The following is a 72,089-nucleotide window of genomic DNA, read 5'->3' on the forward strand; positions in this document are numbered from 1 at the left end:
ACCTTGAGGAAGCTGCTCTAGTGTATAGGCGGTGGGAGTCTGGGTTCATCCCCAATCGTGTGAGGTAGCTGGTACAACTGGTATCGTAACTGCCTGAGCCAAGCTCGTGCACACACTCAAGATCTGAGCCAAATCCTCCTAAAGACCAGGTATAACAATAGGTACTGTCGGTTTTTGAGCTGGTCCCACCAGTTCAAAAATATCAGGAACCTGCTCCTCCACTAGAGCGACTGGTGGTGCCACAGGTGCTACTCTATCTGTAGTGCGAGCCCCACCTAGACTTCACCTCGGCCCCAGCCTCTCGCGGCCCTGCCTGGTGGTATTTCTGTCTGCCCGTCTGATCCGGCTGAATGTATCCTCACCATCTATGAGAGAATAGAAGGGTAAGGTTCAAACTTTAGAATTAATAAATCTGCACGACAAGAATGCAAGAAAGTGAAGGGTTTTCTAACATTTAAGTAGCCTTTCGAATATAAATGTAGATGTCTCTGTACCGATCCGCAAGACACTACTAAACATGCTCATGACCTGTAGAATCTCTGAAACTAGGGCTCTGATACCCACTTGTTATGACCCAAGACAACCATTCATTCATGATGGCGCCTAATGCATATGCTAGGCACGTCAAACATAACTAGAATGAGATATAAATATTGAATTTAACTAAATTTTAACAAGTCTAAGGCCAATTACATAACATAATAGTGTCGTTATGTAACACATCCCAAAGAACTGGTAAATACAGAGTCATGAGCTTTAAAATGGAAATACAAGTCTGAAAAGTTGAATAACACTACTGTCCGAAATAAGGACAACAATACCAATGAAAATTTACACCAACACTGTGATCGAGATGCAGCTCTACCTCGTCTCTCGGATAACTCAGCAAGCAAAACCCCGCTACCGGTGGCTCAATCCAACACCTGGATCTGCACAATTAAGTGCAGAGTGTAGTGTGGCTACAACCGACCAAATGTACTTAGCAAGTGTCATAACTAAGCTGGGCGAGGTAAATGAAGCAATAATTATAAATTATACTTACTAATCACCTATACAATTCATGAATTTAACAAGTACAAAACAATAATATGATCAAGTCATAAACTACAGAAAGAACCATCTTGGTTTACAATTACTTAAGTACTCTGCTTAGTCAATGATCCAGCATATAAAGATCAAATGAAAGTAAATCAGGTAAATACCCAAGCTTTTCCTCCAAATTGCAACAAGCGTACCAAACCACTAATCAGTTTTCTCAATCTGCATATACACCATCAAGAAGAAACATGAGAGGGTGACCCTAGAGGGATGGATCCATATCCACACGCTGCACGGTGTAATCATGTGCAATAATCATAATTCGCCTGCCGTGGTCACAGGCTCAATATCATAATCCGCCCTGCATGGTTACAGGCTAAAAAACACAACTTGCCCGGTGTGGTCACAGGCTCAATAACACAATCCGTCTGGCGTGGTAACAGGCTCAACAAAATCTTCCCGGCGTGGTCTTAAGCACAATATCACAATTCGCATGGTGTGGTCACGTGCTACCAGTCCAAACCATACACATAGAAAGCAAATATACAAGAATACATGTATATGATCAATGAATATTAGATTTCATTAAGTGACATTCTAAGATGTATGCATGTGCAAAGTGTTATTGTCACGACCCAAACCAATGGGCCGCGACGGGCACCCGATGGCTTACTCAACCGAGTACCAATGTAACATATCTTTCGTATCATACTATCATAGGTAAATGAGCCGGAATGGCTATCATGATATAACTAGAATAAAATAGGAGGGAATACTCATCATAGGATTACCCAACATGACATACCAACTTATACATATAATATACAGGCCTGTAAGGCTGACATGATCATTTGTATACTCAAAACATAGACTGACAAGGCCATACAAATATCCAAATACCTGACATCTGTCTACAAGCCTCTAAGAGTACATAAATATCATAAAGGTCGGGACAAGGCCGCCATGCCAATCAATACATGTCCAAATCATACTGACCAAATAGGAAACTCCGGAGCAATTGGAGTGCACTAACACCTTCCGCTGAGCTGATAGCCTACTTGGAGGACTCTCAACTTGTCTATCGAAACCTGCGGGCATGAAACGCATCGTGCCCATGCAAAAGGGATGTCAGTACAAATAAAGTACTGAGTATGTAAGACATGAAAGCAGTATATAGTAAACCTGAAAGAAACATGGAGGAAAAGACTTAACCTGTAAGTCTGAATAGCTCTGTGAATCATGAGACATTTATAATGTAATGCATATGCCTATAAATGTCATATCATGCATAGGTATACATAACATCATCAAGGCTCTGAGGGCATCCCATCATATCATCTCGGCCACTGTGGGCAAAATCATCAACGTGTACCAGCTAATCAGGTGGTGATGCGTATATAAAGCCATAACCTTTCCCCATACCCCATATCTATATAATATATGTGTATATAATGCCATCTGGTCATGGGTCAATGTACATGTATAAATGAATGCAATGCATAATGAAGTAAGTCGATAAGATCTCTCGAAATGGCATAAGATCATTATGCCTTCGATTAATATCATTAAATAAACTTTATCAACTTACGAATTTTTTGAGACCCATGAACAGATGATATAATAATAGGACACATGGGGAATCAAGAACATAGGCACCACTAGTACTTCTAGGAATAGAGTCAATTGTAAAAGTTGCGCGTTTGCTCGTTTTGTTGTATCATATGGATCATGCCAAAAGCAAAGAACGGATAGCCTTAACATACCCGAGCCGATTCTCTTAACAATCCCTCTAACCCATATCTTTTTCAATAAAACACGTAATGGCAGATTAAAGTAGGGAAACAAATCCGTATGATATTCTTGAGAAAGATTGTATCGTACTCCCTTAGAATTTCAACTCAAGTACCACACTTTAATGATGTAGGAAGATTTCTTATCATTGTGGGTTGTGGGCACCACTTTTGTGGATTACTTTGCCAAAAATACCCTAAATATGCCACCTAGCCACATAGGTCAAGAGTCACTCTTTGGTCTTAGCAAATATAACCCCTTGCTGCCATGTCGGGGGGGGGGGATGCTTCCACCAAATACTTATCCACCAATTTCTAATTAATTTATTAACTTACCACTAAAATCAATAATTAACCCCTTACCAATATAATTAGGTAATATTCTAATTTACTTAAAATACTAATCACTTTTAACCTACTTTATATACCTTACTATCATGGTAATGTGGTAGAGTACTAGTCCATAAATACGGTGTATTATAGCTTGGACGGTATTTTATCTCAAAATGCCAAACTTCGACGATACTCATTTTCTTCGATTCGCTTACCCTCTCACCTTCACGAATTTACTTATCACTTGTTTGAAATAGCATAATATTTATAACCACAAAATAATCTTGTCCTTGAACTGATGTCAATTATCTTATGACAAATCCAACGTACAATACTACGGGATGTAACATCATCGTAATACTGCGGAGTGTAACATCGACGTAATACTGCAGGGTGTAACATCATTTTCCCCTTTGGAACATTTGTTCTTGAATATTGACTGATGTACTTATCGGTCTCATAACCGGATAGCTCTTACGAATAGTTTTAATATTGTCTTTGCCATCTAGGCAACTGTTCTCTGAATAAATCCAAAGACCAGGGCATTCCTATCTTTAGGCTTATTTCTCACACCACGGCCTGTGATCGAAATTCTTCCAATCTCGTAACTGTTGCTACCTTAATGTAGCATGTACGATGTTTTCCTTGTATGTGCACCTATGCGACTCTTCCTTCCAGCTTTTAGCCAATCTCTAGGCCTCACTTTGGGAACATATACAGAACTTGATAAAATGTCCCTCTGGGCATCTATAGGTGTACTGAAGTTCTTCGCTCGGTACTTTGTCGAACTTACGACTATTGATATATCTTGTTTCATAGCCTTGGTTATCTATCCTTATGGCTTTACTACATCTAGGTAGGCCATACTATACCCTAACTTTTACTTCTATTTATTATTACCGAGGTCTACTACCCAACTCCAGGTGTTACACCCCATGTTTTCGTACGTGTGAGTACGCCATAAGTAAATTGATGGAAGCTCAGAAATGAGATGTTACATCCCACATTTTCGTATGTTAAAGTTTTATGGTAAGTTAATTGACGTAAGTTCGGGAATGAGATTATTTTGAGATTATAAGCATTATGCCATTTCAAACAAGTGATGAGTAAATTTGTGAAGGTGAGAGGGTAAGCAAATCGAAGAAAATGAATTTCGTCGAAGTTTGACATTTTGAGATAAAAGACGGTCCAACCTACAATACCCCGTATTTATAGACTAGTGTCATACAAGGTACCACATGACCATGATAGCAAGATATATAAAGTGGATTAAAAGTGAGTAGTATTTTAAGTAAGTTGAGATAATTCTTAATTATGTGGGTAATTGGTTAATTATTAATTTTAGTGGGAGATTAACCATGTAATTAAAGTTTGTGGATAAGTTGAATAAAGACCCTATCCTCACGCGGCAACAAGGGACTTAAGATGTAATGACTCTTTGGTCTTTATAAATTGGTGGCATGTTAGGAAAATTTTGGATAAAATAATCCCCAAAAGTGGGCCCCACACCCACTAATATAAAAAGCTTCTCTAAATTGCAATATTGAGATTCTTACTACAAAGTAACGAATGGAATTGTCAAAGAAGAAATTCATATGAATCCTTTACAATGCTTATGGCAACGTGATTTTTCTTCAGCAAACTTATACAAAAGAACGTCCAAGACAAGCAACAAGAAGCCACAAAATTCATACAAGATTAGATGATAGCAACATGATTTGCTACAACAAAATTTCATACGAAGTTATACTACGTAATAGCAACGGGATTTGAATACGCATAAAGTTTATTAAGTTGATAAATTTTATTTCATGATATTAATCAACGGCATAATGATCTTATGACATTCTTAGAGATTTTATTGACGTACTTCTCATGCATTGCCTTCATTTATTCATGTACATTGACCCATGACCAGATGGCATTATATACGTATATATATATATATGTATATATATATATATGGGATATGGGAGAAGGTTATGGCGTTATATACGCACCACCACCTGATAAGCTGGTATACATTGATGACTTTACCCACAGTGGCCGAGATGATATGATGGGATGCACTCAGAGGCTTGATGATGTTATGAACGCATATGCCCATGCATGGTATGACATTTATACGCATATGCATGACATTATAATATTAATGATTCACATAGTTATTCAAACTTATATGTTGAGTCTTTTACTCCATGTTTCTCTCATGTCTATTGTTTACTAATTTTCATTCCTTACATACTCCGTACATTGTTTGTACTGGCATCCCTTTGCTTGGGGATGCTGCGTTTCATGCCCGCAGGTCCCGATAGACATGTCGAGAGTCCTCCAAGTAGGCTATTAGCTCAGGGGAAGATGTCGAGAGCCCGCAGGAGTTGCTTATTTGGTCAGTATGATTTGGACGTGTATTGGTTAGTATGGCGGGCCCCTGTCCCAACCATTATGGTATTGATCTACTCTTAGAGGCTTGTAGACATATGTCATGTACGTAAAAGATTGTATGGCCTTGTCAGCCTATGTTCAGTGTACGAGTGATCATTTTGGTCTTATAAGCTCGTATGTTTTAAGTATAAGTTGGTATTACGTGTTTTATTCTAGTTATCCCATGGCAGCCTTATCGTCTCATTTACCTATGATAGCATGATATGAAAAGATATGTTATGTTGGTACTCGGTTGAGTAAGGTACCGGGTGCCCGTCGCGGCCCATCGGTTTAGGAAAGTGGTATCAGAGTAGTTCTTTCCTAGGGAGTCTACAAGTCGTGTCTAGTAGAGTCTTATTTATGGGTGTGTTGTGCACCACACTTATAAGCAGGAGGCAACAGGGCATTTAGGACTATCACTCTTTCTTCTTACTCTAGATCATGTGGTAGATCTCAGTTGTAAGAACTCAATTTCCTAAACTCTATCTTATTCATAATACGAGGATGCCTACATCCAGAAAGACGGTTGGTAAGAGATATAGCTGTGGAAGAGTTGAGTCAAAGGAACTCGATTCTTGCATCATGCTTATGATTGATAAATATGAGGTATTCAGCAGATTATGTGTGTACTAAGATGTGTAAGTTTCTTCAAAAGGATCCCTAAGGCAAGAATGTCTATACACTCTTACGGTAAAAAGGAATAAGAGAATCGGAAGGTAGACACAAGTTTCAGCAAGTAAAAGAAGCAAGGTGAAGAAGGATACGAGGTACCCAGTTAATGAAGATTAACAGTATTTATAATTCAAGCAGAGAAATATAAGCATTTTGAGTTACCTTCAATTGCAACAGAGGTATGTACAATTAGTCACACCCATCTCAGTTATGCTCCATGGGAGCTAACAGATATAGTTTAAGAGAAGGACGAGATATCAGGATCTAGCTGGGGTTAAAGTAACCCAAAATGTTGGATGGATTGTTAGTGTTAGCTTACACTTTCGAAGGATATTATAAACGTGGTAATAATTCTCCTTGTGAGACACCCGGATGGTGCATTCTAGAATAGTACATCTAGATATTAATACTAGAATGTTCAAAGATAGGCACTGGAATCCTGAAGGGATAAATATTACCTTGGTATGGCTCCCGTCCCTAGTAAAGAGAGAATGTTAGGCAACCCGAAGAGCCAATGGATGGAGCAAGGGGAGCTAAAAGCAAAAGAATGTCTTGTTCGAGTTTTCAGAATAAAGTGATAGACATAAATATTAGGAGGGAAATAAGGAGAGAGATAATGAAGCATTATGAGTAAGATGTGATATATGGATGACAACGGTAGATAAAAAAGATGAGAGTATTACAGAGTCTATAGTCAAGTGAAGGAAAAGATGAGAGGTGACAAGCCTTGAGACAACAAAAGAGTATAGGCCATAAAGTCATATCCTCATTTCGAGAAATAAGTTCGTGATTCCAACGCGACTACCAGAAGGAAAAGTTAGACCCCAGAGTAATAGAAATCAGTATAGGCTGGTGAACAAGATAAACTGAACATGAATTAGGGACTGAGTGATTTGATAATGGTCGACATCATGAGAATTTCATATTGCGTTCCAGCGATAATAGAATGGACAATAAAAGAATATTCATGAAAAATTCAGAGAAAGGTCATTCAGGAAGACGCTTCTCTAAAGCAAGCAATGTGAGCAAAGTTAAGCTTAAGGGATTGTATGTGCCAGTTATACTAAGTGTCACCCTCGCGAGTAAGGAAATTTGTTATCCTTGGTATAGAAGGATTACCGTAAGGCGAGCAGGGGTCATCGATGATGTGAGAACACGCCAAAGATGAAGAGGTAAAACATCTATAGGTAGATCGTCGTAGCGCTAAATCTTAGTACTCCCCTAAAGGGAGAATATGGTGTGATGTGGCATTAAGTCAGAATTAAGTGGTTCTAGTAATTAAGAAATGGTAAAGGAAGAATGTGATAAAAAATGAAAAAGGAATGAGCTTGCACTTATCCAAATCCTATAGATATGCTACGATTCCAGAACATTATGCAAGTACGGCGTCAAGGAGAGGAAGTAAGGGTTTTTGCCCGAGATGTTATTGATAAATAAGGAGCCAGTGCGAGACATAAGCTAAGACAAAGGAAATAACCCAAGAAAGATTACGCAGAAAATTGATATGAGAATGGGCTAATGATTAGGTAGTAGTTAATTCAGGAAGAGCCTAGTTGTGGCTAGACAAGAGGATACAGACAAATCAGCAGATCATGCAAGATAAACGTAGTGAACCCCAGTATGGGGAATTTAGTCTCGCAGATATGACATCGTGATCCTTGAGAAATATTCAGATAGGAGTTAGGATAGCTAAAGGTACCGTATGAGTGTTACAGAAATAAAAGAGAGTCCCACGGGGAAGACAATCATAATATCAGTTTAGAAGCAACCCTACAAGCACAAGGGCGTGAAGGTAAGTAACTATGGATAATTATAGGCGAGGAAGGACATCAAAAATTATATCGGGTATACGACGTAATAAGCTCGCAGCTTTACAAGAGCCAGAGGGTCTTCCCTAAGTACTACAACGAAAGACTAGCTGAGGAAATAAGGAAGAAGGCTTCAACCTAAGCATAGTAACTTGAAGAAAAAATGGTCAGTAAAAACAGTCTCACTACAAAATTGTATGCACTCTAAAGGAAAGTGGCACATACCGTGGCTAATGAACGGGAAGTAAAAATCAAACGTAATATTCTAGGCCATATGAGTTGCACAAAAATCCCGGCATGCGTGGGAACTAAGATAAGCTAAGTATGCATGCAACAAGGGGGCAAAAAGACTAGGAAAAGTAATTGCTTACATTTAAAGAAAATTGAGAAGGAACGAAAGGAATTATTCGATCGATAATCCAGAGTTAGTTACATTATGAATGCACTCAAGATTTTGGAGTATTATCCATGCAGCATATATGTTGACAATCATACAGCCGTAGAAGACTCCAGTATAACTTACAAGAAAGAATTGAGTCTAGGACATAGACAAATGATTGAATTGTTAGAAGATTGAATCATGGATATTCGCGCCCATAAAAGGCTAAAGTAATAACTAATATCATGAGCTGCAGATCAGAAGATAGCTTAAGCCTACATATAGGCTAATCAGATGAAAGAGGAAACTAAAACAGTTACATCAACAAAGTAAATCAGGAGTCTAATTATTGGACCTAGAAAATTATAGACCTCGTGATTGAGAACATCGCAGGATAACTCTTAAATATCAGAGGTACAAGAGAGATAGTACAACTACCATATTCTATAACGGCTCTATGATAAAGCCAGTTAGAAAAGTACCAGCATCATAAGAAGTCAGTATGAAGCTCCCATCAGATTATGTATGCACCAGAGGTGCAAGTATTATAATAGAGCTTCAAGTTGTGGATGTGAATATACCTATGTGGAAAGGATCTCATGAAAGAGATAGAAGATGTGATGCGAGATTTTAAGGTAAGTCAGGTAAAGGCGAACAACGTACGAGATACTCAAATGCAGAAGGTTGTGAATAGTCCATACTTCGGATAGAAGGCTAGAAGCGCGAGGATTCAATATCCAGGAATGATAGCGGTATCGTCAGTGGCATATCTTCTACCCTATGGTTTCTAGGCACCGAGAGATCTAGTCAAGACAGTAAAGAAGAGTTAGAGACAATGTGATGTCTCGCTTGATATTCCAGAATAACATAAATCTATGGTGCAAGCAAGTTGAAGGAAGGTTGAGAGTAGTGTTAATAGATATGTGTAGCTCGCAAGCTAAAGTATGATAGAGCGACAATGTTTTAGGAAGACGGGAGTAAGGAAAAAAAAGGGCGAGTGAGAAGGTGACGAGAATGGATAAATCCTCGGGATTAAGCCCATGAAAAATAAGAGAGTTGATGGTTTCTCTAAGTTATAGAAAGCTCAGTACCAACGTAACATATCTTTCGTATCATACTATCATAGTTAAATGAGTCGGAAAGGCTATCATAAGATAACTAGAATAAAACATGAGGTATACTCGACATAGGATGACCCAACATGACATACCGACTTATACAGATAATATACGGGCCTATAAGGCCGACATAATCTTTTGTATACTCAAAACATAGACTGACAAGGCCATACAAGTATCCATATACCTGACATCTGTCTACAAGCCTCTAAGAGTAAATAAATATCATAAAGGTCAGGACAGGGCCGCTATGCCAATCAATACATGTCCAAATCATACTGACCAAATAGGAAACTCCAGAGCAATTGGAGTGCACTAACACCTTCCACTGAGCTGAAAGCCTACTTGGAGGACTCTCAACTTTTCTATCTGAACCTGCGGGCATGAAACGCAGTATCCCCATGCAAAAGGGATGTCAGTACAAATAAAGTACTGAGTATGTAAGGCATGAAAGCAGTATATAGTAAACATGAAAGAAACATGGAGGAAAAGACTCAACCTGTAAGTCTGAATAGCTCTATGAATCATGAAACATTTATAATGTCATGCATATGCATATAAATGTCATATCATGCATAGATATATGCGTACATAACATCATCAAGCCTCTGAGGGAATCCCATCATATCATCTTGGCCACTGTGGGCAAAATCATAAACGTATATTAGCTGATCAGGTGGTGGTGCGTATATAATGCCATAACCTTTCCCCATACCCCATATCCATATAATATATGCGTATATAATGCCATCTGGTCATGAGTTAATGTACATGTATAAATGAATGCAATGCATAATGAAGTAAGTCAATAAGATCTCTCGAAATAGCATAAGATCATTATGCCTTCGATTAATATCATGAAATAAACTTTATCAACTTACGAATTTTCTGAGACCCATGAACAGATGATATAATAAGAGGGCACATGGGGAATCAAGAACATAGGCACTACTAGTACTTCTAAGAATAGAGTCATTTGTGAAAGTTGTGCGTTTACTCGTTTTGTTGTATCATATGGATCATGCCAAAAGGAAAGAAGGGATAGCCTTAACATACCTGAGCCGATTCTCTTAACAATCCCTCTAACCCATGCCTTTTGCAATAAAATACGTAACTGCGGATCGAAGTAGGGAAAAAAATTCATATGACATTCTTGAGAAAGATTGTACCGTACTCCCTTAGAATTGCAACTCACGCTGCTATAGCATTATGTAGTTTTGTATGAATTCTTTTGTGGGTCCATCCATTACTTAGACACATAAACACCACACTTTAATGATGTAGGAAGATTTCTTATCATTGTGGGTTGTGGGCCCCACTTTTGTGGATTACTTTGCCAAAAGTCCCCTAAATATGCCACCTAGCCACATAAGTCAAGAGTCACTCTTTTGGTATTAGCAAATATAACCCCTTGCTGCCATGTGTGTGGGGGGGGGGGTGATGTTTCCACCAAATACTTATCCACCAATTTCAAATTAATTTGTTAACTTCCCACTAAAATCAATAATTAACCCCTTATCAACATAATTAGATAATATCCTAATTTACTTAAAATACTAATCACTTTTAACGTACTTTATACACCTTACTATCATGGTCATGTGGTATAGTACTAATTCATAAATACGGGGTATTATAGCTTGGACCGTATTTTATCTCAAAATGCAAAACTTCGACGAAACTCATTTTCTTCGATTCACTTACCCTCTCACCTTCACGAATTTACTTATCACTTGTTTTAAATAGCATAATACTTATAACCTCAAAATAATCTTGTCCTTGAACTGATATGAATTATCTTATGACAAATCCAACGTACAATACTATGGGGTGTAACATCGTCGTAATACTGCGGAGTGTAACAGTTATCATAACTCAAATCGACAATATCGTCACGGAAATAGATATTATCAAGTTCAATCAGGAGATCAACCTCTATGTAACCTCAAACATGGATCAAATAGCTCACAACAAGGTTACAAATATGAGATACATCACAACATAAAGCTTAACAATCAATTCAAGGCATACCATAGCCTAAGCATTACCCCGAGCATGGACAAATACCTCGATGCTCGCACATGGACTCAACCCCACACATATGGGCCACCCATAGAAGGTAGCTATCAAACATAACTCTAGCAACTAGAGCCTCAACCAAGTTTAAGTAGGAGACTTACCTCAAGCAAGCCAAATCAGTACTCTAAGAAGCCCTTCGTGTGTGAATCAACTTTCGGATGACCCGAATCTAACCAAATTAACTTAATATAATCAATAAAAACCATACGAACCGATTCCAAATGATAAAGCTAAGATATTTAGCCTAAATCAAAAAGTCAACCCAAAATGTTAACCCCGGGCTCGCACCCCAAAACTCGACCAAACTCATAAATTTTGAACACCTACTCATATACGAGTCCAAATATGTGTTTCATCCCATTCCGACCTCAAATCGACCGTCAAATCATCAAATCTCACTCTCTAATAACATAATCCAAAAACTCCCAAATCCCACCATAAATTCTTGTAAATTAGGTGTAATAATAAGTGACCCTTCAATTGTGACAAAAAGCACTCAAAAAATCGCCCTTAATCGAGCACCACAATCCCAAAAATAAAACAATTAATCAAACCCTTTGAAATATAACACTGGTAGTGATCCCGCATCTGCGGGCAACTGCACATGCGATGTCGCTTCTGCGGTCAATGAACATGTTCTGTGATCCCCTCTAAGCGCCTAACCTTCCGCTTTTGTGGATCCTCCTTAGCGCTTGCGAGTCCGCTTCTGCGGACTACTACCGCTCCTACGCAAGCACATCTGCGGTCATATGCCCGCATCTACGGACATCATCTGCCAGCCCAATTTCTGCACTTGCGGCCAAACCCCCCGCAGATGCGAAAACACCAGAAGCCAAAATCTTCATCAATGCACTCAAGTCCAACAATGATCCAAAATCAATCTGAAACACACCCGAGTCCCCCAAGACCCCATCAAATACACCAATCAATCTGAAGACATAATACGGACCTACTCGAGGCCTCAAATCATACAAAACAACATCAAGGCCAAGAATCGCACATCAATTCAAACCTAAGGAACTAATCAAAATTTCAAAATTCAGAACATACGCCGAACAAGACTAAACAACCCGGAATAACGCCAATTTTGCATGCAAGTCACAAATGACATAGTGGACCTATTCCAACTCCCGAAACCAAACTTCGAATCCGATATCATCAAAGTCAACTCTCGGTCAAACTTATCAACCTTCTAACTTTCGCCAAGAAGCATCAAATCAATCTATGGACCTCCAAATCCACATCCAGATATACGCGTCAATCAAAACTCATCACATGAAGTTATTGGAACCGTCAAAAATCCATTCCGGAGTTGTCTACACAAAAGTCAAACTCCGATCAACTATTACAATTTATGCTTCCAACCTTGAAACTAAGTGTCCCAGTTCACTCCGAAATCAAACCAACCACCCCAGCATGTCACGTAACTACAAATACACATATGTAAAGCATCAAATAGGGGAAATGGAGAAAGTACTAAAAACGACCAGTTGGATCGTTACAATGCATTTGAGGAAAGTGACAAAGGCAATAGCGCAGTTAGATGTTTTGCAATCATATTTGTGTTTGTAACGTATGTCACATCTCTAATTAATGTACTAATAAGATCAATGTATTAATCTTCTGATATTTATAATAAAAATATAATAATTTATCCAATGTAAACTCCGTTAGGTCTGTGCTAGCATAACATAGCATCAAGAGGACAAAAATAGACAAAAGAGAAAAAATTGCAGAATTCTTTACTTTACGTCAAGTGTTTTATTTTATGATCGTAATTCAGTTTCTAAAATAAGAAATGCAGTTAACCAAGGAACTAACACAATATTCTAACTATAGCTCTTATTAATGCCTAATCTATCCTCATACGCAAAATCCCAAATAGAAGTCGCAGCTACTTGATTTAGAACATCTTTGAAATTGAGCTCCATTTAGGTTCATGTATTGTTCATGGATGTTGTCTCCCCAATAGCATTCAAAATTCTTCAAATTTCCTCCAAGACAAATTAATTGTGCATGATAGTTGTTGAAGCTCCTTTGTATCTCCATGTTCATCCAATCATTTGGAGCAATATCTCCTCCTCAAGCAATCCAATCATCACGTGACATCATTTGTGCCTCAATATTCAAGCTAGGAATAAAGTTGTTGCTCGATAAATTTAGTTGGTATTGAACATTGATATTGGTTATTTAGACTCTCATTTTTGCGATAGGAACAACTCGTCTCATGCTCCATTCAACTAATGTTGTCCACAAATCTGAAACCTAAATCACTCTCTGGGCAATGCAAGTTTTACATGGATACAATATATCCTCTGTTGTAATTTTATGCTCAAATTTGCACTTCCTCTTGTCTTTTTACTTAAGAAAAAGTCATCAAATACATTTCGGGGAACCAAAGCAAGATCTTCTTTTCTTTTTTCTTCTTCCTCGGATGACGAAATGTTGAGAGCCTTTTCAGTCAAATTGACAAGGGCTTCTTCTTGGTTAACCAATTTAGAGCACGTAGACGTCTTTTTGGCTGGCATCTTGCTCTGCAAGCTCCTAGACTGCATCACCAACTTTGTCATTTTATCTAAATTGGGAGTCATTTTCTTGACAGCCAAAACAATTATCTTCTGTGCCTTCTTCAAATCATGAGGCTTCTTGTAAGGTGGTGGGCCTTGTTCTTACGATAATCCTTGATCACCTCACCAGAGTTCTTTCCCTGTAGCCCACAAAGGTGGAGCTAATCCTCTTTCCAAAGGGAAACTCCTCTGTGGAGGATCACGATGTTGCATGAGGGTCGAAAGTAGTGTGCTTAAATTATTATCTCGCAAATCTTCTAAATGATAAAATATGCGAAGAAGTAACATTCAAGATGTTGTCTTCTACCAATTTAGGCAAGAATTCAGCAATGGAAGGAGGGGCACTCTGCTCAAACCTCACTTTCTCCTTCCACCATTCTCTCAAACTATCTGTGTCACGACCCGGAATTCCCACCGTCGGGACCGCGATGGCGCCTAATATTCCAATTGCTGGGCAAGCCGACGTTAGAGAGTTGTTAAGTCAATTCTTATTCAATTCAGTAAATAACAACAAATAAGCTAAAATGAAATACAGCGAGTGCGGAATAATATGAAAACTTCATTAATTACTACCACCCGGATCTGGAGTCACAACTCACGAGCTACTATGATTTACTACAAACAGAGTCTGAAAAGGAAAAATACACTATTTTGGAGTAAGGAACTAGTAAATGATAAAAACTAGGAAGAGACTCCAGGGTCTGCGGACGCAAGCAGATCTACCTTGGGTCTCCTGACAGCAGTCCAAGCTGCTAAGCCTCACAATCAGCTAGGACCGGTACCAAAATATGCACAAGAAGTGCAGAGTATTGTATCAGAACAACTGACCCCATGTACTGGTAAGTGTCGAGCCTAACCTCGGAGAAATAGTGCCGAGGCTATGACAAGACACCCAAATAATAAACCTGTGCAGATAACAGTATATGTACAAGAAAACAACAGTAACAGCTAAACATGTACTATTGGGAGGGTGAACAGGCTAAAGGGGCACATAATATAGGACATACAACGGAAATGATAACCAGAACAGTCAACATGCTTTTACCCAGTGAAAACAACTAAACACAATGAAGAAAATTGCACGGCATCACCCTTCGTGCTTTTACTCTAAGCCTCACAATATAAATCAATAGATACGGCATGACATCACCCTTCGCGCATTAACTCTAATAACGTAACACATCATCACCCTTCGTGCATTAACACTCATAAGATGGCACGGCATCACCCTTCATGCATTACACTCACAACATGGCACAACATCACTCTTCGTGCATTAACACTCATAATATGGCACGGCATCACCCTTCGTGCATTAACACTCCCCCTTACCATAATGCAATGAACAAATAACAACAGGGAGATAGAATAACAAGTACAAGCCTTACTTCAATATTTAGTTCCACAATACCAACCTCAACTTCGAAATCAATACTGAATTATCACCAGAAGATCCATAAACATGATAAGAACGATCAATTTAACAATACTAGTCTAAACATGGATAACATGAACAAAGGAAGCTATAATTGCAAAAACCAAGCCCCCACCCGCATGCTTTGACCCGACTATAATGCATAAGTACTCGTCACCTCACATATACGTTATTCCCCAACATCTTAACATGTAGCAAATATACAAACAAGTCATTTTCCCTCAAGTCAGGGTTAGACACAACACTTACCTCGCTCCAAAGGCCACTCAATGCTCAATTATCGCTTTTCCTCTAGAATCCACCTTCAAACCGCTCATATCTATCTACAAATGACTCAATAATATCAAATATTGCTAAAGAAATCAATTACAATGCATAAATTTAGATTCCCCAAACTTTTCCCCAAAAAGTCAAAAATCGACCTCGGGCCCGCTTGGTCAAAACCCGAGGTTCGGACCAAAATTCATTTACCCGTTCACCCCCGAGCCCGATTATATAATTTATTTCGAAATCCGACCTCAATTTGAGGTCTAAATTCCAATTATGTAAATATCCAAAATTCTACCCAAACCCCCAATTTTCACCATGAAAATCCTAGATTTTAGGTTGAAAACTCATGAAATGTAATGGGTAATTGAAATAAAGTAGGTTAGAATCACTCACAAACAAATTGGGTAAGAAAAGCTTTTAGGAAAATCGCCTCTAGGTCTTCTAGTTTTGAAATTTTTGAAAGAATGGCAAAATCCCGTAATTGGGACTGCTTTAAGGTCTGGGCGTCAGGCCTTCTTCGTGTTCGCGAATGGCATGCTGCGTTCGCGATGTGCAGCAGCCCAAAAGGCTTTCGCATTCGTGAGTTCCTCTTCACGTTCGCGAAGATCATCCCCCCTGGCCTCCGCGTTCGCGAGCCAGTGCTCGCGTTCGCGAAGGAGAACGAGTGCCCCCTCCCCCAAGTCCCTCAAACTTCACGTTCGCGAGAAGCTGGTCGCGTTCGCGAAGGGTAAGGCACCCATTGCTTCGCATTCATGACCCATCTATCGCATTCGCGATGAAGAAAATCTTCCCCAGTCCAGTTCACTCTTCGCGTTCGCGAGAGTACCTTCGCAGAACACACCAGATATCATCTGAGGCAAAACATCAGATTTTTCTAATTCCAAATCACCTCGTAGCCTATCCGAAACTCACCCGAGCCCTCGGGGCTCTAAACCACACATGCACACAAGTCCTAGAACATCATACGAACTCGCACGCGCGATCAAAACACTAAAATATGGCCTTGAACTACGGATCAGACACCAAATCAAATGAAATTTTTAAGAAAACTTTAAGCCCTCTATTTTCACAACCGAACGTTCGAATCACGTCAAATCAACTCTATTTCTCACCAAATTCGACAGACAAGTCATAAATATAATAGAGGACCTGTACCGGGCTCTGGAACCAAAATACGGACCCGGTATCAACAAAACCAAACATCAGTAAATTCTTATAATAATTAAACTTTCAAACTTTTAATTTTTCATCAAAATTCCATATCTCGAGCTAGGAACCTTGGAATTCGATTCCGGGCATACACCCAGGTCCGAAATTACGATACGGACCTACCGAAACCGTTAAAACACAGATCCGGATCCGTTTACTCAAATTGTTGACCAAAGGCAACTTAAATAGTTTTCAAAGCAAAATTTTATATTTTTCACAGTTTTTAACATAAAAGCTTTCCAGAAACAAGCCCGGACTACGCACGCAACTCGAGGAGGGTAAAAGTGAGATTTTTAAGGCTCTAGATCATAAAATTAGGTTTTAAAACATAAGATGATTTATCGGGTCATCACATTCTCCACCTCTAAGACAATTGTTCGTCCTCGAACGGACATAGAAAAGTACCTGGACTGGTGAAAAGATGTGGATATCTACTCCGCATATCTGAGTCGGACTCCCAAGTAGCCTCCTCAACGGGCTGACCTCTCCACTACACTCGAACTGAAGGATAACTCTTAGACCTCAGCTGTCGAACCTGTCGGGCTAGAATAGCCATCGGCTCCTCCTCGTAAGTCAAATGACAGAGCTGAAATCTAGCACATGGGACGGATCGCCGTGATACTTTCGGAGCATGGACACATGGAATACATGGATGAACAGTTGCTAAACTAGGTGAAAATAAGAGTCTGTAAGCCACCTCGCCCACTCTCTCCAGAATCTCAAAAGGTCCGATATACCTCTCAATTTGCCCTTCATTCCGAATCTCATTACACCCTTCTTGGGTGATACCCGAAGCAAAAGTCTCTCTCCGACCATGAATGCAACATCATGAACTCTACGGTCGGCATAACACTTCTGCCTAGACTGAGCTGTGCGAAGTCGATCCTGTATAATTTTAACCTTATCCAAGGCATCCTGTACTAGATCTATACCCAATAACCGAGCCTCCCCCGGCTCGAACCACCCAACTGGCGACTGACACCGCCTACGTATAATGCCTCATAGGGAGCCATCTGAATGCTCGACTGGTAGTAGTTGTTGTAGGCAAACTCTGCAAGGGGAAGGAACTGATCCCACGATTCTCCGAAGTATATAACACATGCACAGAGCATATCCTCCAAGATCTGAATAGTGCGCTCGGACTGCCCGTCCGTCTGAGGATGAAACATTGTGCACAACTCAACCCGCGTGCCCAACTCACATTGTATTGCCCTCCAGAAGTGTAAAGTGAACTGCGTACCTCGATGAGAAAAGATAGACGTGGGCACACCGTGAAGACGAACGATCTCGCGAATGTAAATCACTGCCAGCCGCTCCGAAGAATAAGTAACTGCCACAGGAATGAAATACGCTGACTTAGTCAGCCTGTTCATAATGACCCAAAATGCGTCGAACTTCCTCTGAGTCTGTTGGAGTCCAACAACAATATCCATAGTGATACGCTCCCACTTCCACTCAGGAATCTCTATCTGCTGAAGCAAACCACCAGGTGTCTGATGCTCATACTTTACTTACTGACAATTTAGACACCGAGCTACATAAGCAACTATGTCCTTCTTCATCCTCCTCCACCAATAATGCTGCCGCAAGTCCTGATACATCTTGGCTCCACCCGGATGAATAGAATACAGGGAACTGTGAGCCTCCTCAAGAATCAACTCACAAAGTCCATCCACATTAAGCACACAAACACGACCCTGCATCCTCAAAACTCCATCATCTCCGACAGTAACCTACTTGGCACCACTGTGCCGCATTGTGTCCCTAAGGACTAACAAATGAGGGTCGTCATACTGCCGATCTCTGATACGCTCAAACAAAGAAGACCGAGAGACTGTACAAGATAGAACACGGCTGGGCTCTAAAATATCCAACCTCACAAACTAGTTGGCTAAAGTCCGAACATCTGAGGCAAGCGGCCTCTCACCGACTGGAATGAACGCAAGGCTGCCCATACTCGTTGCCTTTCTACTCAATGCATCATCCACCACATTGGCCTTCCCTGGGTGGTACAAAATAGTGATATCATAGTCTTTCTATAGCTCCAACCACCTCCTCTGCCTCATATTGAGATCTATTTGCTTGAACAAATACTGAAGGCTCCGATGATCAGTGAAAACCTCACACGACACACCGTAAATATAGTGCCTCCAAATCTTCAGCACATGAACAATGGCTGCTAACTCTAAGTCATGGACACGGTAATTCTTCTCATGAACCTTCAACTGCCGCGACGCATATGCGATCACCCTTCCCTCCTGCATCAATACCGCACCAAGCCCTACACGGGATGTATCACACTCATCCGACCATCTGAACGGGGCACCCTTCTGGGTCAACCTGGTCAATGGGGCTGCTATAGATGAAAACCCCTCCACAAATCGATGGTAATAGCCTGCCAAACCCAAGAAACTCCTGATCTCCGTAGCTGAAGTGGGTCTAGGCCAGTTCTGAACTGCCTCAATCTTCTAAGGATCTACCTGAATGCCCTCTACTGATACAACGTGCGCCAAGAAAGTGACTAAATCCAGACAAAACTCGCACTTTGAAAATTTAGCATACAACTGGCTGGCTCTCAGAGTCTAAAGTACAATCCTGAGATGCTGCTTATGCTCCTCTCGACTACGGGAGTAGATCAAGATATCACCAATAAACACTATCACAAAGGAGTCCAAATAAGTCTTGAACACACGGTTCATCAAATCCATGAATGATACTGGGGCATTTGTCAACACAAAGGATATCATAAGAAACTCAAAATGCCTGTAACGAGTCCGAAAAGCTGTCTTCGACTGATGGTAGCTGGATCTCAAATCAATCAACTGATGGTAGCCGGATCTCAAATCAATCTTCAAAAACACCTTGGCACCCTGAAGCTGATCAAATAAATCATCAATCCTCGGCAATGGATTCTTGTTCTTAATGGTGACTTTGTTCAACTGCCGCTAATCTATGCACATCCTCATCGATCCATCCTTCTTCTTCACGAACAACACAGGTGCACCCAGGGCGAGACACTAGGTCTAATAAAGCCCTTATCAAGTAAATCTTGCAACTGTTCCTTCAATTCTTTCAACTCTGGTGGGGCCATACGGTATGGCGGAATAGAGATGGGCTGAGTGCCAGGAGCCAAATCAATACAAAAATCAATATTCCTGTCGGGTGGCATCCCCTACAGGTCTGCAGGAAACACCTCTGGAAACTCACAAACCACATGTACTGAATCCATGGAAGGAACCTCCGCACTAGAATCGCGGACATAAGCCAAATAAGCTAGACACCCCTTCTCGACCATATGCCGAGCCTTTATGTAAGAGATAACCTTGCTGGTAGAATGGCCATGATTCCCTCTCCACTCTAATCGAGCCAACCCCGGCAAGGTTAAGGTCCGCGTCTTGGCATGATAATCCAATATAACGTGATAAGGTGACAGCCAATCCATACCCAAGATAAAATCAAAATCGACCATATCGAGAAGTAGAAGATCTACACTAGTCTCAAGACTCCCAATGGTGACCACACAGGAATGATAAACATGATCTACAACAAAAGCATCTCCCATAGGTGTGGAGCACAACCAAATATGAAGCAAAATAGGATGACACGTAAGAATAAGTAGAACCCGGATCAAATAGAACTGAAGCATCTCTACTGCAAACTGAGACAGTACCTATGATAACAACGTCATATGACTCAGCCTCAGGCCTGGCTGAAAAAGCATAACATCGGGGCTGGGCCCCACCACTCTAAACTATATCTCTAGGACGGGCCCTAGCTGGCTGGCCTCCACCTCTAATGGCCTGACCTCCACCTCTAACAGTCTGGCCTCTACCTCTGGCTGCCTGACCCCTGCCTCTGGCTGGCTGAGCAAGCGGTACAGCAACTGGTGCTGGAACTATGGCACGAGAACCCTGATGTTGTGAGCTGCCCGATGCCCAAGGGCAAAATCTAGCAATGTGCCTCGGATCACCACAAGTATAACAGGACCTCGACTGCTGTGACTTCTGACCATGAAACTGACCCTATCGACTTGAGTAACCACCCTGAAAACTTTGAAGCAGAGGTGCACTAATAGGAGCTGGTGGTGCATTGTAGGCTAGCTGATCGGAATAAGGCATGTAAGGGCCACGACCACCTGAGGTACCGTGGGATGCCTGGAGTGCTGAATGAAACGTCCTGGGAAGATGGCCTCTACCAAAAGTACCCATGCCTTTAGATGAGGCACCGCTGAACCCCCCGGAATGACGTGGTCTCTTGTCATACCCCTGACCTCCCTGAGCAAGAACCATCTCGACTCGCCTAGCGACATTGGCCGCCGCCTGAAAAGAAATCTCACTCCCAGTCTCCTTAGCCATCTGCAATCTGATAGGATGAGCAAGTCCGTCAATAAACCTCCTCATCCTCTATCTTTCGGTAGGAAGCAGAAGAAGAGCATAACGGGCCAAATCCACAAAATGGGTCTCATACTGAGTAATAGTCATATTGCCCTGCTGGAGATGCTCGAACTGACGACGGTGCTCCTCTCTTAGCATGATAGGGAGAAACTTCTATAGGAAGAGCTGAGACAATTGGTCCCAAGTAAGAGCAGGCGACCCCGCTGGTCTGGTCAACAAATAATCTCTCCACCATTTCTTAGCAGAACCAGTCATCTGAAATGCAGCAAAATTGACCCCATTGGTCTCCACTATACCCATGTTCTGTAGCACCTCATGATAGCTGTCAAGATACTCATGGGGATCCTCTGAAGGTGAACCACTGAAGTGAACTAGAAAGAGCTTTGTAAACCTGTCCAATCTCCATAAAGCCTCAGAAGACATAACTGACCCATGACCTGTCTATGCCGCAACAACCGGCTGAACTACTCCGACTGGATGAGCGGCTGGAGTCTGATACTGGGGAGCCATCTGCTCCGGAGTATGAGTAGCAGGAGTATGGGCTCTTCCTCCAGCCTGAGAGACGGCTAGTGCAATGGAAAATGCACCAGTCTGGGCCACACTCTCCTTAAGGCCCAACAAACGGACTAAAGCGTCCTGAAGCACTAGGGTTGAAATGAACCCCTCCGGACCTGAGCTGCTCCGACATGCACAGCCTGGGCTGGAACCTCCTTATCAAACTCTACCTGAGGCTCCACTCCTGGTGCTGCTGCTCGGGCTCTAGGCTAGGCCTTGCCGTTGCCTCGGCCTCTGGCATGGTCTCGTCCTCGACCTCTGCCCCTCGTAGGAGCTGCCACTGGAGGCTTTGGCTACTTCTCGACTGGCTTCTTCAAGACTGCTTTCAATAGTGTGCTAAAATTATTATCTCGCAAATCTTCTAAATGATAAAATATGCGAAGAAGTAACATTCAAGATGTTGTGTTCTACCAATTTAGGCAAGAATTCAGCAATGGAAGGAGGGGCACTCTGCTCAAACCTCACTTTCTCCGTCCACCATTCTCTCAAACTATCTTTGTCACGACCCGAAATTTCCACCGTCGGGACCGTGATGGCGCCTAACATTCCAATTGCTAGGCAAGCCGATGTTAGAGAGTTATTAAGCCAATTATTATTCAATTCAGTAAATAACAACAAATAAGCTAAAATGATATACGGCGAGTGCGGAATAATATGAAAACTTCATTAATTACTACCACCCGGATCTGGAGTCACAACTCACGAGCTACTATGATTTACTACAAACAGAGTCTGAAAAGGAAAAATACACTATTTTGGAGTAAGGAACTAGTAAATGATAAAAACTAGGAAGAGACTCCAGGGTCTGCGGACGCCAGCAGATCTACCTTGGGTCTCCTGACAGCAATCCAAGCTGCTCAGACTCACGATCAGCTAGGACCGGTACCAATATTTGCACAAGAAGTGCAGAGTGCAGTATCAGTACAACTGACCCCCATGTACTGGTAAGTGTCGAACCTAACCTCGACGAAGTATTGACGAGGCTATAACAAGACACCCCCATAATAAACCTGTGCAGATAACAGTATATGTACAAGAAAACAACAGTAACAACTAAACATGTACTATTGGGAGGGGGAACATGCTAAAGGGGCACAGGATATAGGAGATACAACGAAAATGGTAACCAGAATAGTCAACATGCTTTTAACTAGTGAAAACAACTAAACACAATGAAGAAAATTGCACGGCATCATCCTTCGTGCTTTTACTCTCAGCCTCATAATATAAATCAATAGATACGGCACGACATCACCATTCGTTCATTAACGTTAATAACGTGGCACTGCATTACCCTTCGTGCATTAACACTCATAAGATGGCACGGCATCACCCTTCGTGCATTAACACTCATAAGATGGCACGACATTACCCTTCGTGCATTACACTCACAACATGGAACGGCATCACTCTTCATGCATTAACACTCACAATATGGCATGGCATCACCCTTCGTGCATTAACACTCTCCCTTACCATAATGCAATGAACAAATAACAACGGGGAGATAGAATAATAAGTACAAGACTTACTTCAACATTTGGTTCCATAATACCAACCTCAACTTCGAAATCAATACTGAATTATCACCAGAAGATCCATAAACATGATAAGAATGATCATTCATCAACAAATTGGGGAAGAAAATCTTTTATCAAAATCGCCTCTAGGTCTTCTAGTTTTGAAATTTTTGAAAGAATGGAAAAATCCCGTAATTGGGACTGTTTTAAGGTTTGGGCATCAAGCCTTCTTCGCGTTCACGATGTGCAGCAGCCCAAAAGGCTTTCGCGTTCGCGAAGGCTGTCCCCCCTGGCCTCCGCGTTCATGAGCCAGTGATCGCGTTCGCGTAGAAGAATGATTGCCCCCTCCCCCAGGTCCCTCAAGCTTCGCGAGAAGCTGGTCATGTTCGCAAAGGGTAAGGCCCCCATTACTTCGCGTTCGCGACCTATCTACCGCGTTCGCGATGAAGAAAATCTTCCCCAGTCCAGTTCACTCTTCGCATTCACGAGAGTACCTTCGCGAATGCGAAGAAGAACACACCAGATATCAGCTGATGCAAAACATCGGATTTTTCTAAGTCCAAATCCACCCGTAGCATATCCGAAACTCACCCGAGCCCTCGGGGCTCCAAACCAAACATGCACACAAGTCCTAGAACATCATACGAACTTGCTCACACCATCAAAATACCAAAATAATGCCTAGAACAACGAATCAGACACCAAATCAAATGAAATTTTCAAGAAAACTTTAAAACCTCTATTTTCACAACCAAACGTCTGAATCACGTCAAATCAACTCCGTTTCTCACCAAATTCGATAGACAAGTCATAAATATTATAGTGGACCTGTATTGGGCTTCAGAACCAAAATACGGGCCCGGTATCAACAAAACAAAACATCAGTAAATTCTTAAAATCATTAAACTTTCAAACTTTTAATTTTTCATCAAAATTTCATATCTCGAGCAAGGGATCTCGAAATTCAATTCCGGGCATACGCCCATGTCCCAAATTATGATATGGACCTGCCGGGACCGTCAAAAAATAGATCCGGGTTCGTTTACTCAAAACGTTGACCAAAGTCAACTCAAATGGTTTTCAAAGCAAAATTTCATATTTTTCACAGTTTTTAACATAAAAGCTTTCTGGAAACACGCTAGGATTGCGGATGCAACTCGAGGAGGGTAAAAGTGAGATTTTAAGGCTTCAAATCATAGAATTAGGTTTTAAAACATAAGATGACCTATCAGGTTATCACAATCTGATGATCCGCTCACTGGCTTCCTCTTTTCTGGTATGATTCTATAAATAAAGCATTGCCCTTAGAAAACCTCCATAATTTTAAGCATGTACTTGAAAATCAAATTGTCATGACCCAAAAATCTCATCGGAGTCGTGACAACACCTAACACCGCTTGCTAGGCAAGCCAACAATCAATAAGCATAAATAAACTTAAATAACAGTATTAAATAGTCTCAACAATAAAATAACATATATAACTAAAGTCCATAGGAACAATACAAATGAAAACCATCCCATGATCTGGTGTCATCGAGTACATGAGCTCTAAGGAATTAAAATACAGAGTCTAAAACCAAAATACAGTACTGTCTTAAAAATAGAACAATAATAACATGAACTAAGAGAAAGAGGGACTTCAAGGCCGGAACAATAGCTACCTCGAAATATCTAAAATTGGTATCAATGCCACTCTCTAGCAATTACCTCTCTCAGCAGCACCTGGATCTGCACATAAAGTGCAGAATATAATAGAGTACAACCGACCCCATGTACTTAACAAGTAACAACCCTTACCTCGGACTGAAAGCAGTGAAGAGCTTGGCAAGGTCCAATATTCATTTCCAATAGCCAACAACAAAAATAAAGATATAATAGCGGCAAAAGGAAAAGTAGCTCAGGAAATATCAAATTCAACCTTGTCACAATAAGATATGTGAGAATGCTTTTCAAGAATAATAGTTAAGGTATAAATTCTTCCATAGAAATCACCTAAACATGATTTTATCAATTTAACTGTGATTCCAAGTTCTACACAACAAATAGAGACATCAAATACCAATTAGCATGAGGAAGGAACACAACCCTATACATACACAACAAGTACACATGCTAGAATCAACAATATCACAGTTAAATCATCAAGTATACCAAATCTTAGCACATGTATAGTGCCCGATACAAATACCCTTCAATCATCACACAGCCAAACTCAGCCCTGTACGAGTGTGTGACATAAGTCTATCACCAAGCACATATATGACATGTGTGCCAGACCCATATGTTAATACCTAACTCCAGAATGGCGGGTCCTAGTCCAAGCACTGATTGGATCTAAGTCAACAATCAGTATCACTTAACCCAATATGGGGCATGGCGTATAGGTCACCTCAAAATCAATACCACTCAGCCCAATATGGGGCCTTGCACATGCGACATCTCACTATCAATACCAAATGGGCTCTATGACCCAAGATCATCCATCAATCACTCAAGTCTCAAATATTTACATCTCACATTATTTATCTCAACCCATGTCACACATATAAGGACACCAACAACATGTGAGATAACACATAAAGAGTGTACAGGGATAGGGATATAATATGCGAAATAATATCATGACTAAGGATTTGATTACAATTAAGGCAAACAGCTTAACATAGCAAAAATAGCCCTATCATGTCTCAAACAGGTAAGCACATAGCCTAGACATGATTCCTAGCATGAATAATAACACATGTAGTCGTACAAGAAAATGAAACATGATAACAAAGAGGCATTTTAGCAAAACAAGGCACATAATAGCCTAAAATCTACCCGGATCATGAGATACCACAGTGTATGGATATAAGCTTGTCACCTTGCATGTACGTCACCCCCAACATATCTCAAATATCATAGACAACGAGAATATTATCCTCAAACCAATTATAAGCAAGTTACTTCTTCAAATGCACATGAATCAATACTCCAAAAAGCCCTTGCCTCGCGAATCGGCCTCTGAATGGTTCATATCTAGCCAAACATAAATTAAGAACATCAAACTAGGTTATAGGAATGGATTCCAAATAATAAAGCTCCAAGTTTTATCAAATTGTACAAAGTCAACCAAAAGGTCAACCCGAGCCCGCTTCCCGAAACCCGACAAAAATCACAAATCTCGATTACCCATTCAAATACAAGTCCAAATATACAACTTTCATCCAAATCCAACTTTGAATTGGGGTTCTAATCTTCACTTTTCACTCTCCAAAATCATGGTCAAATTTCTCTTTCTAATACCATAATCTATGTTTAGTAATCCATGGAGAAACAAGATATAATATACAAATCAAGTAGAAATCACTTATCCTCTTGTTTTGTGTGAAAATACTCTTCAAAAATTTCTCATCTCCAAGTCTAGGGTTCAAAATATGAGAGAATAGGCTAAAACCCCAAAATTAGAACTTCATATAGGCTTCCCAGCGATACCCTTTTGGGATCTCCGCATATGCGGGCTTGTGGGCGCATCTACGGTAGCGCAAAAGTGATGGCTCTGGGTGCAGGAGCGAGAAGGAGCGCATGAGCGGATAGTTGCTCGCACCTGTGATGTCGCATAAGTGAAAATGTGTCCGCACGTGCGGGAGGTCGGGGCTTCAGTGAATTCCGTAAAATCGATTGTCGTAGATGTGACTTACTGACTGGAAATACGGAAATGCCTGGGCACATTGTATTTAATTCGAGGGTTTGTTCATATCACATTTGGAGATTCTGAGCTCGATTTTTGTGATTTTGGAGGGAAATTTCACCACATGGATTGGGGTAAGTTGTTTTTACTCAGTTTTGATTATATTCAATGATTCCATCTTCTATTTTGGCATTTGATTGATGATTTTAAAAGAAGAGTTGGAGATATTTGTCTAAATTTTCCTAAAATAAATTATGGAGTTTTGAACATCGATTCGGAGTCGTATTTGAGTAAACTAAGTATGGTTGGACTCATATTCGAATGGGTTGTCGGAATTTGTGAGTTTTTTCGGGTTCCAAGGTGCGGGCCTGGTTGACATTTTGATTGATTTTGAGTTTCCATTAAAGATTCGAACTTTATCGCTTGAGGTGTTTCCTAAGGCATTATTTGATATTTTTGAGCTACTTTTGGCTAGTTTCAAGTCGTTCGAGGCTGATTCGCGTGGGATGGAATTTCTAGAGTGTTATTTGGCTTGCTCGGTGTTTGATTTGGCTTGTTCGAGGAAAGTAACATATCTAAACTTGGATTTGAGGGTAATTATCCCTAAGAACTATGATGTTTGAGATGGGTTGGGGGTGACGCACGTGCTAGGTGATGGGCATGTGTGCATGTACTGAGGTATTCATGATCCGAGTAGTTCGTAGGCTATTATGTACATTCCGTTGCTATCATGCTTCTTGATATCATGTTTTCCCCACTGGTATGACTACGTGAGTGGTTATTCATGATAGAAATTATGTCTAGGATATCTGATTTATTGTTGAGACCCTATAGGGCTATTTTTCCTTGTTGAGCTTTTTGTTTTAGCCATAGTCATACTGGTTCAGTCATGATAGTTATATTCGCACGTTATATCTCTACCTCTATGAATTCTTTATATGCTATCTCATATGTTATTGGTGTCTTTGTATGTGACACGAGTTTGAGTTGTATTTGAAGCACATTGTGGTATTCTGTGTTATATGATTGGATTATGTTTATGTGATATGTTGACATATGGAGACTTGAGCGGATTGATGACTGGTGTGGGTCGTAAAGCCTTGTTGTGAGTTATGTTGGATCAGGTTTCACTCCACAACAGTTATATTGTTATTAAGATGACGTGACTCCAGGCCCCGCATTGGGCTAAGTGTTACTGGTTTTGAGGCTACGTGTCCACCACGCCCCACGATTGGGCTATGTGATTATGATTAGCACTTGGGTAGGATCCGCCCATCCGGAGTCAGACATACCAGCACTGGGTGCATGTATAGTGTTATATATACGTGTTTTGATGAGGGGCATTTATGCTAGGTATGCATACAGTGCTAAGCGTTACTATGTGTGATGGTGAGGGCCTAGTGCCAGGCACCGTGAACGTGCTAAGTGTGGTTATTCTCGATGGTTTCACTATAATTATATTGAGTTGACATGAATATTTGACATGTAGGCATATAGATGCATTTTCTCATTGTAGACGGTAATATGGCATTTGAGGATTTGACATGTATATTAGACATATAGGCATAGAGATGTATATTCCTCATGCTAGACGGTATATGATAATTGATGACTTGACATACATATTAACATGTAGGTATAGAGATGTACTTTTCTCATGCTAATTCATAAACGAAAATCCTTATCTGGTGTTGTAAAATGAAAAATACAGTTCTTTTGATAAACTCTTGTTTAGTTGATTTCGGTGATAAACTCATGTTTAGTTGAAAAACATGTCTATTTTCCCGTAACTGTGATCGAACTGAGCATAATAGTTTTTCTTCCTGATTTGTTTACTATTTTTTGCATTATTATATATTATTTTATTATCGATTATTGATGTTAGACTCTGACTATCGTCCGAGCTCGTCACTGCTTTCAACCTGAGGTTAGGTTTGTTACTTATTGAGTACATGGAGTCGGTTGTATTCATACTACACTTATGTACCTTGCGTGCAGATCTTGGAACTGATGTTCTTGTGTATGGCAGGAGTTGGTATTGAATATGTACCTGCTTTTCGGATATATCTTCCGCTTGTCCTTGGTAGCTTTAGATTTGCAAAATCTGTTTATGTATATGTCGAACATATGATGCACTTATTTCGTACCAGCTTTGTAAATTCAAAGTCTTAGAAGCTCATGATATGTTCTACCATTCCTTGGGATTTTTGTATAGAAGTTCAGTTATTGTACTCATTGATTCTTATTATTCTCATTTGAGTTTTGTTGAATATTATTTGGCTTACCTAGTGGGCCGGGTTAGGTATCTTCATGACTGGTTGGATTTTGGGTCGTGACATTTTCTTTTTCCTCAATCTTTCTTTCTTTTTTTGTGTTTTGAATTTTGATGGCTATGAGTAAAATATTACACCCTGTCAATCCTCCAGCCTTGAAAATAATAATAATAATAAATAACTATAGTTTATAATCTAAATTTTTCAGTGTCATACAATAACAAAAAAATAGAACTCATAAAATTATGCATAAAAATTGTCAAGATATAAATTACAATTCAAAGAAAGACAAAAAAAAGTTTGAACGACTAAAATATTGCCAATTTAAAATCAAAACTATCGCACTCTTCCCTCAAATTGGAACAAATACTTTTTTGACTCTGCAATAGACCTTTAAAATTATGCATCAAGTCGATGAAAGTATCTTACCTCAGTTGATGCTTCATACGTGTAACAATGTTGCACTGAGTATTGTGAGATGAGGTTAACAGAGACTTTAGCGGTTGATAACTGACCTTGGGCCATAAAGCCAATTTGGTATTGATTTTGAGGTGATGCGTATTCCAGGACCAAATTGGGCTAAGTGGTACTTGTCACGAACCAAACCGATGGGCCACGACGGGCACCCGGTACCTTACTCAACCGAGTACCAACGTAACGTATATTTCGTATGACGACCCAACATGATGTAGAAATTTATGCACGTGACATACGGGCCTATAAGGCATACATCATCATTTGTACTCTCAAAACATAGGCCGACAAGGCCATACAATCTTTCATATACATGATATATGTCTACAAACCTCTAAGAAGACATAAACGTCATAAGGCTGGGACAGGGCCCCAACATACCAATCAATACGTGTCCAATGCATACTAACCAAATAGGAAACTCCGGAGAAAATAAAGCGCACCAACATCTTTTGCTGAGCTGATAGCCTACTTGGAGGACTCTCGAGCTATCTATCGAGACCTGCGGGCATGAAACGCAGCGTCCCCAAGCAAAAGGGATGTCAGTACAAATAATGTACCGATTATGTAAGGAATGAAAATCAGTAAATAATAGACATGAAAAACATGGAGTAAAAGACTCAACATGTAAGTCTGAATAACTCTGTGAATCAATAATATTTACAATGCCATGCATAGGTATATACGTACATAACATCAGCAAGCCTCTGAGGGCATCCCATCATATCATCTCGGCCACTGTGGGCAAATTATCAATGTATACCGGCTGATCAGGTGGTGGTGCGTATATAACGCCGTAACCTTTTTCCATATCCCATATACATATAATATTCGCGTATATAACGCCATCTAGTCATGGACCAATGTAGATGTATAAATGAATGAAATGCATATGAAATGTGTTAATAATATTGCTTAGAATGTCATAAGATCAATATGCCTTTGATTAATATCGTGAAATAAACTTTATCAATTTACGTATTTTCTGAGACCCATGAACAAATGATAAAATAATAGGACACATGGGGATTCAAGAACAGAGGCACTTCTAGTACTTCTATGAATAGAGTCATTTATGAAAGTCGTGAATTTGCTCGTTTCGTTTGTATCGTATTGATCATGCCAAAAGAAAGAAAGGATAGCCTTAACATACCTGAGCTGATTCTCTTGACAATCCCTCTAATACACATCATTTGCGACAAAACACGTAACGGCAGATCGAAGTAGGGAAAAATCCGTATGATATTCTTGAGAAAGATTGAACCGTGCTCTCTTAGAATCATATTTTTCGCTACTGTAGCGTTATAAGGGTTCATAAGAATTCCCCTTGAGAAAGAGAATTCCATCCGTCAGAGTATCCAACGTTGTTCATCTTTGCAAGCAATGTTATAAATAAGAAACCAAAGGACTCTAAATTACATACAGGCTGGTCCTATTATCAAATAAGAAAACATACAAGCAACGTTGCTGGTCCTAGTCTCTAAATTACATTCCCAAATAAGAAACCAACCAAGGTAGTTATCCAAAGGACTCTTACGTGCAATCAAGGCAACTTATGTCTTTTGACTCATCATGAATTGGTGCCACTTTGGCTTGGCTTAATGCCATGTGGCAGCCCCCAAAAAAATCCTTATCCACTTAATCCTACTTCATACCACAATTATCCCCACCATTAATCAATTATCCACATAATTAAGAATTATCTCAAATTATTTAAGATACTACTCACTTTTAACACACTTTATATACCTTACTATCATGGTCATGTGGTACCTTGTATGGCACTAGTCCATAAATACGGGATATTATAGCTTGGTCCATATTTTATCTCAAAATGTCAAACTTCGTCGAAGCTCATTTTCTTCCATTCACCTACCCTTTCTCCTTCACATATTTACTTATCACTTGCTTGAAATAGCATGACACTAATAATCTCAAATTAATCTCATTCCTGAGCTTATGTCGATTAACTTACGACGAAACTTTAACATATGAAAATGCGAGATGTAACATCTCATTTCCGAGCTTATATCAATTTACTTATGGCGTATTTCCACGTACGAAAACATGGGGTGTAACACTTTTCCCCATTTGGAACATTCGTCCTCGAATGTTGACTGATGCACTTATCATTTTTATAACTTATGTCTTCCGAATACTTTAGTACTCTCTTTTCCATCTAGGCAACTGGTCTGTGAATAATTCCAAAGGCCAGGGCATTCCCCCCTTTAGGCCTCTTTCTCACACCACGACTTGTGGTCGGAATCCTTCCAATCTTGAACTGTTGCTATCTTCTATCATGCAGCCAATACGACTCTGACATTGTAAATGCAGTTATGTGACTCTGCTCTACTTGTTCCCCCAGCTTTTAGCCAATCTCTAGGACCTCACTTTGTGAACCTATACAGAGTTTGATAAGATGTCCCGAGGGGCATCTATAAGTATACTGAAGTTCTTCGCTCGGTACTTTGTTGAACTTACGAATATTGCTATATCTTATTTCATAGACCCGGTTATCCATTCGTATGACTTTACTACATCTAGGTAGGTCATACTATACCATAACTCTTACTTCGATTTATCGTTACTGAGGTCTACTACCAAACTCCAGGTTACTTTCATTGCTTATCCTATATGTATAAATCTAAGACCTTTAATGCTTCTTCATCCCTGTTTATCTTAAGAGTGATGGCCTATTCTCATCTCATACTTTCTAACTTTTGTCCATCCATTGTTGATTCACCTCAATATTGATCTATAATCTATTATTGATAACTTAACCTTTTATGTAATCACCAGGGCTCACGTCTCATCGGGGAACATCTGAAATGATCAGACTGATCCACCTGGGTTGTGTCACGCCCCGAACCTAGGAGCGAGACAAGCACCCGGTGCCTCACCTAACCTGGCGTACCAAATTGTGACTAAGGGACTCTGAACACATAATGTCATACTTTGGCCATGGGGCCACCTTGCAAGACAATTTGCGAAGCAAAATATAAAACTGAATGGAAACTAGCGCTAACTAAACATCAATATAAAGCTAGGATGAAAAGGCCGTCATAGCTACTACAGCTGACAAACCACCAAATTATACATACCAGGCCTACAAACCCAACATACTGCACTAACCAACAGGATATGTCTACAAGCCTCTATTGATAGATGTACTATGATCGGAACAGGGCCCCGACCTACCCATAATATATATACAGATATACATAAGATGTACACAACACTCTAGACCTGGCAACTCCGAAAGACGTGGAGCTTACCGATCAGGCTGAACTCGGGAAACACCTACTGAGGAGATCTACTCGTCTGTCTATCTGAACCTGCATGCATGAAATGCAGCGTCCCCGAAAAAGGGACGTCAGTACGAAATAATGTACCGAGTATGTAAGGCAATAACATAACTGAAAATCGAAACTGAACTAATAATATAATAACTGGAAGTAACTGGGAGTCAAAGATGATCTGGAGATATACTTACCTGCTGATACTGACTCAACTCCTTCAATATAGTAAGTAAAATAATTGTACGGCCTTATAAGGCTCGGTATATATAACTGCTCTGCCATAGTAGGCTCGCTCATAGGCGCTCGGCCATACTAGGCTATGTATCTCGACCATGCTGGGCTCGCTCATAGGTGCTCGGCCACAGTAGGCTCGGTATATAACTTTCCATCTGATCAGAGGTTGCCTAATAGGGGCCTGCCCATCGATTATAGCTCGATGGTAATGAAAATACTGTAATACTGTATATATAGGCTTGCTGCTCTCTTGACTGGAAGAAGACAATACTAAAATTGAATATAGAGTCTCGATAAGGAATAATATTGTAACTTATGAGACTAGAATAGTGTGAATAAATTCATGAATATGAACTTCTCTTTTTGTCTCATTACTAACACATGTAGCTACGAGATCATGCCAAAATGAAGGAAGGCTTAGCCTTAACATACCTTATCACAATCTTTCCAATCACCAAGTTGAACTCACCTCTTCGCACCTTAATCTACAAGAATGATAATAATACTATCGTTAAGTTACGAAAGGTACAACTATCGCACAACGAACGACAAACCTATTTTGTATTAAAACGGGCAGCATCTCCCCTATAATCCTTACTTCCTCCAAATTCAAGATAACACCAACAATACAAGAACAGAACAATAACAACATATATACATCATTTTCCAGCCCTATATACACCATCAAATACTACAAAACAGCCCAATACACCCCAATCTCTTCGTACACAAAACGACCACCGTAGTAGTGTCAAACGACCCGAAAATGTTATGACGAACGACCAGCCAACCACCCTACATTTATATGGTGTTTATAAACCCACTTCCTCCTCCAAAACTCCACAAAATAGTAGTAAAACACGCAGCCCAACAACAACACAAAACAGTCCACAAAACAGTCCGCTACAAGTGAATAACTCGAACTCACGGCTTCCGATCACCGTCCCGTGAGTTCTTACAAGTATAGAACGACTTACCATGAATTTACAGAAGAAAAATTGGATGAAAGAGAGAAGTAAACTCACCTTATTTGTTGGATAACTCAGCTCTTATCTTGGTTCTTCAAACTCTAGGTTTTACCTCCAATTGGAACTTGAAAGGGAGAGAAAATCAATTAGGGTTTGTGGGAAATTTTTGGGAGGATTCTTTGCAGAGCTTATGTCTGGTTATTATGATCTATTTTAAGTCTAATATATGAATAAAATAGGCCCTTAAAAGGCCTCTTTGGACGACCCGAAATGGCCCATTTTTTTGGGCTCTCATTTAAGCAAGTAGGTGACACACCTACTTGTCACCTAGCAGCTTGCGCAGTATCGCACAAATGCCCATATATTTCTACTCCAATGTCGTATTGACAAACGGTTTAATGCGTTGGAAAATAGACTCATAGGTATTTAATTTGATGGGTGGAACACCCCATAAATCTAAGTATATTAGGAGAAAATCGCAGTTACATTTGACCCAAAGTTTCAGTAAAACTTATGAATGTAACTTGTGATGACTTTCATCGACTTTTGTTCCACAACTCTCTTGACTTCAAAACATAACACACGGATGTCATACGACTAATATAAATCATAACATAATCTCCTTATCATGTTAAGCACCCTAGTCTCACCCCAAAGGTATATGTTATAACATTCCCAACTTGTCGACTTTCGACGAAACATTATTTTCTTCAATTACTTTATCTTCTGAACCGTCCAACCCTCTTTGTACTTGTTGTTCATGATCTTCAATATTTGTAACCTCAGAGGTAACATGATTAAATTAATTTATGTACTTTTAAATATTATCTCATTTTTGGTCCTACATTAGTTTGCTTACGATGCATTTTTATGTACGAAAATATAGGGTGTAACAGGTTGATACCATGCTTTCATAACCATATTTCATAGCATCCCAATGTAATTCACCTTATGTGGGTATTTTAATCTTGTACAATTTATGAAATCTAATCATTACTCAATCGAAGGCCCAAACGTCATCCTTTATATATCAAAATTACACCTTCATTCTACTACTAGGGCAGCATTCCATCTCTTCTAATTGCTACTAGTCTTAGACTCCTTTGAGTTCGTTCAGGCTATACTGAGCTTTTTATAACTTAGAGAAACCATCAGCTCTTTTATTTTCATGAGCTTAATCCGAGGATTTATCCATTCTGGTCACCTCCTCACTCACCGTTTCTCATCCTTACTCTTGTCTTCCTAAAACTTTGTCGCTCTACCATACTTTAACTTGTGACCTACACATACCTATTAATACTACTCGCAACCTTCCTTCAACTTGCTTGCACCAGCCGCTACCATTCCTGGATACTGAATCTCGGCGCTTCTAGCTTTTTATCTGCAGTATGGATTATTCACGATCTTTTGCATTTGAGTATCTCGTACGTTGTTCACCTTTGCCTTACTTACCTTAAAATCTCACATCATATATTCTATCTCTTTCATGACCTCCCTTCCACATAGGTATAATTCACATCCACAACTTGAAGCTGTATTATAACACTTGCACCTTTGGTCCATACACAATCCGGTGGGATCTTCATACTGACTTCTTATGAGGCTGGTACTCTTCTAACTGGCTTTGTCGTAGATTCGTCATAAAATATGGATGTTGTACTATCTCTCTTGTACCTCTGATATTAAGAGTAATTCTGCAATGTTCTCAATCATGATGTCCATAACTTTCTGGTCCAATAATCAAACTCCTAATTTACCTAGTTGATGTAACTCTTTAGTTTCCTCTTCCTTTTGATCGGCCTTTATGTAGGTTTAAGCTATCTCCCGATCTACGGCTTCTGGTATTAGCTATTACTTTAGCCTTTCATGGGTGCTATGGAATATCCATTATACAATCTTTTAACAATTCAATCCCTTGTCTATGACCTGGACTCAATTCTTTCTTTTAACTTATACCAGAGTCTTCTACAGCTGTATGATTGTCAACATATATACTGCATGGATAATACTCCGAACTCTTAAGTGAGTTCATAACGTAACTAACTCTGGATCATTAATAGAATAATTCTTTTTGTTCCTTCTCAGCTTTCTTTAAACATAAGCTATTACTTTTCCTGGTCTTTCTGCCCCTTGTTACGTGTATACTTAGCTTATGTTAGTTCCCACGCATGCCGGAGTTTTCGTGCAACTCATATGATCTGGAATATTACTTTTGATTTTTTTTCCCGTTTATTCGCCACGGTAGGTGCCACTTTCTTATGGCGTGCATACAATGTTTTAGTGAGACTGCTGTTAGAAGACCATTTCTTCTTCAAGTTACTATGCTTAGTTTGAAGCCTTCTTCCTTATTTCCTCAGCTAGTCTTTCATTGTAGTACTTAGGGAGGACCTTTTGACTCTTGTAAAGTTGTAAGCTTATTACATCGTATACTCGACAAAATTTTTGATGTCCTTCCTCGCCTATATTTATCTGTAGTTACTTATCTTCATGCCCTTGTGCTTGTAGGATTGCTTCTGTACGAATATTTTGACTTTCTTCCCAGTGGCATTATCTTTTATTTCCCTAACACTTATACGGTACCTTTAACTTCCTCAACTCCTATCTGAATATATCTTAAGTATTACAATGTCATAACTGCGAGGCTGAATTTACTATATTGGGTTTTGCTATGTTTATCTTGCACGATCTGCTAATTTGTCTGCAACCTCTTGTCTAGCCATAGCTAGGCTCTTCCTGAATCAACTACTAACTACTCGTTGGCCCATCCTCATATCAATATTCCGTGTGATCTTTCTTGGTTCATTTATCAATAACATCCTGGGTAGGAACCCTTACTTCCTTTCCTTGGCATCGTGTTTGTATAATGTTCTGGAATCGTAGCATATATGTAGGCTTTGAATAAGTGCAATCGCATCACTTTCTCATTTTTATCTCATTCTTCCTTTAACATTTCATAGTTACTAGAACCACTTAATTCTGACTTAATGCCACATCACTCCATATTCCGCCCTTTAGGGGAGCACTAACATTTAGTGCTATGATGATCTACATATAAATATTTCACTTCTTCATCTTTGGCGTCTTTTCACATCATCGATGACCCTTACTCGCCTTGCGTTAATCCTTCTGTAACAAGGATAACAAATTTCTTTACACGCGGGAGTGACACTTAGTGTAACTGGCACATATAGTCCCTTAAGCTTAACTTTGCTCACATTGCTTGCTTTTGGGAAGCATCTTCCTGAATGACCATTCTCTGAATTTCTCATGAATCTTCTTCTGTTGTCCATTCTATTATCGCCGGAATGCAATTTGAAGTTCTCATGATGCCGACCATTATCAAATCACTTAGTCCCTAATTCATATTTAGTTTATCTTGTTCACCAATCCATAATGATCTCTATTACTCTGGGGTCTAACTTTTCCTTCTAGTAATCACGTTAGAGTCACGAACTTATTTCTCGAAATGAGGATGTGACTTTATGACCTATCCTCTTTTGTTGCCTCAAGGCATGTTACCTCTCGTATTTCCCTTTCCTTGTTTATAGACTCTGTAATAGTCTCATTTTTTTTTTGATCTACCGTTGCCATCCATGTATCACATCTTACTCATAATGCTTTATTAACTCTCTTCTTATTTCCCACTAATATTTATGTCTAACGCTTTATTCTGAAAACTTCAACAAGATATTCTTTTACTTTTAGCTCCCCTTACTCCATCCACTGGCTCTTCAGGTTTCCCATCTTTTTAAAAAAAAAAATTTGAACACTCTAGTATTCATATTTAGTTGTACTATTCTAGAGTGCACCATCTGGGTGTCTCACAAAAAGATCTATTAGCACATTTGCAATATCCTTCGGAAATGTCGACTAACACAAACAATCCATTCACCATTTTGGGTTACTCTAACCCCAGCCATATCCTGTTATCCCGTCCTTCTCTTATGCTACTTCTGTTAGCTTTCATAAGGCATCAATGAGATGGGTGTGGCCAATTGTACATACCTCTGTTATTATTGAAGGTAACTCAAAAGGCTTATATTCCTCTGCCTAAATTATAAATACTGATAATCTTCATTAACTGGGCGCCTCACACCCTTCTTCATCTTGCTTCTTTAACTTGTTGAAACTTGTATCTACCTCCTGAATCTCTCATTGCTTTTCACCATATGGGTAGATATTCTTACCTTAAGGCTCCTTAACAAGAAGCTTACACACATGTTCTGCTGAAAACTTTACATTTACTCATCATAAGCATGATGCAAAATCGAGTTCCTTTGACTCAACTCTTCCATAGCCACATTCAATCTCTAACCAACTGTCTTTCTGGATGTAGGTATCGTCTTATTACGAATAAAATAGAAGTTAGGAGTTTGAATTCTTATAAGTGAGCTCTATCACACGATCCAGAGTAAGAAGCAAGAGTGACAGTCCTAAAGGCCCTGTAGCCTCTTGCTTATAAGTGTGGTGCACAACACACCCATGAACAAGACTCTACTAGACACGGCTTGTAGACTCCCTATGACAGAACTGATGTATTACCACTTTTGTCACGACCCAAACTGATGGGCCGCGATGGGCAACCGGTACCTTACTCAATTGAGTACCAACGTAACGTATATTTCGTATGATGACCCAATATGATATAGAAATTTATGTACGTGACATACGGGCCTATAATGCCTACATGACCATTTGTACTCTCAAAACATAGGCCGACAAGGCCATACAATCTTTCATATACATGACATATATCTACAAGCCTCTAAGAAGACATAAACGTCATAAGGCCGGGACAGGGCCCTGACATACCAATCAATACGTGTCTAATGCATACTAACCAAATAGGCAACTCCGGAGCAAATGGAGAGCACCAACATCTTCCGATGAGCTGATAGCCTACTAGGAGGACTCTCGACCTGTCTATAGGGACCTACGGGCATGAAATGCAGCATCCACAGGAAAAAGGGACATCAGAATAAATAATGTACTGAGTATGTAAGGAATAAAAATCAGTAAATAATAGACATGAGAAACATGGAATAAAAGACTCAACATGTAAGTCTGAATAACTCTATGAATCAATAATATTTACAATACCATGCATATGCGTATAAATGTCATACCATGCATAGGTATATGCATACATTACATCAGCAAGCCTCTGAGGGCATCCCATTATAACATCTCGGCCACTGTGGGCAAATCATCAATATATACCAGCTGATCAGGTGGTGGTGCGTATATAACGCCGTATTCTTTTCCCATATCCCATATACATATAATATACAAGTATATAATGCCATATGGTCATTGGGTAAATGTACATGTATAAGTGAATGAAATACATATGAAATGCGTTAATATGATTTCTCAGAATGTCATAAGATCAATATACCTTCGATTAATATCATGAAATAAACTTTATCAATTTACTTATTTTATGAGACCCATGAATAGATGATAAAATAATAGGACACATGGGGAATCAAGAACATAGGCACTTCTAGTACTTCTATGAATAAAGTAACTTATGAAAGTCGTGCATTTACTCATTTCGTTTGTATCATATTGATCATGACGAAAGAAAGAAGGGACAGCCTTAACATACCTGGGCCGATTCTCTTGATAATCCCTATAATACATGTCAATTGGGACAAAACACATAACGGCGGATCGAAGTAGGGAAAATACGTATGATATTCTTGAGAAAGATTGCACCATGCTCTCTTAGAATCGTATTTTTTGCTACTGTAGCGTTATAAGGGTTCATAAGAATTCCCCTTGAGAAAGAGAATTCCATCCGTCAGAGTATCCAACATTGCTGGTCTTTGCAAGCAACGTTATCAAATAAGAAACCAAAGGACTCTAAATTACATACAGGCTGGTCCTATTATCAAATAAGAAACCATACAAGCAACGTTACTGGTCCTATTCTCCAAATTACATTCCCAAATAAGAAACCAACCAAGGTAGTTATCCAAAGGACTGTTACGTGTAATCAAGGCAACTTATGTATTTTGACTCATCGTGAATTGGTGCCACTTTGGCTTGGCTTAGTGCCATGTGGCAGCCCCAAAAACAATCCTTATCTACTTAATCCTACTTAATACCACAATTATCCCCACCATTAATCAATTATCCATATAATTAAGAATTATCTCAAATTACTTAAAATACTACTCACTTTTAACACACTTTATACACATTACTATCATGGTCATGTGGCACCTTGTATAACACTAGTCCATAAATACAGAGTATTATAGCTTGGACCGTATTTTATCTCAAAATGTCAAACTTTGCCGAAACTCATTTTCTTCGATTGGCTTACCATTTCACCTTTACGAATTTACTTATCACTTGCTTGAAATAGCATGACACTAATAATATCAAAATAATCTCATTCCCGAGCTTGCGACGATTAACTTACGACAAAACTTTAACATACAAAAATGCGGGATGTAACATCTCATTTTTGAGATTATATCAATTTACTTATGGCGTATTTCCACGTATGAAAATATGGGGTGTAACAGTACTGATTAGGGGCGACGCGTGCACGAGGCTCCACGATTGGGCTATGTGTTATTGATTAGCACTTGGGCTAGGATCCGCCCCTCTGGAGTCTGATATTGCAGCAAACGCAGGCACTGTGAAATATACATATTTTGGTGAGGGGCATTATGCGAGGCACCCGTACAGTGCTGAGTGTGATTGTGTGTGTGATGAGTATGGTCATTGTTCCAGGCACCGTTAGTGTGCCGAGTGTAGTTATACATGATCGTTTCGCTGTGAGGATATTGACTTGACATGTACATTTGACATGTAGTCATAGGGATGTACTTTCCTCATGCTAGCTGGTAAATGAAATGTCTTATCTATGTTGAGCTTTATTTATACTTGGAAAGCATGTCTAAATTTTCTATATTTGTGTACGAGCTGAACATGATATCTTTTGAGTTACTTACTTTTACTGTTTCATTTTATTCTGAGTTGTTATTGATTATTGATGTTGGTCACTAACTTTTCTTCCGAGCTCGTCATTGCTTTCAACCCAAGATAAGGTTTGTTACTTATTGAGTTCATGGGGTCGGTTGTACTCATACTACAGTCGGCACTTCATGTGCATATCCAAGTACTTTTGGGTACGGTGATTGCTAGGGTTGCATTGGAACCATTTTGTGGAGACTACGAGGTAGCTTCTATGTCGTTCACAGACCTTGAAGTTCTCTTCCCTTTACTTCTTTTGTTACTGTTATATTGCTCAGATAGTTGTATTGAGGATTTAGTCATGTATTTTTAAGATTCTATTATGCTTATGTACTCGTTGGCACCAGATCACTGGAATGGTTGTAGTTGTGTTTCGTTATTCTTCTTAGATATTTCATGATATTTCTATTGTTGAGATTATTAATTCTTTTTATTGAGTTCATTTTTATTGTGAAATTTTTTGCTTGCCTAGCAAGTAGTGTTAGGCGCCATCATGGCTCCGGTGGGAGTTTGGATCATGATAAGTTGGTATCAGAGCACTAAGTTGCCTAGGTCTCACGAGTCATGAACAAGTTTAGTAGAGTCTCGCAGATCGGTACGGAGAGGTCCATACTTATCTTCGAGAGGCTACCGAACTATTAAGAAACTTCACCTTCTTGCATCCTTGTCATGCGGATTTGTTAATTTTGAAGTTTGAATCTTGATTATTCTATTCTCTCATATATAGTGAGGACACATTTAGCTGATCACGCACCAGTGCCACCAGTCAGGGCCGTAAGAGGCTGGGGCCGAGGTAGAGACCGAGGTAGAGGCCGAAGTGAGGCTCGCACTAAAGCTAGAGCAGCACATGTGGAGCCACCAGTTGCTCAAGTGGAGGAGCAGGTTCCGGAGACTTTGGCTCAGATCTTAAGTGTGTACATGAGCTTGGCTTAGGAGTGTATGATCCCAGTTACACCAGCTACCTCACAGGCTAGGGGATGAGCCCAGACTATTGCCGCCCCATACACCAGAGCAAGTAGCTCAGGGGTATCAGACACCGAGGGTGTTACCAATTTAGCCAGTTGTTGCTGCTCAGGCCGAGGTTGTTCCACCTATGTCCAATGAGGAGTAGAATAAGTTGGAGCAATTTAAGAGGCTTGATCCTCGAGAGTTCAGCGGAGGAGAGTCAGAGGATGCTCAGGATTTTCTGGATCAGAGTCATCAAATTTTTCACACACCGGGTATTGCGGACACTAGTGGAGTTGCATTTACTACCTTTAAGCTGACAGGGGTAGCCTACAAATGGTGGTAGATCTATGAGTCATGTAGGCTAGCTGACGCATCAGTACTTACATGGCATTAGTTCTCAGTTCTCTACTTAGAGAAGTTTGTTCCACAGACTCGCAGAGAGGAGCTGCATTGGGAGTTTGAGCAGCTATGCCAGGGAGATATGACATTGACTTAGTACAAGATGAGGTTCGTGTATTTGGCACATCATGCAGTATGGTTGGTTTCTACTAAGAGAGAGAGAGAGAGAGAGATGAATAGGAGATTCATTGATTGACTTAATTATGGTCTATGTTACAGTTTTGCTCGAGAGGTCGAGACTAATGCTAGGTTTGACTAGGTGGTTGGTATTGCTAGGTGCTTGGATCAGGTTTGTAGGCTTGAGCGAGAGGAGAGAAAGTGTAAGAGGCCCCGTGGTTTAGGTGGTTTTGATGGTACCTCATCTGGAGGTCAGTCACATCACAGCAGAGGTCGCCCTTTTAGGCCCGCTCAGGCAGCTCATCAAATTCCTCGTGGATCGTTAGTAAGCCACAGTTCATACAGTGCATGTCCAATTCAGTAATCATTCAATTCACTCCCACATCACAACTTATACCGTACTCTATCAGTTTATGGTTCATTAGTATCGGGTTCTTCTAGTGGTTATTCCAGTTCACGGGGTCCAATTCAGGCCATGCAGTCACTCCTAGGTCGAGTTTGCTACGAGTATGGAGAGTTGGTGTATGAGAGGAAGTATTACCCTCGCTATTATAGAGGTCCGGTGCAGCAGGGAGGTCATACTATGACTCTCGCACTAGTTTCTACACCACCTGCTCAGCCAGCTCGGGGTGGAAAACATACGGGTCGAGGTTGCCCTAGAGGGGTAGGTCGTTCAGGCGATGGGCAGGCCCCTTGCTATGCCTTTCCAGCCAGGCCAAAGGCAGTTGCTTCTGACATCGTGATCACAGGTATTGTTTCCGTGTACCACAAAGATGCTCCAGTGTTATTTGACCCTGATTCCACTTATTTATATGTGTCATCATACTTTTCTCATTATTTTGATCTGCCTCGTGATTCTTTCGATATGCATGTTCATGTATCTATACTGGTAGGTGATTCTATTATGGTGGACCGTGTATATCAGTTCAATGTGATGACCATTGGGGGTTATAAGACTAGAGTTGATCTATTATTGCTCAACATGGTAGACTTTGATGCGATTTTGGGCATGTATTGGTTGTCATCATATCATGCTATTCTTGATTGTCACTCTAAGACCATGATGTTGGCTATACCGGGGTTGCCTAGATTGGAGTGGAGAGGCTCTCTGGATCATGTTCCTAGTAGCATGGTGTCTTTTCTGAAAGCTCAACGGATGGTTGAGAAAGGGTTTTTGGCGTAGTTGGTCTTTGTGAGAGATGTTAGTGCTGATACTCCTACTGTTAAGTCAGTTCCAATAGTCAGGGAGTTTCAGGATGTGTTTCCTTTAGACCTGCAAGGCATGCCACCTGACAAGGATATTTATTTTGGTATTGATTTGGTGTCGGGCACTCAGCCCCTTTATTCCACCGTATTGCATGGCACCAGTAGAGATGAAGGAGTTGAAGAAACAATTATAGAAGTTTCTTGATAAGGGTTTCATCAGGCCTAGTGTGTCGTCTTAGGGTACACCAGTATTATTTGTAAAGAAGAAAGATGGTTCTATGAGGATGTGCATTGACTACAGGCAGTTGAACAAGGTTACTATCAACAACAAATACCTACTACTGCATATTTTTGATTTGGCTGATTAGCTTCAGGGTGCTAGGGTGTTCTCGAAGATTGATTTGAGATCGGGGTATCATCAGTTGAATACCCGGGCTTCAGATATTCTGAAGACGGCATTCATGACCCGCTATGGTCACTATGTCTTTTTGGTGATGTCTTTTGGGTTGAACAATGCCCCAACAACTTTTATGCACTCGATGACCAACATATTCTAGCCCTACCTTGGATCCTTCGTCATAGTTTTCATTGATGATATATTGGTGTATTCTGCCAAGCAGTAGGATCATGAGCAGTACTTGAGATCTTGCTCCAGACTTTAAGGGAGAAGACGCTATATGCTAAATTTTCCAAGTGCGAGTTTTGGTAAGACTCGGTGGTATTATTGGACCACGTGGTGTCTAGTAAGGGGATTAAGGGGGAACCGAAGAATATTGAAGGAGTTTAGAGTTGGCCCAGACCGTCTACTACTACTGAGATCCGGAGATTCCTTAGGTTTGCTGGGTATTATTGCCATTTTGTGGAGGGGTTTTCATCTATAGCAGCCCCATTGACTAGATTGATGCATAAGGGTTCCCCATTCAGGTTGTTTGATGAGTATGAGGAGAGTTTTCAGAAGCTCAAGACAGCCTTGACTACAGCTCTAGTTCTGGTTTTACCTTCGGGATCGGGTTCTTATACAGCCTATTATGATGCTTCATAGATTGGCATTGGTTGTGTGTCGATATAGGAGGATAGAGTGATTGCTTATGCTTCACGTCAGTTGAAGCCCCATGAGAAAAACTACCCTATGCATGATTTGGAGTTGGCAGCTATTGTTCACATTCTCAAGATTTGGAGGCATTACCTTTATGATGTGTCTTGCGAGATGTTCATAGATCACAAGAGTCCCCAGAATTTATTTAAGCAAAAGGATCTGAACTTGAGGCAACGAAGGTGGTGATCTACTAAAGGACTATGATACTATGATTCTTTAACACCCAAGAAAGGCCAATGTGGTGGCCGATGCATTGAGTAAGAAGGTTGAGAGCATGGGGAGTCATGCTTTTATTCCAGTTGGGGAGAGACCGTTAGCTTTGGATGTTCAGACTTTGGCCAACAGGTGCATGAGGATGAATATTTTGGAGCCAAGAAGGGTTCTTAAGTGTGTCGTATCACGATCGTCTTTATTTGAGCATATCTATGCGCGTCGGTATGATGATCCCCACTTTCTTTTCCTAAAGAATACGGTGCAGCACGGTGATGCTAAGGAGGTTACTATTGGTGATGATGCGGTATTGAGGCTGCAGGGTCGGATTTGTGTTCCCAATGTGGATGGGTTGCGAGTGTTGGTACTTGAGGAGGCTCATAGTTCAAGGTATTTCATTCATCCGCGTGCCGCGAAGATGTACCAGGACTTGATGCAGCACTATTGAGGACGGAGGATGAAGAAGGATATTGTTGAGTATATTGCTCAGTGTTTGAACTGTCAGCACGTGAAGAACGAGCATTAGAGACCGAATAGGTTACATCAGAGTCTTGATATTACAGAGTGGAAGTGGGAGTGTATCATTATTGATTTTGTAGTTGTACTTCCACGGACCTTGAGGAGATTCATGAGATCAGTTTCTTCTGTTAGCAGAGTTCGCCTACAACAACAAGTATCAGTTGAATATCCAGATGGCTACTTATGAGACCTTATATGGGAGGCGGTGTCATTCTCCAGTTGATTGGTATTAGCTTGAGGAGACTAGGTTGTTGGATACTGATTTGGTCTGTGATGCTTTGGAGAAACTGAAGTTTATTCAGGAGCATCTTCGTACAACGCAGTCCAGGCAGAGGAGTTATGCTGACAGGAAAGCTTGTGATGTTGCATATATGGTGGGTGAGAAGGTTCTACTCAGAGTTTTGCCCATGAAGGAGGTGATAAGGTTCGAGAGGAAGGGCAAGTTGAGCCCTAGGTATTGGCCCTTTTGAGGTGCTTGAGAGAGTCGGAAAGGTGGCTTACATACTTGCTTTGCCACCTAGTCTATCGGGCGTTCACCCAGTGTTTCATGTCTCCATGCTCCTAAAGTAATATGGAGATTCGTCACGTGTATTGGACATCAGCACGATGTAGTTGAACGGGGATTTGACTTATGATATGGAGCCGGTGGCCGTTTTGGTCCGGTAGTTTTGAAAGTTGAGGTCAAAGAATATCACATCAGTGAAGGTTCATTGGAGAGGGAATCCGGTCGAGGAGGCTACTTAGGAGACTTAGCAGGAGATATGGAGCTGATATCCTCACCTTTTTTAGACTCCAGGTATGATTCTAGACTCGTTTGAGGACGAATGATTATTTAAGAGGGGGAGAATGTAATGCTCTAGCCGGTCATTTTTAGTATTTTAGCCTCACTTCCCCTATTTGATGCTTTACATATGTGCATTTGTGGTTACGTGACTTTCCGGGGTGGTTGGATTGGTTTCGGGGAGGTTTTGGAGTGAATTGGAACACTTAGTCGCAAGGTTGGAAGCTTAAGTTATAAAAGTTTACCGGAGTTTGACTTTTGTGTAGACAACTCCGGAATAGTGTTTCGATGGTTCTAATAGCTTTATATGGTGATTTTGGACTTAGGCATATGTTCGAATTTGGATTTGGAGGTTCGTAGGTCGATTTGGTGCTTTTGGCAAAAATTGGAAAGTTGAAGATTTGGAAGGTTGATAGGTTTGACCGGGAGTTGACTTTGTTGATACCGGGTTCGGATTATGGTTCTAGGAGTAGGAATTGAGGTGCAATTCGTAGTTTTGATGTTTTTTGGTGAGATCTGAGGCATGGAGTAGGTTCGTGTTATGTTTTGGGATTGGTTGGTATGGTTGGACGGGATCCCGAGGGCCTCAGGTGCGTTTCGGATTGGTTTCGACTTGTTTTGGATTGTATTGCATGGCTGAAGTGTTGCTAAGTCTGATGCTTTCGCACCTGCGGAGGACTGGTCGCAAATTCGACACCGCATATGCGGCCTTGGGGGTGCAGATGTGAGAGTGGGTTGGAGGAGCTATTTCCGCAGATGTAGAACTATTAACGTGGAAGTGAGACCGCACCTGCGATGAGAGACCGCAGAAACGGATGTATCCTTCCTAGGATTGATGATTTATTCGACCAGCTTAAGGGTGCCAAGGTGTTTTCCAAGATTGATGTGATATATGGTTACCATCAGATGATGATTAGGGCATCTGATGTCCCTAAGACGGCTTTTAGGACTCATTATGGTCATTACGAGTTCTTAGTGATGTCATTTTGCTTGACTAATGCCCTAGCAGCCTTCATGGATTTGATGAACCGAGTGTTCTAGCCTTATCTGGATTCCTTAATGATTGTCTTCATTGTTGATTTTCTGGTTTACTCTCGTAGTAGAGAGGAGCATGAGAAGCACCTACAGATTGTACTTCAGACTTCAAAGTATCGTCAGCTATATGCCAAGTTTTCTAAGTGTTAGTTCTGGTTAGACTCAGTTGCCATTTTGGGACATGTTACATCTTCCGAGGGTATCATGGTGTATCAAAAGAAGATTAAGGAAGTTCAGAACTGGCTTAGAGCTACTTCAGCTACAAAAATCTGGAGCTTCTTGGGTTCAACGAGTTACTATTGCCGGTTCATGAAGGGGTTTTCATCTATCTCGGATGGTCCGACGAGTGTGAGGAGAGCTTTCAGAAGCTCAAGACTGCCTTGATTACAGCCCCAGTATTGGTGTTTCCCGCGGGTTTGGGATCTTACACTGTATTATGATGCATCGTGTATTGTACTTGGCGTTGTATTAATACATAATAGTAGGGTGATTGCCTACGCGTCTCATCAGTTGAAGGTCCATGAGAATAATTACTCTATGCATGACTAGGAGTTAGCATCCATTGTTCACGCGCTCAAGATTTGGAGGTACTATATCTACGGCGTTCCATGCAAGGTCTACACCGACCATCAGAGTCTCCAACATCTGTTCAAGATGAAGGATATTAATTTGAGGCAGCGAAGAAGGTAAGAGTTATTTAAAGGCTATGATATCACCATATTATATCATCAGGGGAAGGCCGATGCCTTGAGTAGAAAAGTGGAGAGCATGGGCAGTTTGGCATTTTTACTGGCAGTGGAGAGGCCATTAGCCATAGATGCTCAGGCTTTGGCTAACTGATTAATGGGGTTAAATGCTTCGGATCCTAGCAGGGTTCTTGCTTGTGTTATGTCACAATCATCATGGTTGGAGCGCATCAAGGCTCCCTAGTTTGATTATCCCCACTTGTTTGTGTTGAAAGACATGGTGCAGCGGGGTGGTGCTAAGAAGGTGATTATTGGGTATGATGGTTTTATGCGGCTTCAGGGCCGGATTTATGTTCTGAATATTGATGGGTTGAGAGAGTTGATTCTTGAGGAGGCTCACAGTTCACAGTATTCTATTCACACTGGTGTCACGAAAATATATCGTGACTTGAAGCAGCACTATTGGTGGCGAAAGATAAAGAAAGATATTATTGGACATGTCTCTCAGTGCTTGAATTATCAACAAATGAAGTATGAATACCAGAAACCGAGTGAGTTGACTCAGAGATTGGTGATAACGAAGTGGAAATGGGATGCATCACGATGGACTTTGTGGTAAGCTTACCACGGACCTTGAGGAAGTAAGATGTTATTTGGGTCATTGTGGATCGGTTGACTAAGTTCGCACACTTCATTCCGGTGATGGCATCCTATTCTTCAGAGCTGTTGGCTCAGATTTATATCCGGGAGATTATCTGCCTACACATTGTGCCCATTTCTATCATTTCAAACCGGGACATGCAATTCACTTTATACTTTTTGAGAGCTGTTGGGAGTGCCGGTTGAGCTGAGTACATGTTTCATCCTTAGACGGACGGACAGTTTAAACGTACTATTCAGATTTTGGAAGACATGTTGCAAGCATGCTCTATGGATTTCTGGGGCATGTGGGACCAGTTTCTACCTCTAACGGAGTTTGTCTACAACAACAATTATCAGTCGAGCATCTAGATGGCTTTGTATGAGGCCTTATATGGGAGATGATGTCGTTCTCCAGTCGGTTGGTTTGAGCCCGGTGCAGCTAGATTGTTGGGCACAGACTTGGTTCGTGATGCTTTGAAAAAGGTGAAGGTGATTCAAGAGCGGCTACATACAGCACAATCCATACAAAAGAGTTATGCGGATTGGAAGATTTGAGAAGTGGCTTACATGGAAGGTAAGAATGTTCTTTGCCGAGTGTCGCCTATTAAGGGCGTGATGCGATTTGGGAAGAAAGGCAAGTTGAGCCCGAGGTTTATTGGCTCGTTTGAGATCTTGGAGAGAGTTGGGGAGGCTGCTAATAGGCTTGCATTGCCTTCTAGGGTAGCATGGGTACATCCGGTATTTCATGTCTTCATGCTTCAAAAGTACCATGAAGATAGGTCGCATGTTTTGGACTTCAACACGGTGCAGCTTGATGAGAATTTGACCTATGAGTAAAAGCGAGTGGCTATTCTAGACAGGCAGGTTTAGAAATTGAGATCTAAACATATTCCTTCTGTGAAAGTACGTCGTAGAGGTCAGCCAATTGAGGAGACTTCTTGGGAGTCCGAGTCCGATATGAGGAGTAGATACCCACATCGTTTTGCCAGTCTAGGTACATTTCTATGTCCGTTCTAGGACGAACATTTCTTTTAGAGGTGGAGAATGTAACGACCCGATAGGTCATTTTGAGTACTATCTTCCTTTTCTGTGTTCCAAGACTTTTTATAGCTCAATTTGGTGATTTATGAATTGCATGCGTAGTCCTTGTCGATATCCGAAAAGTCTATAAGTGAAATTTTAAAGAAAATATGAGTTTTGACTTTAAAAATGACTAGAGTTGACCACGGTAAATGTTTTTGGTAAACGACCTCGGATCGGTATTTTGATGATTTTGGTAGGTTCATATAATGAATTTGGACTTGTAACCATGTTTGGTTGGAGTCCCGGGTGATCTAAAATCCGTTTCTACGCATTATGTGAAAAATTGGAAAAATGAGTTTTGAACATGAATATCTTGAGTTTTAATACCGATTCTTCAATGTTGATGTTATTATGATACTTTGAGCTCGCAAGAGAGATTGTATGATGTTATTAAACTTGTGTGGATGTATGGATTGCAGTCCAAAGGGCTCGGGTGAGTTTCGGTTGCGTTGCGGATGGTTTTGGCTTAGCTAAGAATTTACTGTTGGTGTTAATCTGGAGGTCTTCCATTTGCGAGGAGGACCTGTTCGTAAATGCAAGCACCGCATTTGCGATGCCATGCTCGCATTTTCCATACTGGAGGGGGCTGGTTCAGCTTGGCTTTTGCGAATCTCCATTCGCATTTGCGAAGGTGGAGGTTTTCGCTTATGCGAGGGTTTTGTCGCATTTGCAATTGTGAGGAAATTAGGAGCAGCTTCGCATTTGCAAAGCATTGTTTGCATTTGCGGACTGCCCAGGGTTCGTATTTGCGATAAATTAATTGCTTTTGATATATTGAAGACTCAAAGGTTGGTTCGTAGTTGTGACAAGCTATTCGCTTTTGCAAGCATTGCAATTGCGAACAAGAGTTCGGAATTGCGATATCTGGAGCTAGGTAAAATATGAGAATTTTGGGACAGCTCATTTTACACCATTTTTTAACCCTAGACTCCATAGAGGAGTTTTCTTAAGAGAAATTTCTTCTCAATATCATAGGTTGTTCAATTTCAATTAGTTTTTCATGAATTTCAGCATCAAATCTAAGAATTTCAAAGTAGAAATTGGAGATTTTGGGTAGAATTTAGGAATTTTATAAAAATTGAGATTTAGACTTCAAATTAAGGTCGGATTTTGAAACAAATCACATATCCGAGCTTAGAGGTGAATGGGTAGTCGGGATTTGGTCTTAATTTTTGATTTCGACCATGTGGGGCTGGGTTGACTTTGTGTTGAATTTTTCAATTATGTTAAAAATTAAACCTTTTTCATTCGAGGATAGTTTCTAAAGCTTGTTTTGACTTGTTTGAACAATATTTGACTAGTCGATTGATTTGGAGGCTTGTTCTAACGGAAAAGTCGTGATGGATTGTTGATTGTGTTCCGGAAAGAGGCAAGTATTTAGGTTAATCTTGATTTGAGGGAAATAGGGTAATCGAGTCTTTTTGCTAGGTGATCTATGTCTTAGGGGCGGCGTATATGCAAGGTAACAGGTGTATATGTGTTGGCCATGGGCTAAGCATGGGGGTAGAATTAACATTATTTGTGCCATGTTATTTGTGTATTATATCTTCCATGCTTCAGATCGATTGTGTAATTATTTAATTTCTCGTATTTATGTTTTTTCCTATGTTTATATTATCGAGATATTGGGTGTTGAGATCATGGAATTGTCGATTGGTTGTTGGCATTAAATGTTGAAAGATTCTCATATGACGAGTTGTGTTTAAATAATATGATTGATGGTGAATTTGATTCCCATCTTGCTTGGTAATGTGTTGTATGTGATTGCTTGGTGAGGAATAGTGAAATGCATGAAGGGTATTGTTGTGCTTGTGAAAAAGAGTGATTGTGCACGAAGGGTATTTCTGTGCCTCATTTATATATTAATATTATTGCTTGAGTGAAGGATATGCACGAAGGGTGTTTCCATGCTTGTTATTATTTTATAATGTGTGAATGAGAGTAAAAGCACGAAGGGTGATGCTATATAATTTTTATTATTTTTTAATGTGAGGATGAAAGTAAAAGCACGAAGGGTGATGCCGTGTAATTATTTTTATATTATAATGTGAGGATGAGAGTAAAAGCACGAAGGGTGATGCCGTGCAATTTGGTTGATTTTATTGCTCTTTACATTGATATTTTGGATGTGGACTTGGCTTTGTGGTTTCGTTATTTACTTTTGAAAGAAGCTTACTCAGTAATACTTTACTCTATGTTTCCGTTTTATGCCCCTTCACTACTGTACTTATTATCCCTTCCACTTGTCATTATCTTGTTGTTATATTTGATACTCTATATGTTATTTCGTTACTTCTTGATATAATACTGCACAGGTTCATTGAAGGTATCTTGTCTTAGCCTCGTCACTACCCCGTCGGGGTTAGGCTCGACACTTACTGAGTATATTTGGTCGGTTGTACTCATACTACACTTCTACACTTCTTGTGCAGATCTAGATATCGGTACCAGCGGAGTCCCGAAGGGTACTTAGCAAATATCGGACATGTGATTTGAGGTAGAGCTAAATTCCATTCGCATGCCTTGAGTCATCTTCTAATTTCTATTGTATTGTTTCCATTTTTCGGACAGTGTTGTATTTCTTTTAAAACGGTGTATGCAGTAAACTTTAGAAGCTCATGTACTTGTGACTTCACATCTTGGGATGGTTTGCGTTAGATATTGGATTTAGAATTATTATATTTATCTCCAAATTATTTTTACGCTATGTTATTATCCTGGTTTTAGTCATTTATTGCAGTTCTTTCGTATTTTACTGTTGTGTGTTGGCTTGCCTAGAAAGCGGTGTTAGGCGCCATCATGACCCTGATTGGTTGGGATTTGGATCGTGATAATTTGAAGCCAAGATGAAGGAGATACAGGCTGAACCTCACAAACCAAGACCTAGGACTCGGTTTAGGCCATAGAGTACCTTCTTCAGTAGGCACACCTGATTTGGATGATTTGGATCAACAAAACCCAAAACCTGGGGCTGAGTCATATACATTTAATCTTGTTGATATCCATGTGTAGTGTCAGGGGCGGCTTTCCAGCCATGCCCCATGACCCCTTGGAAGTGCCCCATGGCGTCTTAGCAAGTCTCCCAACGCCTAGCGCCATGGACGGCCCCGTGGTCTTGGCTGCGCCAAGTGACAAGCGCGCAAGTGCCCCTGTCATCCCACCAATAGCCCTCGCCAGTGCCCAGCCACAGGCAGATGCCAACAGTATCACGCACGCAGACCGAGATGCCAAAGACAAGGCTGATGACAAAAGACCTGTTTCTACCTTGCAGAAAATTAAGTCCTTTTCATTGTAAATATAGAGTAGTTTTATTTCATGTACTTTTATTATGTTCCTCTAGCTTAGTTAGGCCAAGGCCTGTAACTTGGGTTTATTTTTTTTAAGCATTATTAAGGGGGATCAAGCAATCAAACTTTCTAGCAAGCAAGCAATTCTCTGTACTAGTGTCTCTCCACCTCGACACCATGTTGCGTTTCTGTAATAGCTTTCATTAATGGAATCAAGCTTTCTTTCATTATCAATTCTCTTTTTTGTTCTCTCAATTGCTCTTGACATTGGTTTTTTCGAACGGCACTGACAATCTAGTCTAGCGTATGGTGGGGACCTCAGTTGGTGCACAGTAACTACACAGACATCAGTTGCTTAGCCTTACGTCGCCCTTCCAAGGAATCTCAAGAAGACACCCCGTAACAAAATCACGGTGAAGAACAAGTACCCTATTCCGCTAATGGCAGACTTGTTCGATAGGCTAGGTGGTGCGACGGTGTTCACCGAAATAGACCTGAAGACAGGTTATTGTCAAGTTCGTATTGCGGAGGGTGATGAACACAAGACGACCTGTGTGACCAGATATGGGTCGTACGACTTCGTGGTTACGCCATTCGGCTTGACTAACGCTCCAGCCACATTTTGTACCCTGATGAACCAAGTCTTCCGAGAATACATTGACGCATTTGTGGTAGTTTATTTGGATAACATTGTGGAATATAGCCAAACATTGGAAGAACACATGGAGCACTTGCGGAAGGTCCTAGGCCGATTGCGGGAGTACGAATTATATGCAAAGCTATTCAAGTGATCCTTTGCTCAAAAACATATTGACTTCCTCGGACATGTCATCGAGGAAGGGCTGATCAAGATGGACCAGCAGAAGATTTAGGTTATTACAAATTGGCCACCGCCTAAGGATATCCACGCCTTGAGAACGTTCCTTGGCCTATGCAACTTCTATCGGCAATTTGTGAACAATTACTCCCTCATCGCAGTGCCATTGACAGAACTCCAAAAGAAGGACACACCTTGGGATTGGGGACCCGGGCGAGCGGCGGCCTTTAACGCATTGAAAGCGCCTATGTCTAGTAGCCCCGTCTTGGCCCTCCGTGATTTGGCCAAGCCGTTCGAGGTACAAACGGATGCCTCCGACTATGCCCTTGGAGGGGTATTGCTACCAGAAGGGCATCCAGTAGCGTACGAGAGTCGAAAGCTGAAAGATGTAGAGCGGCGTTATGCTACCCACGAAAAAGAATTATTGGCTGTCGTCCATTGCTTACGCCTTTGGAGGCACTATCTGCTGGGAACCCCGTTCGTGGTCAAGACAGACAACACGGCGCTTAGCCATTTCATGACCCAGCCAAAGTTGAATGGCTACCAAGCCCGATGGCAGGAACTCTTAGCAGAATTTCACTTCAACCTGGAGTACCGAAGTTGTAAGACTAACCAGGTTGCTGATGCGCTCAGTCGGAGGGCTGACTTAGCATCGGCGTGCCTACTCGCCACCCTAAAGGTGAGCGAAGTAGCCACGACCATAAAAGACCAGATACATTATCTAATCATCAAGGATCATACTGCATAGTATTTGGTTGATCTGGTAGGACAGAGCAAGACTCGCCAGTTATACTTAGAAGATGGGTTCCTGAAAGAGAAAGGGAACCGACTTTATGTTCCTAAAGGAGGAGATTTGTGAAGGACTCTTCTGATAGAATGTCATGATACATTGCGGGTCGGACATCCCGGTGAAGAATGCACCATGGCATTACTTCGCAGCACATATTATTGGCCTCAAATAGCTGATGATGTCGCTCAGTATGTGAAGACTTGTCTAGTATGCCAGAAGAACAAGTCGAACCGCTTGACACAAGTGGGACTCTTGAAACCACTACATGTCCCAAAGAGACCATGGGAAAGCGTTTCTCTGGATTTCATCACTGGGTTGCCCAAGGTCGAACATCACACAACTATCTTGGTTGTGGTGGATCGGTTTTCCAAGTATGCTACCTTTATAGCAGCCCCACAATATATATCAGCAGAAGATACATCTCGACTCTTCTTCTCTCATGTCGTCAAATATTGGGGCCTGCCTAAAGACATCGTTAGTGATCGCGACTAACAAAGTTTTGGACCCAACTCTTTAAGTGCCTCGGGTCAAAATTGAGTCACAGCTCAAGTTTTCATCCGCAATCTGATGACTAGATGGAGCGGTTCAATGGTATGCGGGAGGAATATCTGCGCCACTTTGTAACCGGATCGCAGAAGGATTGGGTGAAACTTCTGGATGCTGCTCAACTGTGTTTCAATTCACAAAAGAGCTCTAGTACAAACAAAAATGCTTTTGAAATTGTTACCGAACAACAGCTACTCCCACACACCGTGAATGTACCAAATATGTCAAAATCACCTCGAGCTGCTAGCTTCTCAAAAGAATGGAAGCGAAATTTGGATATAGTGCGAAGCTATATTGTCAAAGCCCAAAAGCGGATGAAGAGACATGCTGACCAAAATTGTCACTTTGTTGAATACCAAGTAGGCGACAAAGTGATGGTCAAAATCCCAAAGCAGTACCTATTTGTAGGGGTCCATGACCCTCACCTATTGCAAAAATATATTGGACCCTTGTCCATTGAAAGACGCATTGGGAAAGTTGCATATCGGGTGGAGACCCCAGCTTGGTGGAAAATCTATCATGTCTTCCATGTCAGTCTTCTTAAACCTTTTCGGGAAGACATGGAGGATCCTTCACGGAGCCAACTCACAATACCCAGTATTCGAGGCCCCAATTCAACTCACGCCTCAATGAAAGATCACCAAGAATTCTTGGTGAAATGGGAGGGTTGTGATGCATAGGAGAATACATGGGAGAGGGGAACAAACCTCAAAGCCTACAAGAGCCTAATTGATGATTATCTTGCAAGTAAGGCGCAGAGGACGTCGCCAACTCAGGTGGGGAAGAAATGTCATGGGCGGCTTTCCAGCCATGCCCCATGACCCCTTGGACGCTCCCTATGGCGTCCTAGCAAGCCTCCCAATGCCTAGCGCCATGGACGGCCCCGTGGTCTTGGCTGCGCCAAGTGACAAGCGCATATGTGCCCCTGTCGCCCCACCGATAGCCCTCGCCAGCCGCAGGCAGATGCCAACAGCACCGCGCACGCAGACCGGGATGCCAAAGACAAGGTTGCTGACAACGGACTTGTTTCTACCTTGCAGAAAACTAGGTCCTTTTCATTGTAAATATAGAGTAGTTTTATTTCATGTACTTCCATTATGTTCCTCTAGCTTAGTTAGGCCAAGCCCTGTAACTTGGGTTTATTTTTTTTAAGCATTATTAAGGGGGATCAAGCAATCAAACTTTCTAGCAAACAAGCAATTCTCTGTACTGGTGTCTCTGCCTCTCGACAGCGTCTTGCTTTTCTGTAATAGCTTTCATTAATGGAATTAAGTTTTCTTTCATTCTCAATTCTCTTTTCTGTTCTCTCAATTTCTCTTGACATTGGTTTTCTTGTACAGCACTGACAATCTAGTCTAGTGTATGTAGGAGATCTCAGTTGGCGAACAGTAACTACACGAACATCGGTTGTTTAGCCTTACGTCGCCTTTCCAAGGAATCTCATGAAGGCGTCGCGAAATAGTAGGAATGCATATTTTTCTAAAAGACCAAAGCAGGCTAACATCAACTGATAAAATTACCCATATATTTTTAACTTCACCTGCCTAGATGTATAAGCTTCGGACAGTCCGAGAAACAAGCTCAATATGACAACTCTTTCCCTGCCTTCCATTTTCCAATCAAAACTAATTCTGATACAGCTTGTAATTTGACCAGACCAAGTCTTGAGAATTGTGCACAATATACTTTTTCCTAGTGGGACACCCACAACATGCAGCTTCAGCAACGAGCCGGTCCTTCCTTCGCGTTGCTTGATTTGGTCAAACAATTGCATGCACCAGTAATTAAAAGTGAGCCGGTCCTTCCTTCGCGTCTCTTGATTTGGTCAAACAATTGCATGCACCAGTAATTAAAAGTTGTCATACTTAAACGATAAAGAAGAGAATAGTATTCCTTCCGTTACTATTTAAATGAGGTAATTTGATTCAGTACGGAGATCAACAACAATAATAACCAAATATAATTTTATTAGTGGGGTCTGGGGAGGGTAGTGTCTACGTAGAGAGGCTGTTTCCAATAGACCATCGGCATCCTTCCCTCCAAGAACTCCCCACCTTGCTCTTGGGATGACTCAAACTCACAACCTCTTGGTTGGAAGTGGAGGTTGCTTACCATCAGAGCAACCCTTCTCGGTATGGAGATCAAGAAAAAAAAAATTTTAAATTTGTGATCTTAAAAGCTTAAGGGATTAAAGTTTTGTGGGGCCATGACATTTGTGTGGTTATAAAAGCTTTTCATTAAGGGTAAAATGAAGAGTTTAAAGTAGAATTATTTCCAAATTTTAAAATGTATCATTTATTTTATAACAGACTATAAAGAAAAGTAGCTCATTTAATTTGAAACGAAGGGGTATTAGAATTTTGGAAAAAAAGATAATCATTATAACAGGTGTACGACTGAATAAGAAAATTATTTACACCACAATTTACTAAACCACTTTAATTTGAATAGAATCTATTTTGTCCAGTCTTTGCCTTACTTTCTCGTTTTTACTTGTTATTAACGAGCATTCCTACTTTACACTGACTTGCTTCTAGTGATGGTTTTATTGTCTTCCCAATAGGTTGCTCAAAACAGGAATTTATCACAGGACCTCAACATACATAATTTAAGACTTCGGAAATGAAGAATGCTTTCGAATCTTCAACTTTTCTTTCAAACATACCTCACAAGAGAAAGTTTATGCTCCAATTTCTTGTGCCCCAAAACAAGTTGCCTCTTTCTTTCAGATCATAAGCAGTACATTCTTTCTGTTGATGCTAGAAGAAATAGAAGATATCGTATGGTAGTGGTATCTCTTCTGCAAGAGTACAGACAATGAGATAAACCGCCTCCTTTCAAAAACTCTCCTGTAGAAAACCTTTGATCGTACGAATTCTTCATCTTCTGTGCACAAGTTAAAACTGTTCTCGAATTTCAGGTGATAAAGGAGCATCTGTGAGCGAATAATTACATGTGCTTTTGATGGGAAATATGTGGAGATTAAAATGGAATCTTATTTTATGGATTGTCGGTGTGAAGAAGCTATTTAAACCTACACAGTTTGCAGCTTCAAGGGCACCTCCTGTTGTCACTTACGATCTCATTCTTATTTAAAAACAAAAGAAAAATCTATAAAAGTTTAGCCTTAGCAAAGATCAGTGTAAGTACTGACTAACAAAACTTTCAAAGAGTAAAGTCCTATATTAGGATTAAATTTGCATTTCTCTTACAGACCATTTGCCTCTATTTCCATAAAGTACATGTATTGCTGATGCTATAAGAAGCATTTCAAACTTCCAATTGAATAAAAATAGAGTTAAAAATTGCATAAATATGCTTCAACTCTGAATGCAATACTGGCATACCATGTGCAGCTAAGAATAACTCAACAATTTGAAGGTCCGCTGCAGAGAATGAATAACACTATCTTAAAGCTCAATTTGATGAGATTAATAGAAAAGTGTTCCGCCAATGATTTCTTTAACTCTTGATTGTTAAGTTCCAGAGTCCAGACTAACCATGGATGCTCTAAACTTCATACGCACCAGCACAGATCATAGATCAAGAAACAACTGGTGTTCAGGAATCCCAAATCAAATTAGATCATGGTAATAAGAGGGATATGGAAATTGTCACAACCCAAAACACACTAGTCATGATGGCACCTAACCCCAACCCGCTAGATAAATCAACAGTCACATAATAATAATGAAATTGAATAAACATGGTTTAATAACTCATCAGCAGAAAATTATCATGAAGTAATTGAGAATATAACCATAATACTACTATGACCATCCCAAAATATGGTGTCAACGAGTTCACGAGCACTACTGAATAACAAGATACAAGCAAAATCCTCTAATACAACTGTCTGATTAATAGAACAGTAAAGATAGAAATAACTGAAAAAGAACTTCAAGGACTGCGGACGACATAACAGCTATCTCGTAGTCTCCCAAAACGCTGGCAACAACTCAAGTCTGAAAACCACCTCGACCGGATGTACTTGGATCTGCACACGAAGTGCAGAGTGTAGTATGAGTACAATCGGCCCCATGTACTCAATAAGTAACAATACTAACCTTGGGCTGAAAGCAGTGACTAACTCAGAAACAAAGGTCAGATGCCAATATCAATAACCAGTAACAGTTTAGAATATAAAAGGGAAGCAATAGAAACAGGTAGCTCAGGGATATTATGATCAACTTGTTCACATTACGAGAATTTAGGTATGCTTTCAAGTATAATAGTTAAAACCCAACAAAGATAAAGCATTTTATTTATCAGTTATCATGAGGAGAGTACATCACTATGCCTACATGTCAAATAAATAACATTAGAGGGGATCCACAAAATATTCACTCTTAGCACTGTACGGGTGCCTGGCATATTTGTCCATCATCAAGCACGTATATAAAATATTGTGCCTGCGTCCACTACTGGCATGCCAGACTCCGGAAAGGCACATCATGCCCAAGCGCTAATCATGATCATTTAGGATAATAGTGAGGCTCGTTTCATGCGTAGCCCCAAAACCATAATACTTAGCCTAATATGGGCCTACATATGTGTCACCTCAAAATCAATACTAAACTGGCTCTATGACCCAAACTCAGTCATTTACCGTTCATGTCTCAAATAAACACATCTCAAAATACTCAGTTTAACAGTGTTACACATAAGAGGCATCAACAATATGTGAGGAACCAAATAAGAAGTACTGAGACAGAGATATGATACACGGATACAATATCATGACTGAGAACATGTGTGAAAATACGACATATAGCTCTAAAACAGCAAGAATAGTCCTATCAAGTCTCAAATAAATAGCACCTAGCCTAGACATAATGTCTAACATGAATCACAGTTCAAATGATCAAACAAGTAGGAAAATGTGGGGGTAACAAGATATGATACCAAAACAAGCCCGGTAATAGCCTGAAGGCCTCCCCAAACCATGAACATACTGGCGCATGTACACACGCCTGTCACATAGCGCATACGTCACCCTGATATCTTTCATATAATGTAGTTCTAAGGGTTAAATATCCTTAAATCCAAGTTTAGATATATTACTTACCTCAAAGCGCGCAACTCAACACTCCAACAAGCCCTTGCCTCTTGAACCGGCCTCCGAAAGACTCGAATCTAGTCACAAACAACTTAATACCAACAATAATAGCTATAAGAAACAATTCCAAAAAATAAAGCTAAGGTCTTGAGTCAAATACACAAAGTCAACCCAAAAGGTCAACCCCAGGCCCGCACCCTAAAACTCGACAAAATTTGCAAATTCTGAAAACCCATTCAATTACGAGTCCAACCTTACTAATTTCATCCAATTTCATCCTCAAATCGACCCCTAAACCACCAAATCTCGCTCTCCAATAACATAGTCGAAAAATCCCAAATTTCACCTCACATTCACATAAACTAGGTGTAATAATCAATGGGTAATCAATATCTATCATTAAAAGTGATTAAACTTCACTTACCTCTTGAATTATGGTGAAAAGCCCTCCGAAATTTGCGCTTAGCCGAGTTCCAAAATCTAAAATGAGAACAAAAGAACCAAACCCTCGTTTATAAAGTCTACCCAGCGATTTCACACCTGCGGCTCACTTAACCGCATCTGCATCCAAAAGTCGCATCCGCGATCTAACAAAGCCTCCAGCCTTTTCGCTTTTGCGGACAAAGTTTCTCTTCTATGGGTCCGCTTCTGCGGACACCCTCCGCATCTGCAGCCTCTAAAGCCCTTAGCCTCTTCTGCATTTGCGGACAACCTTTCGCATTTGCACTCCAAAAATGCGGCTCCCCGTCCGCATATGCAACCACAGCCTTGCCCAGCTAACCCCACTTCTGCGATACATCAGTCGTTTCTACAGCTTCGCACCTGCGGCCATAATCTTGCAGGTGCAATCACATCAGCACCTCAAGCTTCAGCATTTCCCTTAACTCCAATTATGATCCGCTAACTATCCGGAACACTCCTGAGGCCCCTAGGACCCCATAAAATCATGCCAACAAATCCTAAAACACGATACGAACTTACTCGAAGCCTCAAATCACATCAAACAACATCAAAATCATGAATTGCGCCTCAATTCAAGCCTAATGAACTAATGAACTTCCAACATTTAAAACCAATGCCGAACCATACCAAATGAACTCCGAATGACCTCAAATTTTGCACACTAGTCCCAAATGATACAACAGACCTATTTTAATTTCGGGAAAAAAAATCTGAACCCGATATTAATAAAGTCAACTCTCAGTCAAACCTCTCAACCTTCCAAACCTTCAACTTTCCAACTTTCGCTAAAAAGCCTCAAACCAGCTACGGACCTCCAAATCAATATACAGACATACGCCTAAGTCCAAAATCACCATACGAAGCTATCATAATCATCAAAACTCCATTCCGGAGTCATCTAAACAAAAGTCAAAGTTCGGTCACCTCTTTCAACTTAAGCCTTCATCCTTGGGACTAAGTGTCCCAGTTTACTCTGAGTCATTCCCGAAACCAATCCAACCACCCCGGTAAGTAACATAGCCACAAATGAACATAGAAGAAGCAATAATTAGGGGATCGGGGCTACAATATACAAAATGACCTGGCTACATTCTCCCTCTCTTAAACAAACGTTCATCCTCAAACGGGTCTAGAATCAACCTAGAGTCTCAAATAGGTGTGGATATCTGCTCCATATGTCCTTCTCGGTCTCCCATGCATCCTCCTCGGTTGGCTAACCTCTCTAGCGAACTTTCACTTATGCTATATTCTTTAACCTCAACTTTTGAACCTGCCGGTCCTAAATAGCTACCGGCTTCACATGTTAAGTCAAATCCCTATCCAGCTGAACCATACTGAAGTCCAAAACATGTGACAAATCACCATAATACTTCCGAAACATAGAAACATGAAACACTCTATGAACACCCGATAGACTAGGCGGCAAGGCAAGTATGTAGGCCACCTATCCAATCCTCTCAAATACCTCAAAAGGACCAATTTACCGAGGGCTCAACTTGCCTTTCTTCCCAAACCTCATCACACCCTTCATGGGTGAAACTCTGAGCAACACCTTCTCACCCATCATGTATGCAACATCGTGAACCTTCCTATTGGCATAACTCTTCTGCATGGACTGGCGTTGCACGAAGCCGCTCCTGGGTCATCTTAACTTTCTCCTTAGTATCACAGACCAAATCAGTGCCCAACAACCTAGCCTCCCCAGGCTCAAACCAACCAATCGGAGAACGACATCTCCTCTCATACAAGGCCATATAAGGAGCCATCTAGATACTCGACTGAAAGTTGTTGTTGTAGGAAAACTATGCTAATGGAAGAAACTGATCCCATGAACTCCCGAAGTCCATAACACAAGCACATAACATGTCCTCCAAGATCTAAATGGTGCGCACGGACTGTCCGTCCGTCTGAGGATGGAATGTTGTACTCAACACAACCCGTGTGCCCAACTCTCATTGCACTACTCTCCAAAACTACAATGTGAATTGCGTGCCTCAGTTATAAATAATTGAAATGGGCATGACATGCAAGTGGATAATCTCCCAGATGTAGATCTGAGCCAACTGCTCTGAAGAATAAGAAGTCATCACCGGAATGAAGTGTGCGGACTTAGTCAACCGGTCCATAATAACCCAGACTGCGTCAAACTTCTTCAAGATCCATGGGAGCCCGACAATGAAATCCATGGTAATACGCTCCCACTTCCACTCCGGTTTCTCTAATCTCTAAATCAACCCTCCCGGTTTCTGATGCTCATACTTCACATGTTGACAATTCAGACACCGAGAGACATAAGCAACGATATCTTTCTTCATTCTCCGCTAATAATAATGTTGTTTCAAGTTACGGTACATATTTGTGACACCTAGGAGAATAGAATAGCACGAGCTGTGAGCCTCCTCAAGGATCCAATCTCTCAACCCATTAATATTTGTAACATAAATCCGGCCTTTAAGTCGCATAACACCATCATCACCGATCATAACCTACTTAGCACCACCCCGCTGAACCATGTCCCTCAACACCATTAAGTGAGGGTCATCAAACTGGCAAGCCTTGTTATGCTACAACAACGATGAATGAGCCACAATGCAAGCAAGAACCCGACTAGGCTCCGAAACATCCAATCTCACAAACTGATTGGCCAAAGCCTGAACATCCATGGCTAGTGGCCTCTCTGCTATCGGTAAATATGCCAAACTGCCCATACTGTCAGCCTTCCTACTCAATGCATCGGACACTACATTGGCCTTCCCTGGATAGTATAATATAGTGATATCATAGTCTTTCAACAATTCTAACCATCTCTGATGCCGCAAATTAAGATCCTTCTGCTTGAACAGATGCTGGAGACTCCGATGATTGGTATAGACCTCACATTAAACACCGTACAGATAATGCCTCTAAATCTTCAATGTGTGAACAATAGCTACCAACTCTAAGTCATGCACATGGTAATTCTTCTCATGAACCTTCAACTGCCGAGACGCGTAGTCAATCACCCTACCGTCCTGCATCAACACTGCGCCAAGCCCAATATGTGATGCATCACAATACATAGTGTAAGATCCGGAACCCGTAGGCAACATCAATATTAGGGTTGTAGTCACTGCAGTTTTGAGCTTCTGAAAGCTCTCCTCACTCTCCTCAGACCATCTGAAAGGAGCCCCTTTCTGGGTCAATCTGGTAAAAGGTGCAGCAATGGATGAAAATTCCTCCACGAAACGACGATATTAACCAGCCAATAAAAGAAAACTCTGAATCTCAGTAGCTGAAGACGGCCTGAGCTAACTATGAACTGCCTCAATCTTTAGAGAATCTACCTTGATCCCCTCACTATATACCACGTGGCCCAAGAACGCCACCGAATCAAGCCAAAACTCACACTTGGATAATTTAGCATATAGCTTCTTCTCCCTCAAAGTCTGGAGTACGATCCTCAGATGTCACTCATGATCTTCCTGGCTGCGCTAGTACACCAAAATGTCATTAATGAATACTATGACGAAAGAATCAAGATATGGCTGGAATACACTATTCATCAGGTGCATAAAGGCTGCTGGAGCATTGGTCACCCTAAAGATATCACAAGAAACTCGTAGTGACCATAACGGGTCCTGAATGCCATCTTCAAAATAGCATAATCCTAAATCTTCAGCCAATGATACCCAGACCTCAAATCAATCTTAGAGAACACTCTAGCACCCTGAAGCTAATCGAATAAGTCATCAATGCGTGGTAGTGGATACTTGTTCTTAATTGTAACTTTGTTCAACTGCATGTAATCAATACACATCCTCATAGTACCATTATTCTTTTTCACAAATATAACCGAGCACCCCAAAGAACCATGCTAGGCCTGATGAAACCATTATCAAGTAACTCCTGAAGATGTTCCTTTAATTCCTTTAACTCTACTGGTGCCATACGATATGGAGGAATAGAGATGAGCTGAGTGTCCGGCTCCAAGTCAATACCAAAATTAATGTTCTTGTCGGGTAGCATATCTGGCAGGTTTATAGTAAACACATCTAGGAAGTCTCTCACTACCAGAACTGACTCCACCGTAGGAGTATCAGCACTAACATCCCTCCCGAAGGCCAAATATGCTAAACATCTCTTCCCAACCATCCGTTGAGCCTTCAAATGAGAAATCACTCTACTCGGAACATAATCCAAGGAGCCTCTCCACTCCAACCTCGGTACCACCAACATCACCAACGTCATAGTCTTAGCGTGTCCAAAATAGCGTGACACGGCGATAGCCAATCGATGCCAAATATCACGTCAAAATCAACCATTCTGAGTAGTAAAAGATCAATCCTGATCTCACAACCCTCAATAGTCACCACGCATGATCGATATACACGGTCCACAATAATAGAATCACCCACTGGCGTAGATACATGAACAGATGTAACTAAAGAATCACGGGGCATATCCAAATAACGAGCAAAGTATGATAACACATATGAATAAGTGAAACCTGGATCAAATAATAATGAAGCATCCCTATGGCACACTGAAACAATACGTGTGATCACAACATCGGAAGCAACTACCTCTCGTCTGGCAGGAAAAGCATAGCATCAAGCCTGACTACCACATGTCTGACCTCCCCCTCTGGGGCGACCTCGACTCGTGAAACCTCCACCCCGAGGTGGCTGAGCGTGTGGTGTAGCATCTGGTACATGGGTCATAGACTGGCCTCCCTGCTACACAAGACCTCTATAATGATGGGGACAATACTTCCTTATATGCCCCAACTCTCCACAATTGTAACAACCTCGAGCCAGAAATGATGGTGGGGCCTGCATCGGACCCCGAGAACTAGAATAGCCACTGGAAGAACCTGGTACTAAGGAACTCTAAACTGATGGAGCACGGTACGAGCTTTGAGCTAGAAGCGCACTCAAAGATAATTGAACTGGATGAGTACTATATGAACCGTGGCTAGCTGATGCACCATGATGAATCGGACGATCCATCTGATAGGCCTATAAGGACGACCTCTGTTGTGATGTGACTGACCTCCAGATGAGGTACCACTAAAGCCACCGGAAACACGGGGCCTCTTTCCCTCCCGCTCCTTGCACTCAAGCCTGCAAACTGACTCCAAGCGCCTGGCAATCTTGACTACCTGGTCAAACCTAGCATCCGTCTCGGCCTCTCGAGTTAGACTGTAACGTAAACCATAGTTGAGGCCATCAATGAACCTCCTGATCCTCTCTCTCTCTCGGTGAGAACCAACCATATAGCATGACGGGCCAAATCCACGAATCGCATCTCATACTAAGTCACGGTCATATCCTACAGGCGTAGCTGCTCAAAATCTCTACGCAATTCCTTTTTGCGAGTCTGTGGAACAAACATCTCTAGGGAGAACTCAGGCCATGTAAGTGGCACTGCGCCAATTGGCCTGCTCAACTCATAGGCCTGCCACCATCTATAGGTTTCCCAGTCAACTGAAAAGTGGTAAATGCAACTCCACTAGTATCTAAAATACCCGATGTTTAAAGAATCCGCTGACACTAGTCTAGAAAATCATGAGCATCCTCTGACTCCTCCCCGTTGAACTTTGGGGGCTTAAGCCTCCCGAAACGCTCCAATCTCTTCTGCTTCTCATCACTCATGGGTTTACTAAAAAATAAATGGACACGGTCGCATGCAATATAATTTACCCAATTATGAGTCGGGGTCAAATCCCACAGAGAACAATATGTAGGCGATTAGGCGTGTAAGAGAATTATCACTTATTATGCTAAGCCAAACACTTAGAAAGGTTTTGAGAAAATATTTATAACTAATTGCAAAAATGTAAACTAACCTAGAGAGCACGTAAAATGATCAATGGCTACAAGCATTTATGCATTGGGAATTACACTCAAGTAATGATCCAATGTATTTCACGATTTTACAAATATGAGCGAGTTTATGTTAATTAGCCTCGAGTAATAATTCTATATTAGCTTCTTCCGAAGACTAACAAGACTTCCTAATTGAATTATCCCTAAAACAATTAAGAGATTAAGCACACCCAAATATGGCAACAAGTAGTTCAATCCAATCCCTAGGTAGAATCTATAAAGTGACGGTTAACGCCTCAAGTTCTTATTAATTAATCTTTCCCAATCCCAAATTATATTTTCCAAAATTAATTCGAAGTTAGTGGGCGAGTCATAGGGTTAGGTAATCCCTTTGGAAACATTAAAGAACAAGAATAATTAAAGAAACAATAACTCACTTCATAATAAATAAAAATCGTTCAATACATAAGCACAACAAGATATTTAATCTACACTTTAAATATGAATATTCCCATACACAAGATTCAAGTGTTGGAAAAAATATTACACACTTAGTTATTCAATACAAAGCAAAGAAATGAAGAAATGAACATAAATGTGTAAGAAATTCTCAACCAAACGCTTCAAATCTTCAAGTCCCAAGTGTGTGTGCAAGAACCCTAGCTCCAATACTTGTGTTCTCTAGTCCAGAGACTGAAAATAAGTCAAAAGATATTTTACAAATGAGCTAGGTCATGTATTAAAGGGTTTGGGATGAAGAAAATGTGATATGACAGAAGTGCCCAGAACTGAAGCACGATATTCGCAATTGCGAATATAAGTTCGCAATTGCGAACCTTGACATCATTGTTGAACATCGCATTTGTGATCTGTATGTTCACAATTATGACCTATGCCCCGTGCCCTTGGTTTCACATTTGCGATGAAGGGCTTCTCATTTGCAAATGTTGACTGTCTGGTTTGACTTCGCATTTGCGACCCTCATTCCGCATTTGCGAACATTGACTTCGCATTTGCCAAGTTGATGTCGCAATTGCAACATCTGAGGCTATTTTCTAGATTACTTCTTTTCAACTTCTTTTTGACTCGTTTTTACTTGGTTTCTTCATGATCACTTCTAAATCACATAGTAACTGTAAAATAGAAGTAAAGAACATTAAACACACGATTTTATCAATCAAACATAGCAAAAATCTAAGCTTAAAGACGACATAAGTTGGTAAAATACCAACTTATCAAACCCCCAAACTTAAACTATTGCTTGTCCTCAAGCAATGAAAGCGACAAAATCTCCTTCCAAGTATTTAACTCAATAGTGCATCAATATCATGCCAAGTCAAAAAGGTCTACTGTAGGAACAAACACAAGACTTCGATTAGTACCAACAATTAATCCAAAGCATATGAAACACCAAAAACTTCTCATGCATTTCATTACAATTCAAGTGCTCAAACACTATGTTAATAAAAGTAGCAATCAAGTCATGACACTAAAGCTTCAAAATTTGCCCCATTATCACAATTAACTTCCCTTATACATTCCTCCCAATTGAAAATGGGATTAAATTCGCAACTCAAATCTCATGTGCCCTCACACTTAAGAGAGAATCCCACACTCGTAAATTACAATTCAAAACATAAATGGGATATCAAATGGAAAGAATTAACTCTCTCACACACAAAGATGTTCAAATGCACACAAGTAGTACCATAGGCTTGACCTTCATGTATTTCTCCACTAATGTAGACAAACTTGGTTCAAAATCAATTAGGACTTAAAGGGTTGTAGTTTAGGCTTTTTGGTTAATGTAGGGCACAATTTTGGTTAGAGTGACTCAAACCCTCCCTAAGCACTATAATTTTTCAACAATCAAAGTACACTTCGTTCAAGAACTTTTCCACCCTTTCTTCATTTTTCATTCCATCACCTAGTCTTTCATTTATTCAAAATTCCATTTTTTTCCTTCCTTTTTCTCAATTTTCTTTTTTTCAAAAATAAAGGAAGGTTCCACTATTTTGTTTTTATTACCTTTCACCTTTTAGGCAACTTCCACATCATAACTTTTCCAACCTTCACCCCAAACTTAGGATTTTAGCCTATGTTTACATTTTCAAAGTACTTAGGGAGGTAGGATGTCAAAAGTTAGATCACTAAAGAACGAAGGGTTAAAGCTTGTAACATGGTTGTCAAAGAAAAGGTTTAAAGGCTCAAAAAGGGGTTGACTATGGAAAATATGCCAGGGTAGGAAATATAAGGCATAATAACGGTCCAAGGAAGTCCTAACATCATTTTTCAAACCAATTTAGTCTAGGATTTTGCCTTGATGCACATTCCGGGCAAGTTCTAGACTACAAATGATGCAAAAGAACTCACAATAAATCTCACCACACATGGCACATGAAAACTCGAGTGGAATACAAATCCAAAATCCAATTGAAACCAATGAACTCAAAGAAGTCACATATAGCCTAAGAGACTATTTAGTGAATCAAAGAGCCAAATATTGAGTCTAAAAGTCATGACAATGATCTTTACTTCAATCATTTTTCTTTTTCAACGATCAAGAATTCATATGCAGAGGTTTAAATTATGTTGGTACCAAGCAAACCACAAATTGGTCAATGGGTACGAACCCCAACTCAAACCACTTATTCTTCCTAAATTAACAAAAACTATATCTAAACTACAAGACTAATTCCCTTAAGAAAGTCGCCTAGCTATCCATCATCGGGAAAAGTTGACATAAACATTTACCAAATATTACCCGGTTCAAAAAGAAAATTGGCATCCTCGGAAAAAGAACCGTGGTACAAAGAAAACCAAGGATATTGCCACCAAAATAAAACATACTATTTCTAAAAAAAATCAAGAACCTAATAAACATCAAGTCAATAAAACATACTATATATTAAAAAAAATTAAGAAACTAGTAAACATACTAATATAACACATCTCATGAAACTTTTTAAGAAACTAGTAAATATACTAATATAACACATCACATGAAAATAAAATATCAATCTACCATATCAACGGTTATACAAGAATATCAACATTTATACAAGAAGCCACCCCCAACTAGAAATGTTGCAATGTCCTCAATGCAACTAAACAAAAGAGAGTAAAATGGTGGAAAGTGCTCCCTGAATATTGCATCAAGTGCTCTTCTCATTGTCAGACTCAGTCGCATCCTCCTCCTCTTCCTCTTCCTCGGACCAATAAATTGGAGCATCATCTTCCGGCTTGGTCAATGGCACTGGCTCTTGAGGCTTTAGAACATTCCATAGCCCCTTCACATCCTTCCACATGCGGGAGAAGAATTTATCTCTCTTCTTCTCCCTTTTCTTCATCCCGGTGTGTGCATTTGCCAGCTTGGCATGAGAAGTACTCAAAGTACCGCGCGCCGTGGCCAAATCAGTGTATGCTTTCTCCAGCTTCTTAAGGTGATCCCCCTACTTCTTCTGATCATCAAGATACTTTTGAAATTCTGTCTTTGAAATACATGCAGAGGGTCCCTCAGATGTTTCCCCAGGTCCTTGTGGAAGGCCAGTTACTAGGTCGTGAATCAGCCGCATTTCCTCGGAAAGCATAGCAAATGGTCCTCCTGCAGAAGATGATGGCTGGATACCCTGGTCGGTCTGAGAAGAAAATCCCAAATTTCTCTTTTTGCTTTTCACGACGCCGCCCTCTCCTTCTTTCTTCAATGGAGCAATAGGCTTTCCTAGTTCTACCCAGTTATCTTCCAGATCCTCCTCAACCCCAGCAATTTGGCACAGCTCAGTGATGAGAGATGGGAAGATCAGTGATTGACCCTCATGAATCCGATACTCCCTCAGTTCATTGATGAAAATCTCACCAACACTGAGCCGGATACCATCAAGAATGGAGGCAATCATTTGAGCTCTCGTTACTGGTACATTCCATATATTCCCCGCAGGGGAGATGAGACTGCATATGATGGCCAGCCATATCTTTGCTTCGACAGTGAATTCTTTGGATGTGATCCCTCTCTTTTAGGCTGCTCATGGAACATCCACACATGGGCACAATTTGGAGACCAATCACACGCTGAAGGCACAATCTTTCTCATGGAATGGTGCCATGTCATGGTCTTGTAGGTGATATATTTGATTCACAGATTCAGCTCCGAAAGTCACCAATTTTCCACGAATCTTCATGATTGGCTCTCTTAACTTGATGGCTGGAAGGTTAGAATAGAATTCTCTCACCTATTGCTCATTTGCACTGCAAGGTTGAGGGGCAAAATAGGTCCATCCCATGTCTACAAGCCTTTGATGGAACTCAAGAAGACGTTCTGGGACCTTTTCCAGCAATATACCACTTTCCAGGAGAAACTTCTTCGTAATCAACTCGGCATAGTACCGTTCCTGGCATTCCAATGATAAGAACCGGTGTTGGTCATAGTTCTCCGCTACTTCAAAAGGGTTGTCATGCGCGGATTCATCGGAGTTAGAGCTCATTTTCAGCTTATGGTACCTGTGAACACAGTATTCGAGTGAAAACGTGGTATGGCTATGAACTATATTGCAAAATGAGTCAACTATGCCAAAGAAATGATTGGACAGTCGAAACCCAGCCTTAGAAAAAATTCCATGATTTTTAGTTAAGCAGAAGCCTGCTCTCTGATGTCGCAATTGCGAAGACAGCAGGAATCCACAGAGTTCGCAATTGCGATCTTTTCTTCGCAATTGCGAAGGTTGCCAGAGCTGACTGTTTTCGCAATTGCAACCACCTTTTCGCAAATACGAAGCTCGCAAATGTGAAGAGGCCATCGCAATTGCGATCTCATCGTCCCCAGCCACCTTCTCTCACAGAACAGTCCCAAGCTCCAATATTTTAAAACAAAATCACACTTTTAGAGAACCCAGTCATTTTTTAAGCACAAAATCATGCAATAAACTTCACACACAACCACGAAATGAAACAATTTGAATGATTTGGCCAAGAATCTCATCCGGACCTTTTATCGAACATATAGTAAGCACACAAAATCACTCCTATTTTAACAAAGCCATTGGTACTCAGACTTCCCCATTTTTCAAGCAAAGAAATAAGCTCACACTCTCAACCAAACT

At 40.6% G+C, this 72,089-nt stretch overlaps 2 protein-coding genes and 1 pseudogene across 2 annotated transcripts; 2 read left to right on the top strand and 1 right to left on the bottom strand.

The window, feature by feature from the left end:
* Window positions 1-13,877: 13,877 nt before the first annotated feature.
* On the bottom strand, window positions 13,878-30,060 carry LOC138892581 (putative ETHYLENE INSENSITIVE 3-like 4 protein; annotated as a pseudogene).
* Window positions 30,061-43,442: 13,382 nt separating this feature from the next.
* LOC138892582 (uncharacterized) lies at window positions 43,443-45,455 on the top strand. Its single transcript, XM_070176319.1, has 3 exons — window positions 43,443-44,137; window positions 45,098-45,164; window positions 45,243-45,455. The coding sequence occupies exons 1-3, from the start codon at window positions 43,443-43,445 to the stop codon at window positions 45,453-45,455; spliced, it is 975 nt and encodes a 324-aa protein (XP_070032420.1).
* Window positions 45,456-45,543: 88 nt separating this feature from the next.
* On the top strand, window positions 45,544-48,654 carry LOC138892583 (uncharacterized). Its single transcript, XM_070176320.1, has 3 exons — window positions 45,544-45,869; window positions 46,246-46,414; window positions 48,547-48,654. Exons 1-3 carry the CDS (start codon window positions 45,544-45,546, stop codon window positions 48,652-48,654), a joined length of 603 nt encoding a protein of 200 aa, XP_070032421.1.
* The last annotated feature ends 23,435 nt before the right edge of the window (window positions 48,655-72,089 follow it).

This window comes from Nicotiana tomentosiformis, chromosome 5 (assembly GCF_000390325.3).
Source record: "Nicotiana tomentosiformis chromosome 5, ASM39032v3, whole genome shotgun sequence".
NCBI lineage: Eukaryota > Viridiplantae > Streptophyta > Magnoliopsida > Solanales > Solanaceae > Nicotiana > Nicotiana tomentosiformis.

Excerpts from the sequence above, each read along its gene's own strand:
- LOC138892582 (XM_070176319.1), top strand. The coding sequence starts at position 43,443 with ATGCAGTCACTCCTAGGTCGAGTTTGCTACGAGTATGGAGAGTTGGTG. Across the intron at positions 44,138-45,097 it reads CAACGGATGGTTGAGAAAGG|GTTGTTTGATGAGTATGAGG; the intron begins GTTTTTGGCGTA and ends TTCCCCATTCAG. Across the intron at positions 45,165-45,242 it reads TGACTACAGCTCTAGTTCTG|GAGGATAGAGTGATTGCTTA; the intron begins GTTTTACCTTCG and ends GTGTCGATATAG.
- LOC138892583 (XM_070176320.1), top strand. The coding sequence starts at position 45,544 with ATGGGGAGTCATGCTTTTATTCCAGTTGGGGAGAGACCGTTAGCTTTG. Across the intron at positions 45,870-46,245 it reads GAGGAGGCTCATAGTTCAAG|GTTGTTGGATACTGATTTGG; the intron begins GTATTTCATTCA and ends TGAGGAGACTAG. Across the intron at positions 46,415-48,546 it reads GAGTTTTGCCCATGAAGGAG|GGGAAGGCCGATGCCTTGAG; the intron begins GTGATAAGGTTC and ends TTATATCATCAG.